This window comes from Amaranthus tricolor, chromosome 15, assembly GCF_026212465.1.
Source record: "Amaranthus tricolor cultivar Red isolate AtriRed21 chromosome 15, ASM2621246v1, whole genome shotgun sequence".
Taxonomy (NCBI): domain Eukaryota; kingdom Viridiplantae; phylum Streptophyta; class Magnoliopsida; order Caryophyllales; family Amaranthaceae; genus Amaranthus; species Amaranthus tricolor.
Window position 1 is genome coordinate 4,879,771 of NC_080061.1, and position 72,089 is coordinate 4,951,859.

The following is a 72,089-nucleotide window of genomic DNA, read 5'->3' on the forward strand; positions in this document are numbered from 1 at the left end:
TCATGCACAAAACAAAAGTAATAGAGTAAAACATTGTTGTATATTTTTGAAGCAACAAATAAATTAAATTGATAGTTGAGGCAATAATAAATATATATTAAATTATTCTAATAAAAATTGTTTTACCGTAAAACTGTCTCAATTGAGAATTTGTGAAAATATTATAGTCTACATGAGTTTGGGTTTGGATTCGGCATTTTCATTAAGCTAGCTGAATAGTCCATAAATATTGTAAAGCCCAAATCACAATTATAAAGCCCAAACCAATAAAATATTGCCCTATAAAGATAAAACCAACGGCGGCAACATTAACTTTTCTACTCCAATTCTAGAAGAAATCCAATCTGATTTGAATAACAGAAACCATAAAAATGGAAATTTCTGGCGGTATTATTTGACGATTATTTCTAACTTGTGAAAAAAGAAACTGTTAGTTCGTCGTCGTCGATCAACTTAGAAAGAGAAGGAGAAAGTAAGAAAATGGTGTTATGGGAGATTACTTTAGCGACTGCATATTTCTTGGGTTTGAGACGAACTTATAGACTTGCTTTGAAGATTCAACGTCGGCTTATTCCCAAGAAACACCTTAAAATTCGCCATTTTGCTCAGAGGTTTCTTCTTTTTCTCTTATTATTGTATTGATTATTTTTATGATTTTCGTTTTTTATTATGAAAATGTGAATTTGTGATTAGAATTAGGATTAATATTTTAGTATATTGAGCTAAGCCTGCTATGTTGATTAAGTATGAGTTTGAGATTGGATTGAAGATATGGATTTTGAAGTTTTGGGATTATCATATGTTGTTGCTCGGAAATATGATTTGTTTGATTGGTTCTTTGTTTTTGAAAAAATGGGTGTGTAAAATTTAGAATGGGAAATTGGGACCCGTGATTGAAGTCTCTAACTTGAGATGTAAATTGATGGGAACTGAGAAAGATAGGTTACTTGGTTTTATCTACAATGTGCTGAATTTTTCTTTTTTTCAGGAGTAATGAACCAAAGAATATTCCTTTGGTTATTTGAAATTTGTTTGTTTGGTATGCATTTTTACTTGAATAATTATTTTAAAGTTGTTGTGTTCATTTCAAGCATAAACAAAGAACATTCTTGCAATTCTTACTTATGTGCCATTATTTTGTAGTTACGTGGATTCTGATTATAATAGATAATATTCCTGTAGATGATGTTTGTTTTATAGAGTTAATGAAAACAATTTCTTTGTATAAGGTAAGAGAATATATGTAATTATTTTGATTATCCATTTAGCAATATTTAACTTATATTTTAGTTTGTGTTTAATCCGTATTTACATACATTGTAATATCTAACAAGGGTACGAATCAAGACTTGCTCACATTTAACCTTTCCAAATCACGTCTAGGTGGGAGCCACTTAATGATATTGTTTTTATGTAATGGTGTTGTGATGTGAATTTTTACTTAAGTTAGTAGATCACTTAGTGAAGAAAGGGAATGAGATCAAAGAATGTAGTATGCCTTAAACATTGCAGAGATTAAGCACACATGCTGGCACATCCTAAGGTCACAAACTACTCTAGTACTTTGAACTATGCAATTGATACAACATTTATCGAAAGTTCTCTTATTGGATGAGAGGAAACAAAGAGAGAGGTAGGCGAGGAAAGAAATTGGAGGGATGAATTCCTTCATAGTCTAAACATTTTCTTTGTGAGCTAACTTCTCTGTTATATTCTAGTTGCCACCAGTTTGCCTTTTGCTGTCATTGCTTTACACATCATGTCAAAGGAGATCTTAAAGGGTGTAGATTAATTAGTGGTTTGCTTTTTATTTGGCTCAGCAAATCAGGTAATTGCTCTCAGTTAGCTCAATTAAATTATGCAACAAGCTAGAATCTGATATTGATAATTCCATACAGAAATAAATACAAGACAAGAGTGAATTTTCTATCTAGTCTGACACAGTTGTTCTTTGCATTGTTTTGGTTTAGCCACTTGTTAATAATCATAGCTTGTCTTCAAGATAATCATACATCAACTACTTATAGGAGGTGTTTGGTATGTCAAAAATTAGGGTAGGAAATGGATTCAAAAAACATAATCCATTACATTGTGTTTGTTTACTCAAAAAGGTAACGATATCCGTTAAATAGAGGTAACCATTACCTTTACTTTTGTTACCAACCCTCTACCACCGGTAACGTTAAATAGAGGAAATTTTAGGAAAAAAATGAAAAAAAAGCTAATTGAATTGATTTATGGTGAAGGATTGCAGTGGCTTATGTAGTTTAGGAATGGTGGAGGTTCAGGAAAATATGGTATTGAGAAAATGATAGGGATGATGCATTTCAGCATTTACCTTCTTTTTTATTTTTATTCCCTTACATCTCTTTGTACCAAACAAAAATTAACAATAACACTTAACAATACCTTACTCCTCGAAACACATTCCATTTCCATTACATTTCCACTTCTTATACCAAACACCACCATAGTGTAATCAAATCGAAGAAATGAATGAAGGTGACATTACTTGTATAATATGCCATATTGTCTTCACAAGACATTTGTAGACAGAAGGGTCCTTTAACTCTCCAAGTTTATCATGGTTTCTATTTGAAGGCTTTGCTTAAAAGTTATATATACTGAGGAAATAAGTCCGATAGAACTTGAATATTCCCTTAAACCTCCACTTCGAATAGAAAGGTTAGTAAAATCAAAACCCATCGTAGTTTGCTACTATCATGTATTTAATCATTTACCTTTTGTAATCCCAGCTTTCCAGAGATCTCGATTGTGTTTCTGATGCATATTGTACATAAAAGGCTCCAATTTTCCGAAAACCATGGTTGTGTTGCGGTGAGCATTGTGAAATTATGTAGTTTAAGAATTATGATTATAAACATAGATGTCACGGAAATAGTATTGTCTTGATCGAGTGGTGTTGTCTATGTTTTTGGAATATCTAAGTTAATGGAGGGGGGAGGGTTTGTGGAAATTGGTAAGGAGAGTGAGCTTTTGAGTTTTGAGAGTGTAGTATGTTACATTGTAATCTCATTATTTTTGTGACACTAGGCTGCCAGTTGAATTTTCCTAGCTAAAGCGTCTCCCCCTTTTTAATAAAACTTGAGGGATACTTCTTTAACCCATCGAATTTGCTACATTTTTCTTTGAAAGCTCACATTAAAAAGCGTAATATAGTAATCTCAGGCGAGACGAAATTTTAGATCACTTTCACTATGATTTAGTATTGTGAGACTCACATAAAATTTGTTTTACTATAGCGGTGCCATCTTGCTGTCAAACTATTCTAATTAATAAAATTTATTCTTTCCCCAGACGAACACGTGCTGTGTTTGATGTAGCGCTTAGGGTTCATCGAAACATTCAAGAAAGGGATATAGAAGTAGGTCGAAATCTCGGTAACTGGATCCTCAGATGGCTAGACAAGGTAAAACCATCAGCCAACATTCGTGGTGACAACCAAGAGAAGCTTCTTCCTCCAAAAAACCACAACTACAACAGTAGTATGTCTAAGCAGACAAACTCTAACCAGAAAAACAATGACAACATCCAAAGATTCAGCTCAAACAACTTTAAGAAGGGTTCTGACAGGAATTTGTTTTCTGCGGTGAAACCTACATGGCCGACATCTTTCCCCTCGATCACAATGATGATGCGGCATCCAAAGCCTGTTGGGAATACCACCCAGTACAGGCAACTGTGCTATAGTGGGCCTCAACTGTTGACACCAAGCTACCGAAATTTGGGACTTGGAAGGGTCATCAGAGAGGATATCAGGCTGTGGATGCAGCAGAATTAGTCTACTAAACTCAGTTTTTTTGCCGCCTGATTGCTGTTGAGCATCGGACTGATGGCTGTTGTACATCGTGAGGTAAGTGTCAGAAACAGATAGAAACGAAGCTTTGTCGGGCTTTCTACATTCTCTGTAGTGAATAATGTTTCAGCTGACGTTTTTGTTTTACTGTAAATAAGTGGGGGATTTTTAGCATCAATTTGATTCATTTTCCTCGAATTTGTAATGTTGATGTCAAAATTTATGCAACCACAGCTGAATCTTTGCATGTCCCCCAAGCAAAGAGAAGCACATAGTTTTGTAACGGTGGTCCTTGGCTCCATGGTTCTCATTTTTATGAAATGTGAAAAATCAAAAATGTAATTATTAAAGTGTCTTGTTTTCTTTTTATTAAAGAAATTGCATGTAACTGGCATATTTTTGGTCCAAAATAGTTTATCAGGTTGAATTTTTTAAGTAGTGTATTCGGTAAGACGAATTTTGAACTTAGTTTGCATCCGACAGGCTAATACCTGCTGGTTACTTGAACATCATGTTACTGTTGATGTGGCAGCCACGTGTGATTCTAAGTGTGATACCATGTGTACAAACACATAACAAAAATAGTGTCACGTGTATTGTGTACATTCACGTCAGAAAAGGGAGCCATATGTACAACCATGTCAGTAAGTGATATTATGCTTAGTTCACCAACATGTAAAGTCCGGAGGACGAAAATTAGGTTTAAAGTTATCTAAATGAACACATTAATAACAAATATTATCAATAATATACACAAATAAGAAATGAACATGATTGAATTATAATTGAAATTTAGGAGTTACTTTGAAGAGAAATTGAAAAAGTAAAGTTTGATAAATACGCTGACAATGATGTATGTTAAGATGGTTTACATTTAAATTGAAATTTTTTAAGGCAAAAGAAACCAATGACATATGTAGATGTGAATAGTAGATGAGAATAAACTGTCCACATTGTCAATTATTCTAAAACAAAACTACTAGCATAATATTAAAAAAAAATGCAACATACAGAGTTTTCGGAAAATGTATAATGAGAAATAAAAAACAATATAAATTTCAAATATAAAACTCATTAATATTTGACTAAACTACTTGATCTAAAATTTTAATATTGCCGGCAAGTTTTGTCGTCCACCTTGGTCATTCTCATTCCACTATTATTCATCATTTAGATTGAAGCAATGATGCCAACAGACAACATTTTATAATAAAACATATAAATATATAACTAATAGTCATAATTAGCAATTTTGTATATCTTAAAGTTAGAGTCCAAGAAAAAAAAAATAACAGACAGATCATACTTATACTCTTTTCAAGAAGAGAGCAAAGAAAAATACATATTCCAAAATACTCCCTCAACTAGTAATATACGGTGATTAAATTGATAGGAATTTTCATCTAAAAAAAAGATTAATAGGAGTTTTTACTCTTTTTTATTTTTATTTTTTTTTTGAGATAGCAGTTTTAAGACAATTAATTATAACTTTCCCGTCTTGAGTCATTCATTCCCAAATAGTCGACACTTGCCCAAGGCCAAACTAACTCGTCACTACCAAATCACCATTCGTCACCGCCCCACTTACCGCCAGTCATCGTCGCTACCGTACACAGCAGGTAGCCCGCAACCAGGCAGCAACGCAGCAACAGCACATGTATGTATTGTTCTCTTTTTTTTGTTCTTCCTTCTCAAAGGCCAAAATAAAACTATTTTTGTTCAATTGTTTTAAAATTGATTGATTGCTTTGGCTTATGTTTAACATTTTTTGTTGATCCATGATCCTACAATTTCCCTTTCACCTTTTGTTAATCAATTGTGGGTTTTTGGCTAGGACATTTCAAATTTAGTTTTTAACTTCTGATTTGTTGGGATTTGTTGGAATTTCAGTTGATTTGTAATTTGATTCTACAATTGTCTATTGAACTTTGTTTGAATTTGATTCGACTTCATTTGATTTTGTTTTGGATCCACCTCTGGCTTTAACCTAATTTTACATGAACTGTTTGCATTTACTTTAGCAGGTCGATCTAATGCTATAATGCTATAATTGATGAGTCGAATGCTATAATTCCAATGATGAAAAGTGGGAATTTGCGTTTTTATGAACTTTCAATTGCACGCACAGATTTATAATTAGCTTGCTCGTTTTTTTTTTTTTTTCATTTGTGATATGTGATTGGGATCGTTATTTTGATCACGGGACAAATTTATATTTTTAATTGATATCTACTTTCTTGTTTTACCTATTATTGCATAACTCATGTGTAGATAGATAGATTTATATTTTGAAGTTATCATTGCCTCACTGGTCAATCAAGGAAACGATTTCGGGTTCTGCCGAATCAGAATATGGATTAAACATGAGTTCATGATCTTTTCAACTCTCTTTCATAATTTATTATATATGTAACTATAGCTACACTGGAATTGTTCGTTTAAGCTGAAGATATATCTTAGGTTTTTGTATTTCCATTCTATGAGATTATGCACTAATATTAATCATCTTCAGTAATGTATACAAATGTCAGTGTTCTATTTGCTAATACTTTATATTCCATTCCATTACCCATTGCCAATTAATTGGTTCCCGCGTCGATGGGTTTTGGGGTCGGAGTATGCATTATCATCATTTGATAGCAAATATTGTTTGAAATTTTACAATTCACATAAATAAGAAAAAAGTACATGATTTAACAAGAAAGTTTGCTATATTCCATTATAGTCCCAAACAAAATTTATGAATCTTTGGCTCTAATGAGAATGCACAACTCGTTTATACTTTACATGAAACTAAGGGGTCCATGAAAGTGATAAATTCTACCCACCTATATTTTTGTTTAATTGAGAGGATTGTGTTGACATTTGACAGCCTAATTACTTGCAATTACAAATCAATTGTACCAAGGGTAGTTTTTCTGTGTTTTCTTCTATATTCTTTCATTTTGTGTGATTGATTCAATTTTTTCTTCGAAATGTGGCATGTCAATGCTTGTTGTGTTTACAGTTGCATTATATGATCGATATCTACATCTTATCTACTGCTATTTTCTTTTCACTGAAACAAGTGCTCACTACAGTCCCCAGGAAATAATCAGTAAAGATAATCTGTGGTATCTAGGAGCATAATTCAATGGATCTAGCTGACAGAGCTGTTGGTTTTCTGTTGTGTTCCATTAGCTTGTCAATATTCACTTACTATACTTTCTGGGTTATCATCCTGGTTAGTTTAATCCGACTAAAATTTGGTATATGTCTCTACAAGCTTAATTAACATTACCAAATGTCCTAATTACTGTTGGTCTATTGGATGATTGCAGCCATTTGTAGACAGTGACCACTTCATCCACCAGTACTTCCTACCTCAGGAATACGCCGTTATCATACCTGTTCTTGCTGGTGTTACACTTCTCTGCTTTCTGTCCATCTTCATTGGATCCGTAATGCTGAAGTCCAAAAAGAAGAAAGCTTAGGGAACTTACCTGCTGTCATTTGTCTTCAATTTCAGAAGAAACCCTTTTGATACGGTCTCCTAATGACAATCGAGGTCCTTGCACAGGCTTCTCTGTTTCAGAGTTGAATGTATTACGGAACCGGTTTTGTTGTTATATATTACCATAATCAAGAAAGTTTTGTTGGAGATATTCTTTGATCTGAAATCGTCATCGCCCGTTATGTATTTTACCATCCAAATTCTACATTGTTAGGAAGATGAGGATTTTTTGATTGAGGTGCAAATTTGAGGTATATACTTCTATGATTTATCCCTGTTGTTAATTTTTAATAGGCCTCCAAACATGAACATCATAGAAGCTTATTGACAATTTTTCTTGAGATTCAGGATATTTTAAACTTTATTTTGTGTTTCATTGTGCATTTACCAGACGGAAACATGATATGTATAATTCTATATTGGTTAGCAAAGCTGAAACATGGCTATTCATTACCAACATTGGGGGTGGGCGACTGGGCTAAGAAGGAAAAATAATCTTTATGCTTGCTTTGTCCCAACAGTATAAGGGATAACTTGCTCTAAATCATATCCGGCATTGAATTGTCATATGAGATAATAACATTAAAAATATTGAAGCTTACATCAAATGCTAAAGTGTGCACATCATTAATAATTTATTGATGTGTGACAAACTATAACATCTCCTCTCACATGCAAACCTTTGTCAAGTTGAATGAGAATAACCGATTAGGATAAGAAATTATTCTTTTTAGACATACCATTTAGTTTTTGATCAAACTTTCGACTCTGATACCATATTAAATTGAGATAGACTTATCATCAATATCAGCATATTATCGGAGTGCACATATTTCATAAGCCAAGAAGATATCATTAAAATAAGTATTAAAAAGATTTTTAAAATGAAATGACATGTTGACCAATCAGATAAGACTTTTAAAAAATATTTAGTTAAAAAGTAAAACATAGTAAAAATATTATTCAAAGGGGAGAGACTTTAAGAGTGGAATAGTGAAAGATAAACCCATACTTGGACACAATTTTTCATTATATTAATAATGGGTACTTATATATAGAGGTGTTCATGGGCGGGCTTGGGCGGGTATACCCGCGGGTATTTGCCATAAAATCTACCCGCGGGCAAAAATTTACAAAACCGCGCCCGCATTTGCGGGCATAATTTTTTGTCGCTACCCGCCCATTTTTAAAGCGGGCGGTACCCGCGGGTAGGCGGGTATTTATTACATAAATATCAAAAATATAATTGAAAATTTAAAGTTGGGTTTTGATAATAATTAAAATTCAATACAATGTCCAAAATACTCCAAAAGTCCAAATACATAAAAAGTATCAAATTACTCAAATTACAACCATATAAAAATACATAAAAAGTTTCAAAAAACTTCGTCAATGGTAACACAATCGTCATCTTCATCCTCCTCTTCATCTTCTTCTAAACATGGCTCGCCATAATTAAACATATTCGATGTACCTTGAGAGAGTACCCATATATTAAAAATAATAATAATAATAATAATAATAATAATAATAATAATAATAATAATAATAATAATAATAATAATAATAATAATAATAATAATATTTAAAATATATTCAACTTTTAATAATAGAGAATAAGAAAAAGTAATTACCGAATTTAAGGTTTTTTGAACGCAACCAATCTTCATAGCAAGCTAGCACCTCAATTGTCTTTTGTCCTAAAGATGCTCTCCAAGGATTTATCAACTTTTTTCCCATACTAAAAACGGATTCCGAAGGAACAGTAGAAATAGGCATAGCTAAAATATCACGAGCCAAACATGCAAGATGTGGATATCTATCCACTCTCGTACTCCAATATGCTAAAACATCAAATTTTGATGAGAAGTCAAGAGTTTTCTCCTCCAAATACAACTCTAATTCTGTTTTTTCATCATCTACCTTCCTTTTTTTACTTAGGAACACTTTGTAATCTAGATCCTCCTCCATTTGAGTTTGATCTGTCACACAACTTACTACTGTTGGAAAGTCAGCAGTGCCACTAGTGCCCAAATTATGGGAACTTGCAGCACAAATCTGATCTCTATATTCATCAAATAAACAAAATAAAGTGCTCTTTACAAGCTCAACTTTCTCCCTAGCATACGATTCCCCGTACAACTTCTGATAACAATATTCAACTCTATCTAACTTAAATCGAGGATCCAAAACTGCAGCTAATGATAATATAACATTACAATCAGACCAATACTTGTCAAATTTTGTTTTCATATCCTTAATCATAGCAGCTAAGCCACAACTAGAATTGTCACCATCCATTATTTCTATCAATTTTCTATGAATTTTCCACACACCATCAAAATACAGATTTGAAGTAGGAGTTTTAGAAGCTGAAAATGAATTTGTCACATCATAAAAGATTTTCAAGAACCCATGTAACTCTATAACTTTATCCCATTCATCCTTTGAAAGAGCAAACACACTAAGGTCCTTATCCCGACTAACTACATGATCAATGACATCTCTAAAAAATATATAACGATCAAGCATAAGAAATGTTGAGTTCCACCTGATGTTGTTATCCCCACGTAACTTTCTTTTTGTCTTAATACCAAAACTTGTTTCGGCAACACTGTAAAATTTTTTCTTCTTAGGAATTGAGTGCTTATAGTGTTTAACAACCTTTTTGATCTTTGCCACAACGCCATCTATGGATTTTAATCCAACTTGCACAACAAGATTAATAATATGACAACCACACCTCAAATGAAAGAACTGACCATCAAAATACAAGCCATTTTTTCTATCAAGATGATTTTTCAAAAAAGTAATCATACAATCATTATAAGATGCATTATCAACAGTGAAACTAAGAACCTTATGGTCAATTTTCCATTCACTTAAGCACAAAGCTACCTCATCAGCTAAAGAAATTCCATCAAATGGAGGTGTTAGTGCCCCAAACTTAATTATTCTTTTTTGCAATTTCCAATTAGCATCAACCCAATGTGCAGTAATACACATATACTCGTCATCTGTGTGTTCACTTTTCCAATTATCTGTTGTGAGGCAAATTCTACCAGGAGCTTTTTTCAATTCATCCTTAACAATCACTTTTTCTTCATTATAATGCCTAAAGATATCTCTCTTCAAAGTATGTCTACTAATGCATGAAAATTGAGGACACATTTGAGAAACCATGTATTTAAAACCAGGTTCCTCACAAGTAGAAAAAGAATGAGCTCCCGCAACAATAAAAACATGAATGCCTTTACGTACTTCCTCAAAATTAATGATTGGATTTTTCAAAGAAATATTACTATCACCACTTAATGGAGAACGACCAAGCAATAAATTCTTAAGGTCACGATTCATTCTTTTAGGACATTTATCGATATGTCTTTTAAGATGTGATGTACCACTACTATGACTAGCATTGAACTTTAAATCACAATATTTACAAGTAGCTTGAACACTCCCATCTATTAGAGTATCTCTTTTCATATGTTGCCAAACAAGTGATTTTAATTTTCTACCTTGATTGTTGATGGCTTGTACATTGTCCTCGTTTGAAATTGAGTCTTCCACACGATTGTTAGCCGTTGAATCCAAGTCAATAGGAGAGTAAGAAGAACCTGATGGTGATGCCATATGTTTTACACTTAAAATTTCTGCTACATCATCAAAGATACGAAAATCAGAAAAGAGGCGGCCAAAAATTTTGCTACATCAATTCAATATTCAACAGAAACAAAAATAAGAAAGTTCTATAATTACAATCATCAAAGTTCTGTAAATACAGAAACATTAATTCTGTAATCTGTACAAAAATAAGAATTACAGAAACTTATAGTGTACATGTATGGCGTAATCTGTAATCTGTAAATACAGAAAAACAAAAACGAAAAACAGAAACACCTTTACTCTGTAGTGTATGGTGTAAATTAATCTGTACAAAAATAACCAAAAAAAGAAAAAATAAAAGTTCTGCTAATCATCAAAGAAACGAAAATCAGAAAAGAGGAATTACAATCAAAATGGTAACTTAAATTTAGAAGAAAATAAGAATTACAATCAAGAAAAACAAAAGGAATTACATGAATTTTCAAGAAAAAGAAAAACATAAACACCTTTACTCTGTAATGTATGGCGTAAATTAATCTGTACAAAAATAACCAAAAAAAGAAAAAAAAAAGTTCTGCTAATCATCAAAGAAACGAAAATCAGAAATGAGGAATTACAATCAAAATGGTAACTTAAATTTAGAAGAAAATAAGAATTACAATCAAGAAAAACAAAAGGAATTACATGAATTTACAAGAAAAAGAAAAACATAAACGAAAATCACAAACACTACCTGAGACAGCTGGAGGTTCTGAAATCTGGAGGAGTACCGCCGGGAAGCTTTAATGGAGATTGGAGATTGGAGAATGTAAATGTGAAGAAATGAAGACGGCAAGAGGGAAGACGGCTGGATTCTGGTTTCTGGAAGAGGAAAGTGAAGTGAAATTTAGGGTTTGCAAATTGTCTAACTTAAAAGAGGCGCTTACTTAGCCGCCTACTTCCTTTTAATTTTTTTCTTTTTTTTTTCTCTTTTCGGTTACTTAAAATTTAAAAATTAAATTGATTATTAAATATTTAATATATATTAAAGTAAGCGGGCGGGCGGGTATACCCGCGGGTATTTTTTACGTGTCGCTACCCGCCCAAACTTAAATTTTTTTTAAAAAACGCTGTCCATGCCCGCCCGTTTTTCGAGCCGGGCAAACCGGGCCTGGCGGGTAGCCCGCCCATGAACAACTCTACTTATATAGATAGAACAAACGAATAGGAAATTGTAAAATCCTTAAAAACCCAATCATTTTTTAAAACAACATACACCTTTAAGGTTTTAATAATAATATTTATGAATTTTAGAATCTAACAACATCATAATTAATAAATAACCATAATTTTCCTATGATTAGATTGACAAAAATTAGTCCCTTCATTCTCTAATGTTTTTTCCATTTGGAATATTCCACCTTAAGGAGAGAAAAATTTGATTAATGTTTTTGTGACATATTTAGAAGATAAAATATATCAGATTTCATTAGATTCGTCTTAATGTATACTTTTTTAGTATGTATTTTTTATAATTTTTTATTATGCGTGTTTTGAGATATTGAGATTTAAAATTTATTTTGAAAATCGTGCAAAAAGTAAATAAAAAAAAAAAAAGAAACGAATGGAGTATCATTTTGAGGCTTTAAAAATTGTACAATACTTAAGAATTTCTTGTAAAAATGTATTTATTACTTATCGTTTTGTGTACTAATATATTAAAGGTCCTTCAAAAAATACTCTTCCTTGTAACTATGATCCTTCAACCATATTAATAATCCATGTGATCATTTTGTAAAAATTACTATCTACATACATTTATGATTTATATATGCAAAATGTTGGTAGAAGATGAAAATTTGTTAATTTAATGTGCATAAACCATTAATTTAATTCTTTTTTGGTAATAGCATTGATTATATATCAAGGGAAAATTGTTGGTAGAAATTTATAGTCTCTTTTCCATCATTATCAAGCGAAAATTAATCTATTTCTTCTCACTTTCTAAGCCATGGAAAAAGCAAAAAGTAAAACCAACCATTGACAAATGACAATACCTTATATGCATTTAACATAAATTATTAAAGGGTAAATGACAGTTATTAGGGTTGTATAAAAAAATTAACAAATTTTGTTTATCATTAATAATTTAAAATTTTCAAGAGAATCTAATCTAGAAATTGAAAAAACAATTAATATTTTATATAATGAAAATTTAACTTCCCAAGAAATAATAAATGATAAAATAATAAAGTATAATTAAATGTTTATGTTTCTAAAGCAAAAATAATATTAAATTAAATAAATTAAATATAAGATTCTATCATTTTCATTACTAAATAAGATAGTCTCAGACATCTTTATTAAACTAATTCATATACATTTAATATATTAAAATAATTACTTCTAATTTTAAAGTAATTAATTAAAAAATAAATAATCATATGAATTCGACTCATTGTGAAAAACGAGTTGTTAATTTAATTATTTAATAGATCATCACCCCCATTGATTTCGTCCTTGTAAGTTGTAACTCCCAAATCAACGGTGCAAATTGGTTGACTCTTTGACCTTCATAATATCACACACTCTCTCCTCCACGTCACTCAAATTTACGTTATGATAAGACTTCTACCATCACGTAAAACTGGAATACTTAAAAAAAAAACCCTAATCTCATTATAGAAGAATCAAGTGCATCTAACCTTCCATTTTCAACGGTCCAAATGAAAAGTGCGATCCACGCGCACTGTATGAGAGGGGATAGTAAAGCAAAAAAGCACATATTTTGACTTTGTGAGTGTAAGAAAGAAGGCTACGTGAAACGGAAACGCAATAGCCAATTAAATGCGGCCACGTGGTCCAGAAACAGACGACTGAATAACTGGGATTCATCGGTTTTGTCAGAGCGAAATAAATAAGTCTTCCATAGATTTCTTTTTTATAAATGTAAATAAATATTTTAAATTAAAAAATAAATATAAAAATAATTGGACAAGAAGAAAAAGAGTTGCCCACTAAAAATGAGCACTTTAAAGTTAAAACTACTCCTTCTATCCTTATTATTTTTTTTCTCTACTCTCTAAAAAAGTGAATGAGAGTGAGTGTTAAAGTTAGAAAAATAGTGAAGAAAATAAAGAATTTCCCTTTTTTGTTTTGGAGATTTTGCTAAGGAAGATTCGAGAAGAAAAGAAAATAAAGTAATATATTTTTAAGGTAATTTTTTCAATATTTTTATGAATTTTGATGTATTATATTGTGTGTTTATTTTTCATAAACTATTGAAAAGGATAATTTAGATTTGTGCTTTTATAGTAAATTTTGGTTGATATTTTTTCTTATCTTCAAAATTATTATCAATAAAAACTTGATGATCTCGTGAGGTAGGTGGTTGTGGTTAGAAATCAAAACCATTTAAGGAAAAATAAATTTATTTAATTTACTTATTTAGTTTTTGACTTTTGTTGTTTTTGCAAATGGGTAATATAGACAAAATTAATTTATTTCAAAAAGGGTTGTTCGTTATATATTTCAATATTTTGACATTATCATATATCATATATTATCAAGTTTTTGGACTATAATTTAACTCCTTTTTTTCTTCCCTATTCATTTCTTTCATGTTTATTTCCCCATAAATTTTAATGTAGAATGGTAGACAAATTAATACATTATGATTATAGTGATATAAATGATGAAGACAACTTAACCCTAATTTCTCAAACTAAATTTCTCTTTTTTTTTTTTTTTTTTTTTGTGTTTGGTAAGAATTAAGGTATAGGAATCAAAGATCAACAAAAAAAAGGAATTCAAGAATGTATGGAGATTGTCAAGTAGCTTTACCATCATCAATGGGAGGTGCAGGAGATAATGGAATACCATCAACAGCAGATTGCTCCCCTCTTTTCACTTCAACTATGAGAAACCCTAATAATAATCATGTTAATGTCAATGCTTTCTCATTCATGTCTTCTCTTCCTCCCACATTCCATCCTTTCCCTTCCATCTTGCCTGTAATTATTCCTTCCTTTTTTTAATTCTTTTAATTCACTTTACAATTTTATTCACGTATAAAAATAGTAATCCGCTGAAAATAAAGTCATCTATCGATTATTTTCAGCAAATATAAATCGTAAAGGAAAATCAATATGTGAGTTTATTTTCAGCTAACGAGTATTGAATTAGTGAGATTATTAACGTCAATTTTTTTAATTATTTTTAAAATTTTTAATTAATTTGAATATTTTTTGAGTTATTTTATAATTAGGTGAAGGAGGAAAGAGGGAAGGAGGAGATGATGGAGAGTATGTCAGGAAGTGAGCTTAATATGGAAGGACATGGAGGTCTTTCAGGGAACGAGCTTGACAGTATCAGCGGTGATCCTTTGAATCAAAATCAATCGCAACCACCCGGAACTTCTAAGAAGAAACGTTACCATCGTCACACTGCTCGTCAAATTCAAGAAATGGAAGCGTACGTCTTGAATCTAATTATTTTTCTTAATTCCCGATGATAATTAACAAAATTAATATATATAATGTTGCTTTTTGTGTGATTATGATCCTAATTGACAGATTGTTTAGAGAATGTCCACATCCTGATGATAAACAAAGGATGAAGCTAAGTCAAGAATTAGGGCTTAAACCACGTCAAGTCAAATTTTGGTTCCAAAATCGTCGTACCCAAATGAAGGTGTGATTTTTTTTTTTCTTATACTTTTATTATAAACTTTACTTTAATTTAGAACAATATTCTCTCTGATATATGATTTTCAAATATTTAACAAAACAAAATTAATTACATTACACAGTGCTATTAAGTTGTTTCTACAGTGGTGTTTAGATGGTCAGATGTACACAACCTTACTCTTATTAGTGTTATAAAGATTAGATTCTTTTTTATTAGCTTTTGGTAGCAAACTGTCAGAAACCAATTCAATTAAAAGTTTATGTTGATGGTTAATTAAGATCCAAAAATATTATTTACTCTAACACAAACAATATGTGAAATTTCACATACATAAGATTAATATTATAATCTAAATTTTAAAATCTAAGAACTATATCTCATTGATTTTGGATTAATAAACTATATACAAATTTGTCGGTATAGTGTGATTAACCGATATTTTAATAAGAAATTTACAAATCCAATCTACAATGGCTTAATTAAGAATATAATTTCTTTTTTAATATAAATATAATATATAATTAATGGACACGTTTAATTAGTTAATTATAATAAATCTTACAATACCAAATGGGGCTAAGGATCTGCACCATTGATGGCAAAAAGCCAGCTGGGATAGAAAGCAAGGCTGTAAAGGATAACAGTGACAGCAAGCGTGGTAGTGGTACGTTCCTTAAAGAAAAGAATCACTAGGGTTGGTTTAAACTTTAAATTTACTTCCTTAATTCTAAAATATAAATATGTATAATAAAAAAAAAATTTTAAAATTTAATATTAATAATATTTATATTGAGAATTTATTATAAATTAATCACAAATTAAAAGTAATAAATGAACAACAACTCTTGTGAGAGACCGTCTCTTAAGAGAGACGACCTCAAAACAAGAAGTCTACATTCTTATTCTCTATTTAATTTATATTAATTGGAATATTTATATATCTAATACGTTTATTGGAAAAACTGTCTATCACAAAAATTTACAGGTAATTTGAATGGAGAAAATATTATTTTTCCGTCCTAAAAATATATTCGTGTATTAGTTAATCAAACACGAATATAACTTTTGACGGAGTGGGTAAAATTTGGTAAATAAAAAAATTTCTATACTTTCAATAAATTTTGATGTTGATTATGAGCAGTAAAAATGTGAGTGAATCATATTAAATATAGTTGAGGTTTAGCAGACTGTGATATAATCCAAGTAGTAAATAGTAGGGAGTAGCAGTACGATCAAGATGATCATTTTAGGACAGAAAATGAAAGAGATGATAATAAAAGAAGAAAAAAGGGGAATATTTAAGAGGATTAAATATATTTACCTGTACTACAGTCATTTCCAAAGCTAAATGAATTAAATGGCTTAAATATCCTCCCATGTTTAATGTCCCAACTGTAGCAGTAGACGCCAGAAGTTGAGTTTAATTAATTCTGGAGAAATACAAATATATTAACTTCATCTGCTGGTATATTACTTTCTATATTACAAAAATAAAGTAAATAATCGATCTGTTTGACAAATAATTGTTAGTTGGAGCTCGTTTGATCAACTGTTAGGTTAATTATTTGCTGTTTATCTCGAAAACCAATGAAAAAAGCTACTTAAATAGTATTTTTATTTTAGTTGGCATCAATTAAGCCATTTATCAACATTTTTTTTTTGATTAATTAAAAATCAATCAAAAAGCCAGCAAATTAATTGCTTAACACCTCAATGTGTTAATTTAGTTACTTCTTGGTTTCGATTTCCCATCTTCTTTTTAATTTTTATTTCTTAATAATTAAGGAGTAAATATTAATTTATAGTTAGTGGAAAAGACAAATAAAAGTGGGTTAAAGAAATAACTAGATGAAATTAAAAGAAATAAATTTATAGATGAAATTAAACATAATTGTACAAATGGAGTAATATAACAACACAAGGAAGAGTGAGGCCTTTCCTACTGTATGCATATGAAGAGTGAGCTCATAAAACTCTCCTTGAAACGTGAGTATCTTCTTTATACTGATGCAAAATTACAGTAAGTTGAGATGCCTAACTATTATGTATCTATCTTTGTTTTTGGTGCAATGGAATCTCATTTTCCAAAAAAATAAGAAAACAACACAAGGACATAAATAAGTAATTATTAACCAGGGAGGCATGGACATGAATCTCAATGCTAAACTTAATGAGTAAAACTAGAAGTCCATAGTAAAAAGTCATGTCCAATGTATTTCAAGATTACACAAAAAGTCATAGATTTTTTATTGACTATTATTTGAATGGTTTTGTGACTTTTGTCAATAGTTTAGTTAATTAATTAATTAAGGGGTTGAATTTAATGAATGTGTAATGTATGGTGTTTGTTTAGGCACAACATGATAGAACAGATAATGTGATACTAAGGGCAGAGAACGATAACTTAAAGAATGAAAATTACCGCTTACAAGCTGTGTTGAGAAGCCTTGTTTGCCCTGGTTGTGGTGGCTCTTCCATTCTTGGAGAACTTGAATATGATGAACAACATCTTCATGTCGAAAATGCTAGGCTCAAGGAAGAGGTCAGTGCTTCTTTTGATCGCTTTTTTACTTGTTTTTTGTATCAACACCATTCCATTACTCACAATGCCATAAAAAGGCTCCCATCTGAGCGGGCTATGGATATGCTTTGATCATGTACGCAACTTGACCCTTGTTTCTGATGAACCCTTGATAACATTGATTGACCCTTCTATAAGAGAATTACTCTTAAACCGTCTCACTGAGAGACGACCTCAAATAGAGCCTATATTCTTATAATATGTATGAGATAGGCTATTTGACCTATGTATGAGGTGCATCTCTTGGTCAGACCGGCTCATACAACAATTTGTGTGTATAGAATCATCATTCAATCTAATAGTCATTTTTCACTTTTATAGTTGGATAGAGTATGTGCTGTAGCATCAAGATACACAGGGCGATCACTCCAATCCCTTGGACCCACACCACCACCAGTAACTCTCCTTCCACCACCGCCATCACTAGACCTAGACATGGGCATCTACTCGAGACATTTCCAAGAACCGATGCCTCCTTGCACTCAAATGCTACACGAGTCTAGTGATTATCCCGGTGGTAGTGGAAGTTGTACTAGTAGCGGCCTAGTTTTGGACGAAGAGAGGCCACTCGCTATGGATCTTGCCTTGTCGTCGATGGATGAGCTGCTCAAATTGTGCCACGCAAACGAGCCCTTATGGGTTCGCAATAGAAGCAACTCAATGGATGTACTTAACATTGAAGAATATTGTAGATTGTTCCCTAATTGGCCTTCTCATCATAATGGTGATCCCTTCAAAGCTCATTACAATGAGTTAAGGACTGAAGCAACTAGGGATAAGGCACTTGTTATCATGAATAGCATCAATCTTGTGGACTCCTTCCTTGATGCTGTAAGCTTACAAATGATTTCTCCATATTTTTATCTTTCATGACTTTTTTGACCAATGGTAATGACATTGATCTTGTTTGCTCAACAGAACAAATGGGTAGAGTTGTTTCCCTCTATTGTATCTCGAGCCAAGACCATTCAAATTCTCGTCTCTGGAGTCTCCGGTCATGCTAGTGGCTCGCTTCATCTCGTCAGTTCTTCAACCATTGGGCTAACTCATGATTCTATCGTTTGATTATGTTAAAAGATAAACTTTTGTAGAATTTAGACTTTGACATTCTTGTTGTTTGTCTTGTAGATGTACGCGGAGTTGCAAGTACTTTCACCATTAGTACCAACTCGAGAGATTCACTTCCTCCGATACTGCCATCATAATGCAGAGGAAGGCATGTGGGCAATCGTCGATTTCCCTATAGATAATTTTCAGGGAAGCTTTCAACTTTATCATACCAACATTCCTAGGTATAGGAGACGCCCTTCGGGTTGCATCATTCAAGACATGCCTAATGGTTATTCTAAGGTATAAATGAAACTTACTCCTACGTTCCTTTGATTTACAAATTCGATTAATGTCAATCAATCACTAAACATGTATGAATATAGGTAACATGGGTTGAACATGCTGAAATATTGGGGGAAAAACCAACCCATCAAATATTCGATGTATATGTTCATAGCATGACGGCATTTGGAGCAAAACGATGGTTAGCTGTTCTTCAAAGGCAATGCGAGAGGGTCGCTAGTCTCATGTCTCGAAACGTGTCTGATCTTGGAGGTTTAATAACATATTATTCTTGTACTACTTGCATATAATTGATTTCATCAAGATATATGGCCTAATTGGTAAATATGTTTTGGGTATGCAGTGATACAATCACCAGAAGCAAGAAAAAACTTCATGAAATTGGCACAAAGGATGATAAAAACTTTCAGTGTTAATATAAGCACATCTGGAGGACAATCATGGACTGCATTATCTGAAAATGCAGAGGATGCTGTGAGGATTACTACTAGAAAAATCATGGAGCCAGGCCAACCCAATGGTTTGATTTTGTGCGCTGTTACTACTACTTGGTTGCCTTACTCTCATGATCAAGTTTTCGAGCTCTTGAAGAATGAATATCGAAGATCTCAGGTATATCATTAAATTTTACGTCTGACCTTCAAACCCCACTTAGTTGAAAGCTTAGGATGTCAAGATCGTCCGACTCAAAAGTCTAACCTGTTTAGTCTAACTTCATTTACTCGGCTCTTCATTTTTTCTTCATGTGCCTGTGTCCGATCCTTGATGCTCGGACACTGGTATGGCACTTAGACACTTCATTTTAGGCGTAGGATAAATATTTAAACTTATCCGATACTTGAACATGTACTGTATCCGACATCAGTACCTGAGTAGTAACTTTTATCATTTAGAGTTTATTTTCATTGTTTTATTTTACAGCTTGAAGCACTTTCCAATGGAAGTTCTTTACATGAAGTAGCTCATATAGCAAATGGATCTCATCCCGGCAATTCAATCTCTCTCTTTCGCATTAATGTGAGAAATTTCTATCATTACTCCCTCTTGACTCTTTTAATTTGCTACACAAGTATTATGTAGCAAATTTAAAGGGACAACTCATCAGTAATATTTATGGTTGTATTTAGTTATTTATTGTTTTTGCAGGTGGCAAGCAATTCTTCACAAAATGTGGAGCTAATGCTGCAGGAGAGCTGCACAGATCCATCAGGAAGCTTAGTCGTGTACGCCACAATGGAAGTTGACTATATCCAACTAGTAATGAGTGGTGAAGACCCTTCTTGTATTCCTCTACTCCCAACCGGGTTCTCCATAATACCCCTCGAACAAACCAAAATGTCACCGGACACCCCCAACAACCACCACACGACTACCGGGTGCCTCCTGACGGTTGGGATCCAAGTCCATGCAAGCGCTAACCCAAACGCAAAACTAAACCTTTCAAGTGTGAACGTTATTAATAGCCACATTTGTAACGTGGTCCATCAAATTAATGTCGCCCTAGGCAACACTAATGGTACGACAAGTAATCCGTTAGAAGTACCTAACGTTGGCTCACAAGTGTGAGCCAACAGCGTTCATGTGGAGTAACACGATATAGTTGGGTGATACGAACAGACTAATATAAATATCGGTTTCATTAATATAGGAGTTAATAAAAACGAACACTAATTTAGTTAGGTGGGTGAAGACGTTTAATTAATGTACGATTAATTAAAGAGTAAGAATTGGTGGTGGAAGTCAAGAGCGCACCAGATTTGATCCTTGGAAATGGCATGTTAGTTGGCTAAGGCTACTATCTAATACCATTCATTAAGGGTGTTGGTTCGGGCATTGACTTCTGCTTTTACTCATTTAATTTATTATTGGGTCCTTTTTTCACTTTTTATTTAATTTTTGGACTTTTTTGTGAATTTTTTAGAAAAAAACTGTTATTGTTGGTGTTATTTGATGAATTTAGTGAACAATTTATGACTTTATTTATGTTGGTGGTTACTCTTATTCCTGTCTTGTTATTTTCTAGTTCTGGTCTGTTTTTACTACAATGGCAGAATGATGTGGGGAAAGGGGTTGATAGTTTTATTTTGTTCAGAAGCCATAAATTGGGGTATTGCTAATGAATTTCATGCATCTTTCCATATTCATAGTATTCCATGTGGCTTTAATTTTAATGTAAGATCAATTAATAATGGCATATACACATTTCATAAAAAAAAAATAATGATATCTGCATAGCTCAATAATATAATAAAAAAATTACTATGAATAATATGACTTTTTACTAATGATATCTGCATAGCTCAGTAATATAATAAAAAAATTACCATGAATAATATGACTTTTTACTAATTTCCATAAATATGGATTTGTAATTAACTCTTAATAAGTACTCATTTTGCTGTGCATTTCTCTCTAGCATCTTTAATGTGTTGGAAACCCATAGTTATAAGTCACTTTGAAAAAAACAAAAAAGAAAATGCAATAAAAAAAAAAAAAAGTTAAAACAAAACCACCCACCGCCACTACCACCATTCCCCACCCACTTTCGGTATATACATAAGGTAATATATGTAGATAATCCAGATTGGAGTCAGATCGTATTTTTTACCACCCAGATCAGATTGATACCCAATTTAAACACCCATAATAATATCAAGCAGACATGCAGTTCACCTACTGAGTAATTGAGAGTGAACTAAATTTTGTGACTAATCATATCAGCAGTCAGCCGTAAGTACTTGAGAATTGAGATGGTATATACTAGAGTTGATCAAGTACGAGACACGACCTATCTCTGGTTAGGTTTAGGCAGCCTGACTCCATCCGAAGCTGTAGTCTGATGAAAGAAACAACCTCAAAACAAAGAATTCATGTTCTCATAAGTTGTATAAGTTAGGTTATTTAACTCGTGTATGATGTCTCATACTAAGACCGCCTCATTAAACAATTTATGAACGGAATTACAATTCTCAACACTTTCTTTAGCACAACACGAACTCTGAACTTTCAAACAGCTCACTGAACTTCCAAATCTCATTTGTGTAAACATCCCACGCGCCATTAATGCAAAGTTTTTTATGCCTCGATCACAAAACGGAGTGCGAATATTAATTGGAGTGGGGAAAATACATGCCATTAGCAAGTTTATAGAAGTATAAATATATGACAACTATTGAACCATGTAAAGATGTAGGTCAAAACGAACTATATAAATAAAGTTTGAGTTCAGAATAAAAGCTATAGCACACCAAAAGAAGAAACAGCACACAACCAAAAGAAAAAGGTAGTGGACAGTGGTGTACTGGTGTTCAACAGACCGAACCTCCACTTGACGGCCTGATTTCGCCTGATGGCAGGTCCGAGAAAGTGCCGGCCTGAAAAGTACTAACAGCCAGATTTTCTTATAAGAGTAATTCTTGCTTTCACTAGAACTGCAATCAATATATACAGTGCAGAATCCATCCACCAGAAAAGGTTAATTTTCCCTTAGAAGTAGCACGGCAGAAATTGTATCACCATGCTTCAGTAGTTCCTCATGCACCGTTTTATGAGCAGAAAGCGTTCTTCCTGTTGGGCCAAAAAATTTCAAGCCTGTGACATCCTCGGCCTGGCAGAATATATCCATCAGCCTACACAAAAGTGTGTTTTGAGAAACTGTGAAGTCGGCCTTAAAACCAGTACTTTGATTCACCACCTTAAGATTAAGAAGTGGCGTATTTGTACTCAATGAAGATCCTGCAGGAAGTGGGAGGAACAACAATAAATTACATAAAAGCTATCAACATACCGAAAATGCTCAACAAATATCAATGATAGAACTCATTTTGTCATTCACTCATCACCATCATCATCATCATACTCCGTGTATCCTACTCATAGGAACTATGATCAGGGTCTAGGGAGGGAAAAAAGACGACAACCTATACCCAAAGTCCTTCGACTCAAGAAAGATCCTTAGAAAGAGTGATTCCTGCAACTATCCACAAGCCTGCATCTTAAAACACAAGCTTGACCCTCAACAATAATTAAAAAAAATACACTTGTAGGTCCCTCTTCGCCCTTCGGAGTAGAAACACAGGTAGGTCCATAAGCAACTCACTGAGTAGATAAATTTCTGAAACTGGATTAAATAAGGCCGAAGTTAAACTTACTCATTTTGTTAAAATCAAAGCCATCAACTACATCACCATCCCGCATATCTAGTTGATCAGCAGTATGAAACTGATGCAACTTTAATCCTTCGTAAGCAAAGCTTAAAAAGCGATCTTCTTGAAGTGCAACACTAGGTAAACATTGCAAAAACTGCGGCAGTAGAGGCGCACAGCGTCTCACTCTATAAAATATGTCTTTCTCCTTATGCATGCGGATGCAAAGAGTTACATAATGTCCAGCAGAACTACTCCCATCAACTAAAGTCCAATTAAAAAGGAAGCAAATGAGAGAACATATAGGGAAAGACTACAAAGAGCGTAAGATAAAATCATACGAGCATGGTTCAATACAATTCAATGAGGGCCATGAAGCAAGGACGTTATTCACAATATCCACTTTGGACATTTTGTAGTCAATTTTTAAAATCTGAGAAAAATGACACATTTTTTCAAAAAATATTCATTCTTAATAATGATATAGATTTAATGGCTAATATTATTGTACATAAATCCATTATTTCTATCCAACATCATCCTTATTCTCATGTAGACTTGTTCTCATCCCAATATGGCAGTATTGTAGTTGTGGTCACATGAAAAATATGGATTTGCTTTATAAAATCAAAAGTGTTGTAGTTTTTGTCAAGGATCGCAACACAAAATAAAGAAAAAGATCTATTAATAACAATATGAAGAGGATACAAGAAAAGTGATGAGGTATCCTTGAAGCTTAGGAAACAATAAGAAACTGCCACTACTCCTACAAAAATCTCCAAACGAATAATCCTATAACAAACCATTAGTTTGACCAAAACGAGGCTTAGAACTTCACTCTCTTCCAAACTACATCTAACAGAAGAAACATATCCTTAAATGTTCTTCTATATCTCTATCAAATGGCCCAAAGAATAGCAAAGATGCAATATCTCCAAAGATGGGGATGGCTCTTAGTTCCAAAACCAAAAATCTCATTTAAACAAAGGCTCCAATTATCGAAGGTTCCATCTAGTCTTCTCCAACGTTGCTAATAATTTGCTCCAAATATACCTTCCAAATATAATATGATGGTCCATTTAAAATCTGATTAAGTTTTGCTTAAACTCAATTGAGGAAAAAAAATTGAGATACTAAGTGAACGTGAGCCCCCATTCTACCGACAATAAAAATGGACAGATTTTGTTGTGTGCATACCCCGAATTCTAGCTTGAACTGAGGGTAACCTTGCTGAAGGAAAGCAGCTACGCTGGTGTTGGAATCCCAAAAACATGCTCATATCTTGAAGTGCAAAACAGCTTCTATTTATACTCCTAACCAGTACCCTCAAGAAATAAAGCGCTTACATCACATTGCAGGTAATATTCAGCATAAGAGAGGAAAAATACCCAAATGGATGCATATCACACAGGGAAACAGTATCAGGGTACTGGAAAGCTACAGGCAAAAGACAAGGCACTAGTAGTTAATGGTAGAAGTAATAACAATCATTCTCTTCTTGTTGGCGTGAAGATCACTCTTGTTTTCTACCAAGGAGCCTCCTCATAGCTCTATAACTCTGTAAATGATAGGATCATGCACAAGTATCACCTTATTGATATACATCAAGCTAAAATCAATTCGCAAGTTCTCAGTTCCCCTTTCAAGAACTTCATTTAATATAGATGGAGAGAGTTAGAAGGATTCAAGGAAAGAAATGAACCATCAATACCTAAATTATCGTAGTATAAAATTAAAGCAAAACTTTTACTAAAGCATTTTAGCGAAGTGATCACCTTCTCCAATTATACCCTCATTTCTTGGCTTCTTCCCACAATATTTAGTGTGTCCCTCATTGCCCCCTAAAAACTACAAACGCAATCAAAATCAGATTTGTGGAAAGGGGAGCCCCAAAATGGCCATATATGAGGTTATTTTGTCCATTACACCCTACAATCGCTTATATTTCACAATCACCAGGAGAGCACACTAATAGGCAACTACTAACCTCAAACATCAACGCGTGTGTTCATCTTCAAACTGATACAATTCCACAGACAAGAACACATAATGACTGTAGTTTATGGCATGGCATTGTCGATTGCTCTATCTAAGACCTTTGTTGAAATGAACAGCTACTACCAGAGGTGAAACATCTATGGGGTGCACGGGGTTGTTGGCCTCTGAACATTTTTCCCTAATATACTTTGTCCCTATGAATTTGTAATGAATATGCTAATGGATGTGATATTCACCCTCACAACATATCACTATAAGACATAAGTAGCAATTTCAAACGGATTGAGGGAGTATATATAATGACAACCTTGAAAGTCATGTGGAGTACAATGTTTGACTTAGGGCTCACCTGGATTCCACTAATAAAGTAAGGCAGTAAAATTTGTAGAGTAAAATTCCCCACAGAATAGTAATGGGAGAAATGGTTAGTTTTCATTAGTTTGGTAATTTTCATCCAGTAAAAATATAATCTTCTTTCCTTTTCAAACCATCAGAAGTTTGATGTAGAATTTCCATTCTTAAGTTCTCATATCAACATTTTTTCATCATCATTTCAATACTTCAAATCAACCAATTAAATTAACATAATTTTAATTCTCAAAGCGAACATACCCTCATAACCTCAAATCCCCTTTCATTAATGGCATTAATTTCTTTGAGAGGAGAATGTTAAAGAAGGTTTAGTATTCACCCATGTTGTAAAAAAAAAAAAAAGCTCTAGCTTTCTCCTCTGTTTAGATATCTGCAACTTGTTTTTAAAACCCATATTTTAAGTTTAAATCCCTTTCTCTAAAGATTCCAACAATTAAAGTGGTTGAGATTTTAGATTTTTGATGGTGTTTATGGAAAAAGGTGGATAGTATTATGAGAAGGAAAAAAAGGTAGAAGAGCTAGATGGATTGGAATGAATTCAAAGATAGAAATTGGGCATTAATTTTACTGGAAAAATATTTCCTCCAGGTCCCCTTGGAGTAAATATTAAATCCTCCTTTTGACATACTAATTTACTCCATTACTATTTACGGTTATTCCAAACACTCAAGTATCCAGCATTTGATCCTTCCTTAGCTAATACTCCCCTTTTCCCTTGATTCCAGGCGAGCCTTTAGTGATAGTTAATCTTTTTATAACCAGAGTTCAAATAATCCCTTTCAATTTATAGCCCAAATTTCGCCATTGCCACTCGAAAGCCTAAATATTCTAAGCCCTCGGGCAATCAGTAGACCAGTGAAAATATTTGTCCTTCTAAATCATGGGTAATGGTTTACATGATCTTTGACCCATCCAACTTGCTATCAACCAAACAACGAGAAAGTAAAGGCCATAATCCAACACTATGTTTGGAGACTATTTTCCTCAAAAATCTTTTCACTTTCGCAGAGATTTGTTCATATACAAAGTTAAGGCATTAATCTCTTCCTTCAAATTCCTTTCTCTACAAATTTATTATCCAAACAAAGGAAATTACATTCTTCCAAATTCCTCTCTTTCTTTCCCATCCAATTTCTTCAATCAAAACAAAATAATCACCAACGTATAAACCTTCAAATTAATTTTAACAATTATGTTTACAACAATGCAAAAAACTTTAATTCAAAAATATTGAAAACATTTAAAAATATCCCCAATAACAAATATTACAACTTTCACATCTCAATCAAAAATTAGGGCCATTATAACATCAATAAGAAAACATGAACACATTAAAAATCAATCAAAAAATTTATAAACCCTTATAGAGAGAAGTATTAAGAGAAAAGGTTATACCAGAAGAAGAGGAGACATCAATGACATCATTGAGACGCATGCCAAGTTGAAAGGGAGTATCCGTTTCCCGTAATTTAGCACCATTAAACTCAAATCTAGTGCTCTGGAAATCCACTTTTGCATTATCGCAGTATCTAAACATTACCCAACGAAGAGGAATGTCAGTCTCAATCTTGAAGAATACTTCATTTTCTGCTTCCAAATCCTTCAATTTCACTACGATTTTGTTTGTTTCTTCCTGGGATGCATTTTCCCCAATTTGTTCTTCCTCATCGATAACAATTGATGCATCCAAACGTTGTCCCATTAATTTTTCAACAATTTTGAAGTCTTTCAGAATTAAACTATATCTGAGTAGGTTGAGATAAAATGAACAAGTCTTTGGGAGACTATTTAACTAAAGGAAAAATTAGCTCAACAATACGAACTTTCACCGATTTCCCAACAATAATACGAATTTTCAATTAATCATGAATAATACGAACTTTCATATATTTTTTCCGCTGGCATACCGATTTACCTGTTACCGGTAAATTTACTCATTCTTTTTAAAATTTGTTTTTGCTGATAAAAATAAGATAAGGAAACAGACGCAGGAGTGCAGGACTTTCTCCCTCACATAGCATTGGTTCTTCAATCATCTTCCTCAAGCTCATGATTTCCATTGATTCTTCTCCCTCTCGTTCTCACGCATCAACTACAAAGATATCATCTCATTCATGATTAGTTAATTCTTCTCAATTGCAATATAAATCCCTAAATTTTGTTTTTAATCCCAAAAATTAGGGCTTGTTTCCATTTAGTCGAAAATGGATGAAATTCTGTGTCCATTTACTCGAAAATGGATGGGTGTTTGTTTCCATTTTGTTAATCCATACATGATTATTGTTTGTTGTTGATTAAAAACGTTTTATGCCTTTGAAAATGGATGTAATTTACTGTTTTTTATCCATTTAGTCGAAAATGGATGAAATTCTCTGTCCATTTACTCAAAAATGGATGGAATTTTATTTCCATTTTGTTAATCCATACATGATTATTGTTTGATGTTGATTAAAAAAGTTTATGCCTTTGAAAATAGATCTAATTTACTGTTTTTTATCCATTTAGTCGGAAATGGATGAAATTCTCTGTCCATTTACTCGAAAATGGATGGAATTTTGTTTTGTTTTTCTCAATCCATACATGATTATTGTTTGATGTTAACTAAAAACATTTGCGCACTTGAAAATGGATGTAATTTAGTGTTTTTTGCTTGATTTTAGGCTAATTTGAATGATTCAATTACTTTGAAGTTTTGGTATGATGGGGTATTAAAAAAAGGAGTTGTGGGCTTTGAGTATGTGTATGGTATATGTAAAACCATCTCCATAGACCTAGATAAGATGTCATTTTTTGAGTTAGAAGGAATCGTAAAGGAGGATCTTGGGGTAAAACATGAGTTTTGTCTTTGATATCAATTACCTAATGCTGTTAGCTTTTTGGAAGGGTTAAAGAGAGTTACCGATGATATTTGTGTTGGGAAAATGACTGAAATAGCTGTTGAAAATAGAGCATTATCTGTGTATGTAGTTAATGATAAGGATAATGAGATGTTGGTTCTAGAAATATCAAAAAGTGGTACTAAAGATAGTGAAGTTTTGTCCACTTTTGGGAATAGGAAAAAGTTGACCCCTAAGAGAGCATCTAAGGCAAAACAATCCCTTAGTGAAAGTTGCATACCTCTTGAATATGATTTTTTTGAAGATGAGCCACATTTTGGTAATAGTGCCGAGGTAAGTGATGAAGATGCATATGAGGAGGATGATTCACAAGATCTTGATTATGAGCTATCGTATGAGGATGAAGATGAAGATGAAATTTAGGAGGATCTTGTGCATAGTCAAGATTTCTCATTGTCATTCGAAGAAGTAGAGCAAGTGGGTGATTCTGTTTTCAAATTGGGTGAGTGTAGTAACACACAGGGTTTATCTAAGTATGAAAATAGTGATGATGAAGATGAGGATGCTACTACCGATTTTAGGAAGTTCAAATGGATTGTTGGGCAATTTTTTAGCACCCCAGTTGAATTTAAGGAGGCGGTAAGGAAATATGCAATTCATCAGGGAAGGAATGTAAAATTTTATTTGAGTGACAAGTCTAAATTAAATAAGCTTGGTGTAAGGTGTGTTGATGGTTGTCCCTTTAAGCTCTACGCCAGTTGGGATAAAACACGAGTTTCCTTTATTGTGAAGAAAGTTAATGGTGATCACACTTGTCAAAGAAACATGAATTCTAGTCGTCAATTCAAAGCTTCTTGGTGTGCAGATCAGTTACTTGAATTATTCAAGTCAAGACCACACATTCCTTCTGCAGAACTAGTTGATATTGTTAGGAAACAATTTCGAATTATCATTAGTAGGGGCTTTGCATACAAGATTAAGTATGCTGCACATAGGAGGTTACATGGATCTATGAAACAACATTATCAGAAGCTCATGAGCTATGTTGGGGTTTTAGAACGAAGTAACCCTAATAGCCACTTCATTGTTGTTACTGATCCAAGGACAAATCTACCCACATTTCAGAGGTTTTTTGTTTGCTTTGAAGGGGTTAAAGATGGTTGGGTTGGTGGGTGCAAGAATATTCACTTATTATATTCTTAATGCCAATTTATATTATTTTTAATGCCTACTTACAATATACTTAATACTCTCCGAAAAAGTACTTAAAATGCCTACTTATAATATTGTTAACGCCTACAAGAAACTCGACCTACTTATTATATCCTTAATGTCTACTTACAGTATCTTAAATGCCTACTTAGAATATACTTAATGCTCACCTAGTAAGTACATAAATACTTATAATATTTTAAATGTCTACTTACAATATTCTTAATATCTACTTATAAGATTCTCAATGTCTACCGAAAAACTTACTTTATATTTTCCTTTTTTATCAATTTAATTAAAGATGATCTCTTTAAAAAACCATCTCTCACAAGAATTTGTATTTGCCTAGATAATTCCATAGTGACACCGCGTTATGTTAACAATTTGTCCAACTAAAATGAATTTTAAAATTCAGAGTGGCTAATTTATCCTGATCAAGACTAAAATCATTCAAACTATTTTAGATGAGAGTTTGTGAGTTGGGATAAGGCCATAAGACAGGTCGACCAGCCACGTCTAAGTTTGTATCATACTTGAACACAATTTGAGAGGTCTCGTGGTGAGACTTGTTATAGTCTAACTAAAACTAATTAGGAGAATATAAAATCTTTGTTTTGAGGTCGTATATTTCTTAAGAGAAAATTTTTTAAAAAATAAGCTTATTTTAAAAAAAACCTAAAATAAGCATCTTTATGCTAAAGATGAGGTCAGGTATTTGTTCGCTATTAGTAACAACGAACAAAGAAGATACTACAAAAAATTATGGGAAACAAAAGCAAAAATTTGAAGTAAATAAGCATTGTTTGCAAAAAAAAAATAAAAAATAAAAAATAAAAAATCCATAAATAAGCATTGTGAAAAACTTATATTCAAAAATAAGAACCTCTGGTCCAAAGTTAGGTTTGGTATTTGTTCTCTATTATTAACAGCGGGCAATTGCGAAAGCTAAATCAAAGGAAGTGGCTTAACAATCGCCCATTGTTACTAACAGCGGGCGAGCCGACTTCCTTTGACTCAACTTAAGTAATTGTCGTTGTTAGTAACAACAAACAACCTTCAACTCTTGGCATTGGGCTGAAAGCACTTATTTTGAAATACAAATTTTAACGAAGCTTATTTACCGAACTTTTTTGCAAAATTCCTTATTTACTTCAAATTTTCAACAAAAGATCGTAGCTTTTGCTACGAAGAATTTGGGCCTCATTCATTAGTATTTAGTACTCATTGACTTGGCCCAATATTTATTACTCATTGACTTGGGCCCAATATGTTGGTACTCATTAGTACCCATTTAAAACATTTTCAACTAGTATCACCTAATTACTTTCCATTATTTTTACACACTTTGTTATAATTGATCAAAATAATTTTGTTGAAATAAGATGATAACATAAATAATAAATAAAAGAGGATAATAAGTTTGTACCTGATACTAAGAGAGATAACATAAGACCATTACCAAAATAAAAATAGAGAAAAATAAAATACACATCTCAAAATACAAATTAATTATATTAAGTAGTTTATATGCTTCATTTCAAAAAAAAAAATAGTTTATATGCTTTATTTCAAAAAGGAGTAGTTTATTCTTTATATACTTATTACTACTAGAGTGCACCAACTTTTTCATCTCAACGAATATATTACTATATTTTGGCAATAATTTTTTAAAGGATCTTTTGACATTTTGAAATTTAGATATGAGCTTAATTTTATAATAATTTTTTTATTTTATTCATATACATTTAATTTATTTATTTACTTCTATCATTGTTTTTAAATTACCTGAAAATATAACAAAAAAAAATAGAACATAAATGTTTGTGGTGGTAGGCACAAAACCTGCAGAGAATCCAATGTGAATCACAAAAGTCATAAAGGACTTTATTAAATTAATTTATCCATTCTCATTCCTTATCTACATAAGCTCCATTAAAGTCTAAAGGTATATTCATAATCTACATCTTCAAATCTCATTCAAATTAGTATTGACCCTTTTCTTTTAAAGTATTAGAGTATTAGGAGTAGTTGATTTTATAATCAATCGACTCAATTAGTTGTTTTTTAATCTTTTACGGATATGTTTGATGATTAAATGATTTTTCTGAATTTTAATTTTCTACGAGTAGATAAGAAAGTATTTGATAGATGATTTTTAATTTAAAATTAAAAGAAAGCTAACTTAAAATAATTGTCTTATCAACTAATATTTTTCTCCGGTTATAACTAGCCAACAGCTCAAGCTAATAGTCATTTACCAAACAAGTCGTATAACAAAAGATCCTTATAAGAACTAATATTATGAATTTTCATATACTGTTTTATCATAAGAGCATAAAAAAATTAATACTATTTAGATTTTCTCGAGTCAAGAGACTCTTTGACCGCATTCTCGTTTATGGATTTGGGTTCTCGTATTTCTTCCCTCCACAGATCCTAGTCATAATTCCTATAAACGGAATACGTACACTTGTTACGATGATGACTCTAAACCTTAAAACATTGTTTATTTCTAGTTGTTTGTTGCGTAGTACCCATATCGAACAAGAGACGTTCCTCTTTAATTTATAAGTCGTACATGAGACTGTTTTACTATTGAAACATTTCATAATGAGATGAACTCATATAATTAGTCCATTTTTTTTATTTATCACTTTAATGTTGTAAATAATCACTTTAAAGTTATAAGTGATCACTATACAACTATAAAAAAATAATAACTTTAAAACTGAAAATGATCGCTTTAATACAATAAGCATATATTGTGTCAATTCTATAGAGCTAATCTCACAGTTACAGTGTTTTATTTCAAAATTTGTCTCTTTTATTATGTTGGAAACTTATGAAAAGTAGAAGTTTGATGAATTAATAGTGATACATAACACAATTATTACATAAACTTCAAACTTAACTCTATTTTAGATAATATTTGTGTGGAAGCCTGTATAATGTACGATTGTTTAGCATTAATATATACAAATATATGACATGAAAAATAATAAAACTAGAGATATTATGTAATAGAAACACTTAATTTTCACGGGTATATATATATATATATATATATATATATATATATATATATATATATATATACATATATATATTAATTATCTCTATAATTTTGAAAATTGTCAACAATATAATTATTCAATTTAACTATAAATAAATGCTAGTCAAAAATATTTTAATGGTTAAAATATTAGTCAAGATCAAAGTCTTTTTTTTCATAGTTAATAAATAAATTCTATTTGGCAATCTCTCTTAAGATTATAATACGTCATAACAATTAGATATGAAATTTTATCATAACATGGTGATATTTTTATATAAAAAAAGAATTTATACGATATGAATAATAATTAAATTTGTATAATTAAAAATTCAATAATGCAACATAAATTATTAAAGACATAACCCTACTTAGTTAGGGTAGTTGGAAACATTATTTATGTACTTCATATTACTATATTTTACATGGTCCATGAGTTCTCTAGGGATTATTCTTACACGATAAGGTCAACAAATCAAAAACAATGGTAGGTAGAGCATGTATAGGAAGTATTGTTGATTCACCTCAAATTTAAGAAACTTCTTACTCTACATTATGCAATTTCATATTTACATTTATTGGTCCCACCATCTATTTTTAAAAGGGTCATTTTGTATTCAATTATTAATTGTGTTCACATAAAATTAAGGTTAATGGAAGTTCTTAAACTAATATTCACTTAGCTCACTTTAGTTGACTGGTGAAAGAAAAAGTTATTTAGTGACTTTGAAAAAGTATTAGAAGCCAAATATTATCAAGTTGAATTGCTTCCTACTTCCTTGGATCAAGGAAATAGAGAGGATGTTGAAAAGAATCTTCAATATAATTAAAATCTTATATAGTGTTAGAATTATCCTAGGAAAGATTGGAAAAAGAATGAAATTTGTGGCCAAGATTTTGACCCATTCAAATTGAAGATATTTGATTGACATTTGTACTTTTGTTGACATTCAAGTCAATTTGTTCTAGGCCTATCCACATCACTATCAAGTGATATGTTTGGTGATAGAATTATTATTTCATTTGTTTCTTTGTTATTGCAACAATCTATGAATTTCATAAGTGTTGATAAAATGATAAGTGGTGTTTGGTTTATGGCTTTTAGTTTAGTTTTTTTGTTGATTTTTGGTTTTTAATTTGTTGGTTGGTCAAATAGCTCAAAAAATGATTGGTAAATGATTTTTAAGCTAGTTGAAAAGTTGGCTTTTAAGCCAAAATAAAAAGTTACGTCATTTAGCTTTTATGGTTGACTTTTGGTTTATTGATCCATTATTTCTCTGTAAACAACCAACAGTCAATAACTAAATTTACCAAACATCTCCATAATAGTTGACTTTTTCAGCTACTTTAAAACCAACAAAAATAACTAACATTTTCACTTGGTTAAACAAGCCCACTAAAAAAGTCAATAGTTAATTGCCAAACATCCCCAAAGATTACTAAAGTGGGTGGATATTATTATAAGTGAGAGAAAATGAGAAAAATATGTAGATAAGAATTAACGGAAGAGAAGGACATTATCCAAAATTAAAATATTGTAAAGTCAAAATAACGGGCACAAGTAGATATTATGGCAAAATCATAGGGACCGGAGCAATACCTCATAAATTTTTGTAAAATTGAGGATCATGTTACGAAAAATGATAGAACTCTCTTCGTTTTATTTTGTTGCCTAAAAATCAAATATAACTATTAATATGAAATAATGGGAGTATAATAATTTTAATAATACTTCTTTGTCCCTTAAAATAGTAACAAAGGAAAAGTAAGTGATTTCACCTTATCTCTCTTGAATTGGGGGATTCTTTTGGCCGCGCTCTTCTCTATGGATATGAGTTGCAGCCGTTCTTTCTTTTTCAGATTCTGTCCATAATTTTTCTATGAGCAGGATACACTGAATAGGATGATAATATAGTATACGAGTACTCCTATACACTATTTTAAAGCTAAAACATAAAAAGAGTAAGGTTAGGTGTAGAATATTTATTGAACGTGCTAAAAATGTAAACGCAAAAGTGTAGGAAGTGAAAATTGACAAAGACTAGTCAGTGAAGAAATAATAGCATAATTTTTTTGGAGTATGTGACATTGCGGCGTTCAATTTAGGGTCGACTAGTATCACAAAGCCCATTCTTAAATTTCGTCACTTTTTTCATTTTATCGTCACCCTCTAAAAAAATTACGTATTTGCCCCACGGTTTAGTCACCCAATTTTGTGCGATTTATTTTTTTTTAAAATTTTCAACGATTCAAATCGAAAAATTTACATACCGCATCCGATTCATAGTCGCTTTCGTTAGCCATAGTTAACCGATTACAGGTAACAGCTTGTTTAACAGTTTTTAGAGAGATAGTACCGTGTTTGAATTCGTACTTCATACGCGTCTGAGAATTCGATATATATAGACAAATCTTCCGAATTAAAGTGTTAATAGTGTTATTAAGTGTGATTTATATTTACTATTTAAGTCCAGTGGCAATTTTATAATTTTTTAAACTTCAGAAACAAATACGTAATTTCGAGAGAGTGGTGACAATAAAATAAAAAAAAGTGGCGAAATTTAGTAACTCCCTATCACAAATTCACAATTAACAAATCATGGCACTTAATGAAGTTCTTGTTTAACATGTTTGACATGTGAATTGTCATATTTTAATAATATTTGTAATTCTTATATATTTTTTATTGATTTTATTTTAATATTTTTATATTTTTATAGTCTGTATGTTTCTCACTAATTTTTAAAATATTTTTTTAATGTTTATGATTTCTATTTTTTCATAAAATTTATTTATTATTTAATGATATAATATACCTTGCCATCTAAAAGATTCTATTTTTCTTAATTCTCGTAAATATTCTTTGTGAAAAAATTCTTTAAAGAGCGAAGAGAGTATTTGTTATACATTCTATGTCTAAGTAGATTTACACCTATTTTTTATTTTAGTTCGTCATGTAAATTTGAAATTTTTTTGTTTTGTGACAACTGACTTACTCTTATTTTTTTAAATCCTATCCATAAATTTATTCTTATTTTTCATTTTGACCCCTTATTTTTATGATTCACGTGTTTTTTTCTTATTTTCTAAAATAATTTTTTTAACAAAATTTTACCCAAAATACAACTGATAGTTTTAAAGGACGCATGTATGGTGGCTTCAACTTCAATTTAAGATCCTGGCAATAAGTTGACAATGTGAACAAATCTTTACTACTTAATGCTTATTCTACTATTATTTTTGTTCCTTTTTCAGTTCACACATCAACAACACCTTTAAGACTTTCTTTTACTTTAAGCTGGAAATGGAATAATACTTATGTTTTGTGACACCGGAAACAAGATCGATGAACAATAATGAAATAATAAAAATTTCAACAAACACAATAAGAAAATGACATAAAAGATTTAACGTGGTTCATTATTGTTATGGGGTCAAATAAATAAACCCATCATAACCATGATTGTCACATTAATTCACCATCCAACCTCCATTCTACCATTATAAATACATGTTGCGTACATCACTTGCACCGAACTAAGTTTATATATATTCCTACCATTACTCCACAAAAAGGACTGCCCTCCTACTTACAATCTATATTCTTGATCAACTATCCTTCAATTGATCTGAACTCATCCTATAATTCGTTAATCTTGTTTTCATCCAATATAACACATTCATTAATTATCATATATTCGTTACTTTCGTTTTCCCGATCTGACTTGAGCGTCGGAGGGGTTTTCCGAGAAATCACCCCCGGACAAGGCTAACGTTGTATTGCAGGATTTGAGGTCTCATCAACGGAAGGATCATAAGCTCTTTCAGCATACTGATAGTTACCCTCGATTACTCCTTATATCCAGGTATTCAAATGTCTTTTGCACTTCCTCGTTTCATCACCGAAACAGTTTGGCGCCGTCTGTGGAGATTACAAACATAAAAGTCGTGTCTGCCCTCCCCTAATTTTAAGGACCTTTGCTTCTTTTGAAAATACTGATGTATGTCAATCCTAATCGGATAACTGCAGTCGGTTATAATATAGTAATAGTGGTCAAAAGCATTAAAGGTTAATATATTAAATCACAGCTTAAGGTTAGGCCGCACGTGAAAAATGAAAGTTTGTGACTAATATTTGACAGGTTTTATGATGGTTGATGATTGATTATTCTTGATATCTACCATTTCTACTAATCTTCCCAAGCCCCTGCTAATTATATGCTTGATGATTTTTGTCAAAATGCATTTCATAATTTCTTCCAAACTCTATGTTTTAAGTAAGCGGAAATGGAAAAGGTGGCATCCAATGTAACATTATAATATTACACTTCAGTGTTATTACTGTTATGAGAGCCATATTCATTCTAAATGTCAAAGCATGGCGAAGCTATTCACAATCACCTTTATGACGATCAACACTAAATGTTGAATGTCGGTTTGATGCACCTTCTAAAGGGTTATTAGATTCGTAGAATGTTTTCAAACCAACTTCAACTGACTAAAAAATTCATTCCCAATGTTGAAGTTCGATTTGATGCACTATCTAAAGGATTAGATGACCCGTAGAACGTTTCCAAACTAGCTGCAGCTAAGTGGTTTTGGTCGAAAAAATTACTCCAAATATTGCCCAATTCAATGTATTGGTTGGATTCGGGTATGATCTGACAGTGGTTCAAACTATCTAAATTAGATCCCCGAAAAACTACCTATATTGATTGTAATAGCTGGATCCGGGTATTATCTGACAGTGGTTCGAACCATCCACCCGTGAGAGAAGAATCTCAGGTAACTTGATACATAAAGCAAATCATCACCATGACCTTCTAATGAAATGCTACATAAAGGATGCAAATCTTTGACTAGTATTGCCAAGTGAAGAATATATTGTATTAATCTAATGATGATCATATGGTTATTCTTACTTTTATTCATCAACGTATATCGGGTGTTTCGTATTTGTTGTATTCATGGGTCGATGTGGAAAGTGATCAAGTATGATATTGACACATATTAAAAGAATTATTTATTATTTATGCGTGGAAATTCAATACTTCACCATTATTATTCTTAATATATTGGGTCTTACTTATATGTGGTTTTCAATGATGAGTGTATAAAGTCATCTGAGCTTTCACCTAGTTTGAAAGTCATATTATTATTGAAGTTCCAACACGTGGGCGTTATTTGTCACATTATGGAATCATCTGAGCTTTCAACTAGTTTGAAGTCATATTATTATTAAAGTCCCAACATGTGGGCATTATTCGTCATATTATGGAATCATCTAAACTTTCAACTAGTTTGAAAGTATATTATTATTAAAGTCCCAAAATTATTTATTTTAGGCGATATTTGTCTAAGCCTTTATCTTAGTTTTCTAACTTTTCACCTAGTTTGAAAATGGGATCCATGCGAGTATCACCTAGCTTGATAACTCGAACTCTTATTAAGCCCAAAACGAGTGATTTTGGGCGTTATTTGTCAATATATTCATAGCGAGTATCACCTAGCTTGATAACTCAATCACTTATTAAGCGGACCTATATCCGATCAGTATATTCATCTATGTTTTCGAAAGATTCACCTAGTATGATTCTTTATCTAAGTCCCGGGTGATTGACGGTTAAGCAAAGCGGACCTATGTCCGATCAGAATATTCATCAATTCTTCTGAAGGATTCACCTAGTATGATTCCTTATCTAAGTCCCGGGTGATTGACGGCTGGGCAATGCGGACCTATGTCCGATCCAAACATTCCTTAAATGCGGACTTATGTCTGATCTGAATATTCATCAATGCTTTCGAAGGATTCATCTAGTATGATTCCTTATCTAAGTCCCAGGTGATTGACTGTCAGGCCATATCGTCATATCAAGCTCAAATGTCGAATCATCATATCAGGCTCAAATGTCGAATCATCATATCAGGCTCTAAAGTCGAATCATCAAAAGTGGCCCAAAGGCCAAACATTTATAATTCATGGGGCTTCCATCATCATGGGCTCATTGAGGCAAGAATTCGAAGTTTATCTTATTTGGACTTTATTGCATGGTTTCTTCCGAATATTTATTTGCTCTGCATCACAGGTATGATTTCTTCCGCATAAAGACTGATACCCTCGCTACATTAAATTCCCTCATCTATCGCTCTTCATGCGTGGGGCTAATGTTATGGGGTCAAATAAATAAACCCGTAATTTATTTAGTCAAACCCTAAACTACCCAGCTCGGTGTAATAACTTCTTAAAATAACTACCCACTACTCACCATAACCTACCACTCACCCATCATACCCATGATTCTCACATTAATTCACCATCCAACCTCCATTCTACCATTATAAATACATGTTGCGTACATCATTTGCACCGAACTAAGTTTATATATATTCCTACCATTACTCCACAAAAAGGACTGCCCTCCTACTTACAATCTATATTCTTGATCAACTATTCTTCAATTGATCTGAACTCATCCTATAATCCGTTAATCTTGTTTTCATCCAATATAACACATTCATTAATTATCATATATTCGTTACTTTCGTTTTCCCGATTTGACTTGAGCGTCGGAGGGGTTTTCCGGGAAATCACCCCCGGACAAGGCTAACGTTGTATTGCAGGATTTGAGGTCTCATCAACGAAAGGATCATAAGCTCTTTCAGCATACTGATAGTTACCCTCGATTACACCTTATATCCAGGTATTTAAATGTCTTTTGCACTTCCTCGTTTCATCACCGAAACAATTATCAATGTGATAGCTACGTCCACCAGCACCGAGATTAAATAATTTCAATATGATCGCAAAGAATTTACAAGATGAATCACACTCACAATTAACAATGACTCTCTTGTGATCTCTCTCTTAATTTGTAAATTATCAAACCCTAGCACTAACAAGAGGGGGTATATAAAATAAAACCATCTTAAGACAACTTAAAGTCTAAATATCCACAAATAACCAGCCACAAATAAAGATAACCGTAAAAAAAAATCAAAAAAAATAAAAACTGCAAATTTCACCAGTTGAGGTCACGAGCCGTACACCAATTCGCGAGCCGCGACTGGTGTATACCAAAAAACAGTAGCTTTTGTTATTCCACTCGCGGGGTTGTGCACTTCTTCGCGAGCCGCAATGTCCTTGATCCCGAGTTCAAGGCATACTAACAACAACTTCTATGAGATATGATGACGTGTTTTTGGTAATTGTTCACCCAATTTTGGGGAGATCGATCACAATGAACAGGCATTTTTATGGCCTCATAGATGCATATAAACCTCCACGCAGAGAGGAATACTGTCCCAATTCCCAACTCTAAATTTCATTTGCTTTTTATTCATTTCAAAATCCAAACCGAATAAAATTCGATTTAGATGTTTTCGGTCCAAATTCAAATCATAATATTTATAATTCAAATTGAACCGAACTAAAATTTAAAATACTAATTCAAATTAAATCGAATAGATCGAATTGCATCAATTTGTATATTTTGCACCGAAAATCAAATTTGCATATATTTAAAACTTGTTCTTTCTAAAGCTCCTAAATAGATACTAATAATTTTAGGGTTTTTAATAAAAAACTTTTAACAAAAATTATTGGACCGTAGACCAAGTCCAAGCCGAACATCAAATTATAATTAAAATTCAGTCCAAACCAAACCAAATTTAAAATATAATCAAACCAAATTACTTATTCGATTTAATTTGGTTCGGTGTTTGGTTTTTCACCAAATTACTAACACCCCTAGTAACAATAGCATAGTCTGACTTTTATAAAATCCTCACTAAAGTTGAGTCGACTTTTTTCTCTACATCCGATTTTTTCTTCCTTCAATTACTCCACTTAACTCCTCTTAACCTTAACTTAGATACTCCATTCGTTTTCAAATGTTCTTCCCGTTTATTTTTTGCACAGTTTTCAAAATAAATTTTGAATTTTAATATCTTTAAATACTCATTATAAAAAATATGTAATAAAAAAGTATACATTAAGACGAATCTAACGAAATCGCACATGGATATATTTTATCATCTATATATATCTTAAAAATCTTAATCAAATTTCTCTCTTCAAAATAAAATATTTTAAACATGAAGAACATTAAAAAACGGAGGAAGTATTTACCAAACACTTATAACATAGTGTTTTCGAGTGTATATACCAGCAATAATTTAAGATTCATTTGTAGGCTAGCACAACTAAATATGAATTGATCGATAAATCCTTTTGACTAGCAAATACTCCAAATCATTTCTCGATTAGGAAAAAAAGATGGTGATGAAAGTAGTTAAGGATTGTTTGGAGTAATAAATAAGATTACTAATAGTTTGTTAGGGAGTAAATGCATGACATTTTTCACCAACCTTATTGAATATATTGATGTATTTATGGAAGAAAGTTTTGACACCATCGTTGTCATAATGTCATGCATTTGATGTTGGAATTAGTTCGCTACAGTTTTATATAATAGCTACTATCATTAATTTATTGGTCAATATTTTTGTTATTTTTTATGCATAATAAAAAAATAGAGTAAATATTAAGCGAGATTATTTAATTCATTTTAGTATATATTTTATTTTTTTAAATTTTTAATTGTTTATTTAAAATTGAGTTAAATATATTATATTAAAATAGAACACAATAAGAAGCATAAGTGTAATAACTAATTATGATGAGATGAAGTTCAATCCCAAGGCATTAAATCATTTATCTTTGTGAGTGTATACTAATCATTTCTTTCGATCTAGAGAATTATAGACTAATTTAGCCCAATCATTCAGTATAACTTAAGCTCAAATGTGATTTTTTTTTTTTCAAATTGTAATTTTCTAGAGTTTGTAATGCCTTCATTTTGTGCAATTTGTTAAGTGTAATTATGAGATGAAGTATTAGATTTTGAACTGTGACCATGTTAATCGCAATTATCTGATAATAAATAGTAATACATTTGTATGATACTATACATAGCACATATTGAGGTTGCGGGTGTCGTATTGGTTCAATTTAACATGTGGATTGTGCTAGTAGTTGTAGTGATGTTGCCAAAAGATAGTAGTACTAGTAGTAGTACTTGTACTTAGTTCCATTAAGAAAGGAGTAAAAAGAGCATGAATTATGTGGCTGAGAAGATAGCAAAGAACAAGAAGTTAAAGGAGACATGAGTAGAAAGGAGAGGTAAGTAAATGGAACACAAGTACAGCGCATGACATCCTATTCCGCGTTTCTTTGCGTAAGTGTGTGTGCGGCGATGCACATTGTTGGATTCCTATTCTAAATACACGCCCATTCCCCACGTTTACCAATATATTCCGTTACAAACGATTGATTTCTCCCTTTCAATGTGCCTTACCCAACCTTTGCGGAAATGTTAGAAAGAGTTACTGTGACACGTGTCTTATACTTAGGTTAAATAATTTGATAATAAAAACTTTTAGCTTAAAATTTTTTGTTTTAAAGTTATCTCACTTTGAAATGATCTCATACTATACGGACTAGAAAAAATTGTCATGTTAATTTAATTGTATGGATATGAATAAACGTGAAAAAAATAAGTAGACAAAAAAATTAATGAGAGTATTGGTGGAGACACTATTCTAAATAAAAATGTCGCTAATTGGAGGGGTATCATTCTCTCAATTTTTTTTTCTAAGATAATATGTATATTATCGCTTTACTAAAGCAAAACTGCTTATATTGTTTTGATGTTTAGCTGGATTTATTGCTTTATTCAACTTCAGTATTGTTTGAACATTCTACATAGGAAGTACTACCTTACTAATATAAGCACTATATGGTAGATTGCTTAACAGTTTAAGTTTAAATACTCAAACAATTTACAAATGACGGTGATAATCAACACATTTTACGTTCACTGACATCAATTGAGCCATTTACATCCGTATAAAACACATGTTACTTTTAATAACTATCTAAAACGTGTACATGTCAATTTTATACATCGGCCAAAAATACTTTGATCATTTGTTTTTATTAAAATCTTACCACTTTTGATCTTCAACTAGAACACTTCAATGATACTTTTAAGAGAATAGTACCAAAAATTTATCATGTGTTACATTTTTAAATAAAAATATTGATGAATATTTTCCTAAGTCATAAATAGATGAAAATTTAAATAGGGATGTAATTTTTATTTTGGATGATTTATTTGTTCCATATATTGATGATAAATATTTATAGAACAACTTTAATTCATACCTTAAAGAGAAGTAACCATATAAATACTTCCAATCTGTAGCATAGTTAGTTTACAAGTTAGATTGTTAGTAGTTAGCCAACTTCACTACAAAATTCATGATAAAGTAGGCCAAGGTTTTGGAGTAATAGTTGTTGGAAAATTGGTAAGAATACAATTACTACATGCATGATAAAAGTTACTTATTATATAAGAGCTACTTTGATTGTTTCAGTAAGACTTAAAAACCTTTAGAAAGTTACTTCTCTTGCTAATTTCATAGGAATTGAGATTTTTTTTTTCTTGACCACTCTATTTTTATTGGTATTTTAAAGTAAATTTTGAGTCTCAATATTTTTAAATATGTTTTATAAATAATTATAAAAATTTTATGATAAAAACCATCCATTACAGATATACCTAACATAATCCCACATAAATATATATTTTATTTTCAATAGATCTCTCAAAAGCTTGCTTTAAATTTCTATCTCTTAAATCGGAAAAATTTAAAGTAGATCTAAAAAATAAAGAGAATAAAAGGAGTATATTGCATTGGCTTGGAAATATTTGTCCTATCTTTTCTTATTGATGTAAACAAATGTATACAAGAGTTATTGGGCATCCAACAAGCATATAAACTACACAAATTATTGTATGAGACGATTTCACCGTGAGATGTACTTGTTTTTTTTATGGCTTAAATTGCTCAACAAATACAGATTATCATGACCTACCCTCGATCCACATGATTTATAAAAAAGTAGAAAAAATCAATAGAAAATAAGAGAAAATAATAATTTTCCTCAGAATCATACCCCAAAGTGCAAAAAAGATTACAACTTTTGATAACTACCTTACACAAATTTGTTCCATCAACATTCAGCATACCAATAAGGGCAATTTCGTGAATTCACAAAGGTGGAGTAAAAAACAAGGGGCAAGATCAAGAAGTAGAAGTATATGAAACGCGTTTCAGTGGTCGGCTAATGGGTTCGGTTTAACCACCTAACAACCATTCACTACAATTTTTTTTTTTCGTTTATTTTTCTTTCCCATTCACACGTTCTAATTTTATTTGATATATTCTTTTTAAAATTTCTTTATAATGTTATTCATAAATATAAAATTTTAATCTCATTTATTATTATTATATTATATATTTTTTATTTTGGTTCATTGATTTTCATTTTCCTTCTAAATTTATCTACAAATCATTACCAAATTCAAATATTTCTTTATAAATAATATATTTTCTATTTATTTTTCTTATATTTTTTAACATTCTTAGACTACACAAAAACAATATATACTTTATACACCCCTTAAAATTGTAAATAAATATTAAATTTAAAATAACAATATAATCAATATTTATTACTCCCTCCGTTTTTTTTTTATTTTTCACATTACTATAATGGGTAGTTTCAAAAGTTCTTCCACTTTAGAATACTTTCTATTTTTAGAAATTTTTTATCCCACTTTTACCCCTTAAAACCCTCCCTTTTCTTTAAATGTACCTATTTTTTTTATTTATAATTATTTTCTCTCTCATACTTTCAATACAATCATTACTTCACACTACTATTTAATTAAAAAAATACTCACTACAACCTTATACTTTTAATACAATCATTAGTTCACACTACTATTTAATTAAAATAAAACTCACTACAACCCAAAGATTCTATCTTCCTTAATATGTGTGAAAAACCCAAAGTGGGAGATAAAAAAAGAACGGAGGGAATATCCAACAAATATCATAATTTCAATGTCAAATAAATAATTAACTATATAATTAATAATCACTTATGTTCCCCAAATATTATCAACTTCCCTGAGGTTGAATGAACAATATTTGTTTGATTTTATTTTTGTAAAAAACTATTTAATTTCTAAATCAATAATAAACTCCTATTCCTCTACTCATTAACAAACACTTAATAAGTTTTTCCTCCGTTCCAAAATCGCTCAAGCTTATTTTATATATTGCAATTAATGTGTAAGTAAAAATATAGTCAAGTAGAATCTTGTTTAAATCGTCTAATCATTTACTTTCATGATACTATTAATTTTTTATAATTTTTAGATTTGTATAATTCAAGATATAAATAAATAAAATAACACATTGGAATGGAATGCGTATAAAGTGATACTTTCTCCATTCCACTATAGTTAATATATTTGACTTTTTACGCAATCCAATGTGTTATCTTGATCATTTATATATTAAAATATACACATCTAAAAATTATAAAAACTTAATATTATGAAAGTATGCGATTAGACGATTCAAATAAGATCTCACTTGATTATATTTTTTTTACACATTAGCCGCAATATATAAAATAAGCTTGAACGATGAATAGTGTCAAAAACCCTTATATAGCGAGTACTTCAGAATGAAGGAAATATGTAGTAAGTATAATAATACGAAAGAAGTACTAAACATTTTTAACTTTTTATTTTTTTAACAGTCCGTTTGGTTAGTGATATTAAATGGTGTTAATGAGAATGATTTATAATGTAAAATTTCATTAAAAAACCATATCATTTCTACAGTAAAAAAACTTTTATCCATCTCTCAATACATTAAAATAAATCTTATTAAAAAGATAAAATGATTGAAGATAAATAAGTATGTATGACCATCAAGTTAACTAAATCAAAATTACACTAAAGGGGCCGTAAATTTCAACCCACTTCCCAATTTCTACTCTGGCAATCTCTCTTCAAATCCATAATCATTTTTTAAAGAAACTAAAATCTGGTATTCCACATAAGGTAAACATTAACTGCGAATATAAAACTATAAATTCTACTTCTCTCTCCTCTTTTTCGGTTTACTAAACTCGTCCTTTTTTCTCTCCCCTATTCATTCATCCCTTCTATTTCTCTCTCTTCAACCGGATAATCCTCCTTCTATCGGTTTCCGGTAATTATTTTTACCGGTGAATTCGCCGGCGATTTTTCTTCGTCAATTTCGTTTGTCTTCTTTCCTCTATCTCTTAATTTTTCGCTCGCGCTGAATTTTTTGAAGAGAAAAAAGGAAAAATTATTAGTGTTGGATCTTCGTGAAATTTGCATGAATTTCTGAAGTATTTTAGTTGTAAAGTAGAATGTGGTTTGTGTTGAAGGTTTTTTTTTTATTAAAATTGTGATCTAGGGTTTGGTGCTATTTATTTTTCTACATAATTTTTATTTTTGTGCAATTTTATCCTCTGGGTTTTTCTCGGTTGTGATGAAGACGGAGGCCAACGACAAGAATCTGTGGCATGAGATGGTAATTTTATTCTCTTTCTTTTTATTTTTCCTATTTCTTTCTAACACCTCATACAATTTTTTTTGTACTTGTAATTGTTATTTTAATTTTTACCGTTCTGAAGAAATTGGATTTCAATTTTGTTTCTATTTTAAGATGTACTTGTGATTGTGCAATTTTTTGACTTAGTTTTTTGAAAAATTAATGAATGTAAAAAGGCGTAGGTTGACTTTGAAGACCCAGGTTTAGTTTTACTGTTAATTTTACCCTGTCCATTTTTAATTTCTTTTTGTTTATTTTTAGTGGTAGGTTCCTATATTTGTTTTGCATGAAGCAGTCAAAGGTTTGAATTCAACATAAATACCTATTTTGTTCGAAATTGACTTGTGTGCTTTGAAATTGGTTTTAGATTTTGTTGAATTTCATAGGTTTGTCTTATTAACAATTTTGAATGGGTTCTACCGTAATGGTTCTTTTACTTTTTCAATCACATTTTAGAAATTTAGTAACATTTTGCATGTAATCCAAAGATTCGTTGAAGATGCTTTGATGTGAAATTACAGTGATAAGTGATTAAGGTTTTGAAAGACATGTAACTGATGGATTCATTGAAGATGCTTTGATGAGAAATTACAGTGATAAGTGATTAAGGTTTCAAAAGATTTCTTGCATTGTTCAGGCTTCATAATACTTTTGATTTATGGTGTTTTAAGATTTATAGTTGACATATGAATTTGTTGATGTTGTTTGGCTTTTTGCTACCAAGGTTGGCTACATCTGACCCCTCAACACCCGCCTAGGTGAGTGCTTTTAATGGCATTGATTAATGGATCAGAATGGAATCGAGTGGAATGGTGTCTTGAGGTTGTGAAAGTTGTCAACAATCAAAGAATATTGACAATTGATTGAGTGACCATGTGTTTGATATGGGAATGTTGGAAAGGAATATATGAAATGCTGGGATTAAGGTTGGGATTCTATGTGGGAAAAAGGATGTCATTTGTTTTCTGAATGTAAACTTAGAGCATCGAGTATTAAAGAGACAAATTTTGTTGCATGTTGTGGTGTGGAATTTTCTGTGATATTTGGTTTATGTAGATTATTTGATGATAGCTGTGGGTGAGTTGAGTTAATAATTTAATGTCTTAAGGTCAACATTGATTTTAATGGAGATTGCAAGGACTTAGAATTTTTAGTTTAAAAGACGATTCTCCGACATTTTGTAGTCGATGCTGGATCATCAAACTAATAAATTTTATGTAGAAAGAAAGCATATAGTATTATTTCTACATCAAGCTGATTGTCCTTTAAGAGCTGTTGGTGGATGAAACTTAAAGTGTTTGGGATGTAAGAATGGATAAATGAGATCAATTAATTTGAAAAATCCAGGGGTATGTAGTCCCGTAGATAGGCTACTTTAAAGTTCATACATTAGACTACATTTTGGATTGCTTAGATTTTTTAGTGTACATTAGACTACATTTTGGATTGCTTAGATTTTTTAGTGTGCTATGGTTGAGTAACTTTCCATTCAAACTACAATTAATTGCTCCTCATCCCTGTGTTTTGACTAAAAATGAAAAATTTATAATCATGGGGCAGTAGTCTTAAACATCTTCATTTGCCTTATTCCTATTTGTTCTTGTCGATACAATTAATGTTAATCATAACATTTTTTTGCTCTGTCAGGTGGAAGGGAGGGTTTGCTTATCAAAAGAGGCTAAAAATAGATGTCTAGAGTTTTTGAAGCAGAAAAAACTTCAAAGAATCAAGTCCGAAACAGGAGCACAGGGTGCCGTACTCACTAGCATGATTGCTAGAAGTGGAGGAGATGCTTTAAGAGCTTCAGCATCATGTGGAACGAGGTTACAGGGAGATTCTGGGATGTTTATTCGCTCCAGTGCGACTTTAAATGCAAAGAAATTCTTTCCAAAGCGTAAGGTGGAGAAGTTTAATACATCGGATTTAGATTGGATTGACAAAATTCCAGAATGTCCTGTTTACTGTCCGACAAGGGATGAATTTGAGGATCCTTTGGTTTATTTGCTAAGGATAGCACCAAAAGCATCTAAATATGGTAACTATCTCTAAAGACTCCTTGTATTGTCAAAGTGTTGGCCTAGATTCTAGAAGGACCGTGATGAACAACTGTACCTAATCGGTATACCACTAGCAAGTGTTAATGGAACTATTGATGCTGTTCCATTGAATCTGCTTTGCATTTTAATAGGATGTTCCTCATTATTTCAGGTATTTGCAAGATTGTCTCCCCTGTAAGCGCTTCTGTACCTGCTGGGGCTGTTTTGATGAAGGAAAAAGCAGGTTTTAAATTTACAACCAGGGTTCAACCACTCCGTCTTTCTGAATGGGACACCGAGGACAAGGTTACCTTTTTCATGAGCGGAAGGTGATTTCTCCTTTTAGATGCAAAGATCATTAAAATTGCGGTAAAAATTTATCTAGTCTCTGCATTCTGAGTTTCTGACTGCGGTTATCTTTTCCTCAGAAATTATACGTTCCGTGATTTTGAGAAAATGGCAAACAAGGAATTTAATCGTAGATACTGTAGCACTGGGTGTCTTCCTGCTTCATTTTTGGAAAAAGAATTTTGGCATGAAATAGCTTATGGGAAAATGGAAACTGTTGAGTATGCATGTGATGTTGATGGAAGTGCCTTTTCATCTTCCCCCGATGATGAACTTGGAAGAAGTAAATGGAATTTGAAGGTGTTGACTTGTGCTTTTTAAATAAAGATTTCATTTTTTGTGATCTGTTATGTTTACTGTATTGCAGGATTTTGAATGATATTACAATATTTGCTATATAATAACTGAAATAGCTAAACTTAAGGTCTATCTACTCTGGAACCCAAACATCATGTGTAGAGCTTTCATCCATTGTAGGATCAGAGGAGAAGCACCATAAATTTATGATTTGAACTTCAGTAGTTCATTTAGTATTTGGTTTTTTTTGGAATTGCGGGAACATATGTCAACTAGATTTGTATTTGAAGCCATTTAGATGGCACGAAAATTGGTGCCTAAAAAAGTTTTTTGTGACAACACAGGGAAAATTCAAAATATTGTCGAGGTTCATCACTTGTCACTACTAGTGGAAATGGGACATGGTTAAAATATGGTAATTAATATTATCAATCTTTTATAGTGTAAAATTATAGATAACTGATCGTCCCTTCTTCTGGATTTAAGACATTTTAGAGCCTTGATTAGAATTTACAAAGCATAAAAGGTGAAGTATAGTCTAGAACGAGAAAAGAGACATCTTGTCTGATTATTTGACTCTCCATTGAGAGGACATTTTGAATGAGGTATTAGTTTTTGTTGGTGGAAGCCATTTTGAAGTTAATTGGAGTTTCATGTTTCTACACCACGTCAAGCCGAATTAGTTGGTGTTACTTATCCCCTTATGCTGTACGCTTTCCTAATGAGATGCAAGTTTTAGGGCTGTTATAGTATAAGGTGATTGGAAGGTGATGAAAGTCCTTGATATGACCCATTCTAACTCCTGGTTAGGGCAGAAGTTGAAAATTCGGATTCAGTTGTCCTCATTCCATTCTAGTACGAGCCACTAGCGTGTATTGGAGTCTGAGCTGCTTGTACTGTTTTGTATTTTTGCAGTAATATTCTTTCCTCTTTAACTCTAGAACCTTCTATTATATGAGTTCCATTTTTTCGAAACTCCTGGACATTTAGTTTGAATTTGATGTGAAGTGTTTTGGTCTTGACTCTGAATTGATGTTGAAGTGCTTACAGAATTCTGGATGTTGCCTTTGCACTGCTAATCTGCTTTTGGACATGCTTAGCAATTACCTCTTCTTTCCTTTTCATTTTGAGAAATGGCTTGATTACTGTTTATTGCTTCCTATCGTTCTGCCCTTTTGCTCATTATTGTCATTAGACGAAGATGATTTATTGCCTAGTTTTTTTGGGTATTAGAAAAAACAAGAGAACTCACCCAAAAGACTTGCCTAGTAGGTGGGACCGTGAGAGAGCCCATTTATTCAATATGTGTGTACTTTAATAGATCATGCTGATATATACTAATGGATTTTGGACACCTGAATATAGAAGATTGAATAACTTTTGTGATGCAGAACAAGTGGGTGTGATTAATTCCACCTTTACCTCTTTATTCAATATGACGTGCTTTAACAATACTTTTTTGTGCTTTCCTGAGTTTATACTGTAATGTTTAATTCTGCAGCATTTTGTGAATGTGAAAGTTGTGACCCAATTTTTGGCTGCTTTGCACAATTATTCTAATGTTTTTTAGCTCACTGTTCAGGTTGGTCTTGTGTATACGTAAAGCTTGTTTTTAAGTGGAAAAAAGAACAAAATAAAATTCTGAGACACACTCTGTCTCAAGTACTCCAAACACACACACAAACTGAATTAAAGCGAATCACAATAGAATGAACACACAGCTTTGAGTGCTATGCAAACTTCCACACAACTTCGAGTATTGTGTAAACTCCTTTATTTCTCAATTTCTTATTCAATTTCTGGACAGCCTTTAATGAATACAAGATGGGCTTATATAGACAAAGCACTAATGCCACCTAAGCCTAAAACATGAAGGCCAAAGCCACCTAAGCACATATCTAAAAATAGAATAATTATTGCATCATCACACATTATCAAATAACTAACCCGTCACCCCACCCCTCTTTCTCCTCCTTTGATAAGTCTTAAGAGTAGTGGGTAACGTAGGTGTTACAAATTCATGTCACAATTTGTTAGGAGATTAGGCTTTTATTGTTGCCTGTTAATTCCTTTATACCTCTATACGTATATGTACGATTTTTACTTTGAATTTATTGGTTAATTTGTTGTATTTCAGAAACTATCGCGGCTCTCTAAATCGGTCTTGCGGCTTCTAGAAACGCCTATTCCGGTATGAAGAACCTTCTATTATTAATAATGATGCCTTAAAATCTTCCTTTTTACTTTATGTATGGGATCATTTTAAATTGTGTTCCTTTTCACAGGGAGTGACTGATCCTATGCTATACATAGGCATGCTGTTCAGTATGTTTGCTTGGCATGTTGAAGATCATTATTTATACAGGTGGATATATTTTATCAATTTGAATTTCCTAAACTTCCACCGTTTTAAGTGCAGTGTTTCTCGCAAAAGTGCTCACGTGCTTGGGAGAATTGGTGCACTTTTAAAAGCGGGCGGTAGTTTTTAGTCAATCTTGTATGGGAGGTTTTAATAACATTTTCTCCTTGTTCTCTTATGGCAGTATTAATTATCAGCACTGTGGGGCTGCCAAAACATGGTATGGGATACCTGGTAGTGCAGCTTCACACTTTGAGAAGGTTGTAAGAGAGCATGTGTATAACAAAGACATTTTGTCAACTGATAGTGAAGATGGAGCATTTGATGTTTTGTTGGAAAAAACAACACTTTTTCCTCCAAGCATTCTGTTAGAACACGGTGTCCCAGTTTTTAAGGCTGTTCAAAACCCTGGGGAATTTGTAATTACATTTCCTAGAGCATATCATTCTGGATTTAGCCACGGTAAGATGTAATAAGAATGAGTTGATTCTTTTTGCCTTTATATATTTCTTGTTGGTAATCACTTTGTAGTTTCGAGTTAGAATGGATTGTTTATCTCTCTCTGCGCAATTTTCTTTCATCTCCTTGGCCTGTTTCTTAATCTCTTTTCCTGAGAATTTAGAGTCTGTATATATGCAATTGATTTATAGATGCTTACAGACCAGAGCCATGACATGCTTGTTTGGTCCTCTATTTGTATGTAATTTCTTTTATTTATATTGGTATGATATTCTACTGGAGTGTTCATAAACTGTTTGTATCTATCAATTTGAGATGTTTTAGGTGACGAAGAACCTGTATTTTGCATGACTTTTACTTTTCTTGAAGTGCTAAGATCTTGTTTGTGTGTATGTGATATGTCGTTATGGTAGTATTTTTCTTAAGTAAATTAGTTGTACCTTCTAAGCTTACTAATCTTTGATTTTAATTTGATTGATTTTGGCCTCATCAGTTTTTCGACCGCGCTCAGATCTATGATGTGTAGTGTTAAGTCTGGGTTTATCTGTTTCTACTAAATAGCAATTACTCTATTGAAATGATTGATTCTCAGGTCATCTTTTTTTAATTGTAATCTAGGTTGTTATCTATTGATACATCTGAAATTAATGTACATCATGATCGCCATAATTAATGCATTAGTGACATCCATTTGCAGGGTTTAACTGTGGTGAAGCTGTGAATTTTGCGATTGGAGATTGGTTTTTTTTAGGAACAATGGCTAGTAGGCGTTATGCATTTCTTAATAGGATCCCTCTATTACCTTATGAGGAGCTCCTTTGTAAGGAAGCAATGATTCTTTACAGAAGTCCTGAAGCAAAAGATCCAAATATTACAAGTTGCAATTTGAGCTCTCAACTCACAATCATGGCATCATTCGTACAGCTTATGAAATTCCAGCATCGTGCACGATGGTGTTTAGTAAGATCAAAGTTGTGCTCAGCTGTTTCTATGGATGCCTATGGCACAATTTTATGCAGTCAGTGCAAACGTGACTGTTATGTCTCTTATGTCAGCTGTAGCTGTTCATTGCATCCTGTGTGCCTTCGACATGGTATGCTTTGTGCTCAATTTTTTTTTTTGGTTAATTGTGTTCACAATTTTAATTCATGTTTAATGAGTGGAATCATATGACTTATATGATTTTGATTTTTTTTTCGTAGATTTGAGTTCGTTAATTTTCCCTTGTGGCGTTGGTGGTTGTACCCTAGTAATAAGGGAAGATCTTCCAGAACTGGAAACTGCAGCGATGAACTTTGAACAGCATAACAGATTACTATTGGAGGAGCTCCAACAGTCTAAAGGGAACGAAGATTTGCTTTTGCTGTCAACAATGTTCCCTGTTGAAGAGTATGGATATTTCCCATTTTGTGATATAGACATGGAGGTTCATCCACATGATAGTGCAACTAGCAATCCTTCCAAAAAGCTAGAATATATTGCTGAAGACAATCCAATTCTAACTAGTACAGGAAACACTGCTAACTTATCAGATACTCCACTTTCTATGGCTGCTTCGACCATCTATTCTTTTCGGGTTAATGATTCTATACATCCTAACAATGTAAGATTATATACTTTGTCTATATGGTTTCCTGTTGTCCTCTTGTGCTTTGTCCTTGTTTTTCTTTTAAAATACTATCTCTGACTCTTGATGTTGTTGGACAAATTTGTTCTTTCCCCTTGCAGGTACAGGACTGTTCTAACTCGAATCAAAATAATTGCTTTGAATCATCTTACAACTCCAGTCCGTCTCCATCATCCAAATTTTCTTTTAAGGAATGCTCAAGTTCTAATGAAGGAAACCAGAAATTCTTGACAGTTATCTCAAATGTGGATCATTGCAGTGATGATTCTGATTCTGAGATTTTCAGGATTAAACGTCGATCTACTTTGAAGGCGGAGAGAAAACATGCTGTAGTTGAGAAGTCAAAGTCGGCTGAAGATCAGGTATCATTGAGAATACTTTCTTCACAATAGTACCTTTTGTTTGTGCTAGTGATATATGTAGTGTAACTTGTCAGTTGTCACTTAATAATCTTTAATTTTATTGTTTTACTTTGGGATCTCAAGTATGGTTCCTTGTTTCGATAGGACAAAGATTATAGTTCTTTGGGATATTTTGATAACTATATTAGAATGACACGTAAAATTTTGTGCACTTATTAATGTGAAGGTGTAGATGATGTTTGATATCAAGGGTCACTCATACAACCTCCAATTCTTGCTCATCTATTCATTTATTAATATATGTTTTTCAAGCGCATTTTCATTAGGCTAATATTATGACTTCATTCTCTTTACAATTCAGGGTTTTAAGAGGTTAAAAATAGTCAAGACAGAAGGAAGATATGGGGATGTAGTTCCTTTTGAGTATTGTGAATCCAATAGGAAAAATGGCCGTCACTTAAAGGAAATCAAAGCCAATGCTTCAACAGACAGCTATCATAAAGGATCCATAGTTCCTGTATCCATTAAGGTAAAAAGGACAGCTGGTTATGATTCAAGTATGAAGCATCGAGCGCATCTAACGAGCAGCGAATTGAAGCAGGACAATGTAAAGATCTTAAGAGAGCCGTCTCTCACGGACATAGAGCCTAAACGCCTTAAAGTAAAAGGTCCAACATTTACGGGGTCTAAGATCAGGTTAGATTAACCCATATACCAACAGCCAGAAACGCGAGATAAAATTAGCTAGCTCATTCGCTGGCCTTTTGGGAGACAATCAACAGAGGGAATTGACTGTGCAACTGTGATTATTTCTAATTGGGGGTCCTAACTATATTGAAAAATACTACAGAATTTGAATTTTGGGAGCAGCAGAAGAAGGAATTAACCATTGCCTAGAAGATTTGAAAATTCTTTTGTGCAGGCCTTGAAGTGGGGCAAATTTGCAGCAGTTCTTATTTTTAAGGGTTCTTTTGCTAGAGTGTTTTTCTGTCTTTGGCAGGAGAACCTTTCTGCATCTGGATACATATAAAGCTGGTTAGTAGTAGTTTTACTGTAAATCATTTTATTTTTCTTTTAATGTCTCCTTTTAATTGGGTTAGGCAATTTTTGTGAGGACATTGGACTATTTCCATAGTCTTCATATTAGTATATTTTAGGGGATTTATATTTTTAACATGAGTTGCTGCTTCCTATGGTAGGGTTCTTTATATTCTTTTTTTGTAGCTACAGATGACTTAAAAGTTGTAACGTTTTGAATACCGTATATAATAATGCAGAGAAAAGCTCTCCTTTTCCAGCTCTCTCTCTTTTGGAATTTATTTTTGTGCTGTGGCTGGTTTCGTTGGATGAGTAAATTGGTTATTTTTGATACTTAATATGGATAAAGATGTATAATTGTCGAAACTGGTCTAATCTTGTATGAGGAAATCTTTATTGTTCCCTCTGTCCCTTTTGATTTAGCTCTTATTATCAATTTGCGAATTCGAGAGCGTATAGCTTCAATATGCGAATTCGAGGGCATATTGCTTCTCTTCAGAGGTGGTTTAAATTCGAAGGAAAACTCTTCTGTAAGAGTTGAAGCTGGGCTACAAAGTGTTGGAAAGATGATCTTTTTAAGTCATTACTGGTCTGACTAGCGAATACTTTGGCTTGGGCTTGTTTATATTGTTTGCTAATTAATTACCCGTTTACCTTTTTTCTATTTTGAGCCATTTGTGGAGTTTAGCAAAAAAGAAATGTAATGTTTATTTAGCCTTGTTCATACAAGATGTTAAAATGGGCTGGGCTCATCTGGCCCCTTCGCCCATTAGTTGCCTCTACCTTTTCTATATAATAACCCTAATTCTTGTGAGAGCTGATCTCTTTGAGAGACATCACTGATTGGGCTGGCCAATAAAGAAAAATATAAAGTGAGATACTCGGTGGCATTGAAGATATTGTAAGTATGCATTTAAGATATTGTAAAGTAGACATAAGGCATTGGAAGTAGGCAGTCAAGAAAAATGTAAGCAGAGATTAAAAATATTATAAATTGACATTTAAGGATATTGTAATAAGTAGGCATTAAAGATATTGAAAGTATACATTAAAAATATAGTAAGTAGACCTTAAGGATGTAGTATGCATTAAGGATGATCTAAGTAGGCATTAAGGATACATTAAGTAGACATTAAATATTAATGGGTAGGGTTGGAGAAACGTCTCTCAGAGACACAGTCTCTTAGGAGACCGCTTGATATAATAATTAATAAGAACAACTCTAGTATAAAATATTAAAACCATCTCAGAGAGTGACATGTTCATGTAAAGATCATAAATTTTAAAAGTAGATATTTTAATATCCAAAACGTCAATTTAGCTGGGTTATTTAGCCCACTTTAATATTATCTTACAATAAGATCATCTTAAATGAGAATTCGTTGTTTGGCCATAATTTTTTGTTGGCTTTTTGAACGATTTTTGGCATTTGTTTTTTGGTTGGTCTAAATTCCACCAACCAACAAATATATTTTTACTAAACATTTTTATAACTGATTTAATAATTTAGCTTAAACAATCAGATTTTTAACCGATAATTCCAGCTATACCAGTCAACAGTTTCAGCTGGTAGTCATTTGTCAAATAAATCCAAAATAAAACCTTCAACACAAATTTTTGTATAAGAAGGTCTTATCGTAAGATTTACACTATACATGGGTTGAATAACCCAATTAATACAATAATTAGCATTAGGGCTCCTTATTTTTAAATCGTCTTATTAAAATACAATCTCTCACAAAAGTAGCTTCCATCTTAAATTGTTTAAAAACAGTAAAATTTACTTAGGAAGAATAAACATGAATTATATGTAACAAACTTTATATATTCTTCATTCTCTTTAAGTTTTATGTTATAAATGCTAAGAAAATGGTGGGTCTCAAAATCTTTGACGAATGAGAATGATATATATATTTGTGGAATTGAAGTGATAGATTATATGCTTTCCAACCATATGATACCCTTTGCAATCCTTGAGAAAAGCACCACATTCTTAATTTGATTGGATTGGATTATCTTATGTCTACCATTTACCATGTATATAAGTATATTTTTAGTGGGTCCAAATTGCTTTACAAATGTCCTTTTTACCTTTCTTTGGAATAAAAGGATATAAACTCAAACAAAGTAAAGAATTATTTGAAGGGAACGAAGTATTCTTTATAGTAATAGGATATATATAATCCTACTATTGATGGGTTTCAATCAATTACAAATTAAAGACGCATGGATTTGAGGACATAATTTACAATATTTTATTTATTAAGGGTATGCTTTTAAATATATTTAGTATTAATAAGTTAAATTTATGTAGATTAAATAGTGAGAAAAAAAATCTAAAATATTATTCCTAAAAGTTAAGACGTTAATCAAAGGAAGTAAACTCTATTAGAAATAATAAATCATATTTAAGTTGTTTAGTTTTGTTGAAAATAATATAGTATTTTAATTGAATTTAATGTTTTTACTAATTTGTTGAACTTAACAAAATGTCTATTAAATTTGTTCTTGTTCAATAGTTTGTATTTTTAATATAAGTTTACCAAAGGGAACTAATATTTACTACTCCATTCATATATTTTTTTGTACAAATTTTTATAAAATTGAATAAATTTATTTTTACTGATCAACGTTATATTAATGTTATCATTATTATTATTATTATTATTATTATTATTATTATTATTATATGAGCTCATTAAGTAAAGTTAATTTACCTCATCTCACAACTAAAAGTAGTCTTTATCAATCAATCTAAAAACAAAAGGTTTCAATTATGGGAATTTTAATGAAATTTGTGGCATCAATCAATTTGGTATTGAAAGAAAAACACACACTCTATCTTTATGTATCTTTAAGTCTCTTTCTTGCTTTTACTTAACTTTTGACATTTCTCTTTGCTATTCACTCAGTTGCTAAGATTCATTATGTCTCATCCTTTTCAGTTCTTCTGGGATATAATTAGAGAGAATATATAATAAATCTTAACTCAAACTAAGACTATATTTGGAAAAGATGAACCCACTTTTAATGATATAGTATTTGTTGCTTGTTCTAAGAACATCCCAAATGTGGGTTAATTTGGTCATTAATTACTAATTAATTAATTAGCATTATTTTGAGAATCGAGTCTTATTTAAGTTAGATTAATCAATTAGCATTATTTTAAAAATCGAAACTTGTTTTAGTTAGAGTATGTATCATTTTTCCAGGAGGAACTTGGGTATGATTATCGTTGCTACCTTTCCTTACGACACTCCTTTCTTTAGTCTATCGTTGCTCCCTTTTATTAGGACGTTTCTTTCTTTTGTGTACGATGTACTAAAAAAAAAAATTTAATTAGATTGAATAATATATGTTTTAATATAATAAACATTATTTTATTTTAATTTAGTTTAATTAATTAAGTGGTAGTACTAGATGCTAGAATAGATTTCATAAAATCTAGGACTATTTCAATTCATAATTTAGGCACCATCCTAGCATGATTCATTTTATAAAGCTTAAACGTGTATATCATATAAGAGTTTTATTGATTAGTAGTTAATTATAAAAATTTACAAAGTGGATCAACAAGAAATGGAATAGCCTTTTTCTTAGATACAAATCTAAATTTAATGACTTGTTCAAAGATTTGGACTATATTCGTTTATTATCAAGATTAACAATATTTTTGATTTTAAAATACACTTTCTATAACAACTTGTTGTGGAACTATTTATCAAAGTATAACTACCACTAAACATAAAAGTGTGGGTATATATATATATATGTATTTTTTATATTTATACTCATTCTGTCTTAAAAATATATTCATATTTTTCCATGTGAGTTTATTATTTCAATCAGTAATAAACATATTTTTGAAATGGTAAATATCATTGATTTTGTAGGATTGAAAATGAGATAGTTTTCCCCTTATGGGCCAACATTGAATTGTGTCTAAGACATGGAAGAATCAATACAATAATTCTCTACCTTTGGGATATATAAAATGGTTTCCAATATATCTATTTATTATTTATATAGTATAATTCAAAGTTTGATGTATAAGTATTTATTGAAAATTAATAATTGTATTTAGTTAATAAAACTTGAGTTAGAACCCAATTTATCATTACTAATTGTATTTAGTTGATATATTCTCTTTTCTTTGTTTCCCATTCATTTTTGTTGTTTTTTATTTTCGTTTTTTAATAGACCACCAATTGGATTTATTTTTACAAAACATATTCCAAAGTTAAGATTTTGTTAGATATGCAAAAATTAAAACCATGTCTTTTAGAGGATGCTTGGACAAGACTTGTAGTGGACATTGGCTATCCTATGCCAGATGGCTCACATTTATTAAGTTAGCATCTTCATTACTTGTTTTTATAATTATGTTTATGTACTTTTGGGTATTGTTTATGAATTATTATCATTATTTTTTGATTGGAATATTGTTTATGAATTATTATCATTATTTAATTTTGATAGGAATATTATTTATTCATTATTATTAACATTTAATTTTGAGATTTGAGATAATAAATAACTAATATTTGCTGGTGTTATATTTGACCTGAAATCTCTTGTATTTAGTTGATAAAATAACTAAAATTCATAGGAATTATAATTTTGAGGGACATAAAATTTCCAAAAAAAATGTTTAATTTACTTACCAAGCAACCTTTTATCATTTTAAATTTACGTGTTACTTTCTATAAATGTAAATTTTCTAATGTTAAACAAAAAAGTTTACTCGATTCCTAGAAATTTGTCAAAGGAAGTAAACTCTATGGGTTTATCCATTGAATTAGATATTATCATGGGAATTCACTAGCTTCATGTGTCAATTAAATGTTCTTACAAAAATCTAGAAAAAATTTAAATTTCTAGCTGATTCTCCATTCGAATGAAAGTTCATTCATGATTATGCATAAACACAAACCATATTTCTTATTCAATTGTAATTAATAAAAAATTATAGCTTTTGTTCAAATAACTTTACATCCAAACAAAGTTAAATTCACAAATTGTTGTGTAAGACGGTCTCTCTGAGAAACACATCAGATATATAATAGCCCAATTAATACGAATTAAAGAAAAAATAAAAATACGAGCTTCTTATTTTGAGGTCGTGTCTTTGAGAGATGGTCTCTCACAAGAGTGACTGACAATCACAAATTCTTGTGAAAGAAGGTCTCTTTGAGAGACCATCACTAATTGGGCCGGCCTATTACATATTTTTTAAAATATTGAAAACATGCATTAAGAATGATGTAAATTGACATTTAAGATATTAAAAGTAGGCGTTAAGAATACGATAAGTAGGCATTAAGAATACGGTACGTAGATATTAATCTTTAATGAGTTGCGCTTGAGATATGTCTGTCAAAGAAACGGTCTCTTAAGACACTGACTAATCTACAATACAAATTCAAAAGATGAAACAAACAAAAGCCCAATTTTAAAGCCCAAATTTAAAGCCCAAACAGATTGAGTTATATTGGATCTAGGATGGAACATGAGAAACATAGTAACCCATACTCATCAATCATCAATTCATCATCCATCATCACATTGATGGCCATATTTAGAGGAAGGTGTCAATGAAAAAACAAATAGTTTCTATATCCATTGAAATTATTTCTGATAACGACATGTTTATATGGGAAATATCACTATCAGTTGTATTCTTAAAGAAAAGAGTAATATGTATTATCTTTATTCATAATCTAACATCCATTATATAATTTGTTATATATTTCATGTAATTTGTTATATATTTCATGAAATCTTCTATGAGATTGTCTTACCATGAGAGGAGCCCATATAATCAACCTATTTCTCTAATTAGTTATTTTAAGATTGAAAGTGATCACGCTAAGATTATAAATAACCACTTTGATACAATAAAGCTCAATAGAGATGGTCTGTAAGACCGTCTCATTTGAGAACATATTATTTAGTTTTAATATTTTTAATTATATATAATTAATTAAAAAATTAATAATTATTAAAGTATATATTAAAAGGAATATATTTAATTTTATGTTTATTACAAATATCTAAAATCAAAATAAATATAATAATAAACAAAAAAGAAGTAGTAGGAGTATATACTATATAGCAAAAGAGTACAAAGTAGTAGTAGAATATTTAATATTTAAATACAAAAATAGCATAAATATTGCACGTTACTTTATCCCATGGTTTAGTAGGATGATTGGTCACTATGCCAAGGTAATCAATCAATTTCATTACATTCCACGCAAAAATAATCAACAAAGTCACGTGACATACCCTTCTTATTATTCTCATTCTCTCTCTTTAAAAAAACAATACATAAAATTTGTTCAAAAAAGTCAATATTCCAAGAGCCCCATGATATCATTGGAGCAATTTTTGGAACAAATTTTCAAGGTGCCCCTATGTCGGGGAAAAGTGTTTGCTCAGAATTTACACTACTTTACATAAGTTTAAGACCCATTTTTAGTCTTTTATTTCAATTATTTTTTCATCATGAAAATTCAATTCACAACAATAAAGAGTTTTCTTTTTGACATTTGAAATGAAAAAGTCTTTTCTTTTTTGAAATATAAGAAAAAAATAGATTATGCTTAATCATTGAGTTTTACGAGCAGTTTCGTGGTTCGTCGTTGTTGCTGTAACCCGTCTTGTTTGAGACCGTCGCAACCATGAGACGGGTCCATACAAAAGACCCATTAATAAAAAACATTAAACAAACAATAAAACTGAACCTCACTTGTATAGGAAGTAATTATTTTGTTAAATAGTTTGTGCCGATCATTGAAATCGTTTCACAGTGAGATGACCTCAGATCAATACAAATTAGTTATAGTGGAAAAACTTTAATTTTCACCATCAATATGAAGAATTAATTTCTTTTGGTCTTTTGCGTGTAGGATTTTCTTAAACTAATTTCGAATTTATATAAAAATATAAGATGATGATTATTTTTACTTTGTATTTCCGCTAAAACAAAATTCTCTCTTTCATTATGTCATTTGGACTTATGCTTTCTTCAAAAGATTTGGGCCTCATATAGAAGTATCTAATAATTAGGTCAAGTTGCAATCCTTGTTTAATATGAACAATGCATTACAAGATGCTTTTGTCTTGTCAAGATCATTTATTTATTAGGATTAGGGATAAATTTCTATTAAAAGTGACATCTCCTAAAAAAAAATTTCTACTTAGACATCTCACGAGATTGAGAAACAAATGCATTAAATTTCAATGGGACTATTAACAGTATATATACTATAGTCATCCTTATTCATAATAAATGTATGTTGATGATAGAAAATGTGAGGGTTGAAATATAATTTAGTTCACTAAGTTTCGTTATTAATTTAAGTAACTCTCAACTATAATTGCTCCAATTAAATAAATTTGAACATAATAGTGTTTTTGTCTGAAAATCCCAATATTAGGCCATCTTAATTTAAAGAAAAAATTATAAATAATAAAAAAATATTTATTCGAATCGATGAAAATAAATTCATCTATTATGGATTTTTAATTAAACTTGCCTATTGGTTATAATCGATGAAATAAAATCAATCATCCATTGTTTATAACTTTCTTTGTAAGTTAAGAAATTTGGAATAAACAATAGCTGCGTTTATTTACAGCAGTTATTCCCAATAGATGAGTTTACTTAAAATAACAATATGTGAGTCTATTTTCAATAGATCGAGCAATTATTATCTCCAATAGGTGGGTTTATTCAAAATCATATGTGTGTGATCTTTATTGTTTTGCAGGTTATCTTTCTTGCATATGTTATAACATAAACAAATGAAAAAAGATGAGAATAATGGGTCAAATCAGTGCACAAAATTAAAGTTTTCTCTTCTACCTTTCTAATATAAATTTGATTCGCAAATAAAATTAATTTTTCTTCCCTTTTAACGCACGGAAAAATATCCTTATCACAAAATAAAAAAAATAAAAGAAAAGATGATATACTCCATGAAAAGCACTAATGGACTAGTCGTGCAAGTGCCACAGCAATTCTTAAGGGCATCATTTAGCAATGAATACGCAGAAATCAAGAATGAAGGAAAAGACGAGGGGACAAAATAAAGAGAAATCAATAAAGAAAAGATAATTAGTACTAATCAAGACAAAATATAGATGGATTTACGTTGTTGAAAGTTCCAAGCCTAAACAAAATCTGGTCCACCACCCTCTATTCTAATAACAATTATCCTACCAAAATTTAATCCATTAAAAATTAATTTATACTTTTGAATAATTATTATTTCCATTATTCTAAATATATTCTTAAATAAGATTCCATTTCCCAAACCTCGAAATATCTTTATTTGCTTAGTTTAAGCAATTCTCTTACTAATTTTATTAAATATTTGCTTATTCCTAGGGATACTGACATTCAAGTATATTGTAGTTGCATGCTACGATCTTCTTCTTTGTACCGACAAAATATGGATACTTCTAGTCTTGATCATGTATTAATATAAAAGTTAAGCTAAGAATATTTATATATACACGTATATTCCTCTCATCGTTTTCATTTGCTATTCTCATTCTTTTTCCTTTTAATTATAAGTTTTATGTCATTATAATTTTTTTTATTTTAGGAAAAGATTGTTTTCACAAAAGATTTTTTTTCGGAAAGACAACCTCAAAACAAAAAGCTATATGTTGATAATTTGTATAGGCTTTTTGAGTCATGTATGAGGTGCGTCTCGCAATGAAACCGTATCATACAAGAATTTGTCAGATCACCTACTAACATATGTTTTACTTTCTGTTTCAATTTTAAACTGAAGCAATAAATAAATAGTGTATGCTGCTATTTCAAGTGCTAGAGATTTAAAACGCAATATAAAATGCCAAAAATTCACAACATATAAGATTTTTTTTGCGAGTGACACCTCATCTTTTTACAAAACTCCTTTACTCATTTCTATGATTGATTTCAACCAGTAACAAACACCTCATATTTCAATTAATAATTATTCTTAATAAAATCTTATCTCTCGTATAAATATTTTAAATGGAAAGAACATGATTATATAATAATTAGTTAAATAACAAATATTAATATTCCTCAAAACATGTAAACATTTGAAGCAAATTAAATTTTGATTACCGAGGAATGGTTGACATTCATATTAAGACAGAGGCTTAATTTTATACTTTTATACTATAATTAAAATAATAATAATAATAAAATAAAAAAGTATATAATGCCTGCCTCTTTCATCAAGATGTGATCGAGTTTTATGCTGCCAAAGAAGAGATATTGTCAGTATCTTCTATTTCTGCTCCGTATTAATCGCTGCGCACAATAATCCCTTTGTTTTCTTGTGCTTTAATTTATTTTGAGTGTAGAACAAACTTTTATGGAACTAATTAATTATTAATTATTTTATTAAAACATGCACGTAAACACAAGCTAAATGCTCGTCTTTCTGTCGGTATCCAATATTAGGTATTATGGTTTTTTATTTTTTTTTATTTTTTAAATTTGGTTATGGATGAATCTAAGGGGTATGTATTCCTACTCTTGTTAAAAGCTTTAGAAATGGTTGTTGAACAAGTACTTTCCATCCTAGCTCCATAATTTCTTTCCATCTCTCATTAAAGATTTATTGAGATTTTGGTTTTTTTTTTTTTGACTTTTTATGTCAAGATATAAGGAAATATTGCTTTAGAGCGACTAAGGAGTGTTTGCCGATATATTGTTAGCTGGTTCAATTGACTTGTTTGACTAATTGATTGCGGCGACAATTTTTATTAGTTATCTATTTAACTAATTGTACTTATGAAGATGTTTAGTAAAAATTAATTAATACTAGTTGGATGTCGGTTATAAAGTGGATTGTTAAAAAGTAATTGTTAATAAAAAAGCTAATATATAAAGGGTAGCTTTTTGATTCTAGATTAAAGCTAGCTTTTAGCAGGCTTAGAAGCCAATAACAAATATATTTTTTGATTGTTTGACCAACCAGATTGGCAAAAACCAATGGAATAAGTTGGGTAAAAACTATTTTGAAAAGACAATGTGGTATCGTACTACTATATAACAGGAATTTCTACCATTAGTATAAACCTTTTATTGAGATTGTCCAAAACTGGTATCAAAAGCCGAGCTTGTACAAGTTTGAATCCTATCTACTATCTTTTCCATTGAAATATTAAGCGTCATATATAAAAAATTAAATTTTGAGAGGTTAGATATTGCTTCATACTTTCATCCCATATGTCTCTTGTGTTAAATCATGTGATAAACTAGTTGCATATACATGTATTGAAACTACAAACATTAACTTACTTTTGTTATTATATTTCTTTTAAATTAGTAAAAGTATATAAAATATTCAAGAGTCAAATTTGAACATTTTGATTGACAAGATGATCTTATAATTTAATTCTTGCACGACAGCGAAAGCAAAGATCAAAAATAATAACGGAAAGCAATAAAGATTCAAACAAACAATAAAAAAATCACACCGAAAAATTAATGTGGTTCACTATCAATGTGATAGCTACATCCATCGGCACCGAGAATGAACTTTTCACTATAAATTGGGAGATTACATGATGAACGAGAAACCACAACAATGGCTCTTCAAGCTTTTTCTCTCTTAGTTTTCCTCACTTTGTGTTTCATGCATCATGCCCTAATTCTAATTACAAGAGGGTTTTATATAGTATGTCACTTAATAAAAAGAAATTAGGTTAACAATTACAAAGAAATCGGCCCAAAAACTAAGTAACTGTCAAAAGAATAAGTGAAAATTGAAAACCCGCAAAAAACTGCACAAGTCGCGACTCGCGTACTAGGTCACGGCCTGCGATCTACCTGTTTCCCAAAACAGTGGCTTTTCCTTTAGAAACTCGCGACGAGCGACCAAACGTACGGCCCGCGACCTGGGCGTCTTTCAATCCATTATCTACTCTGCGCCCCGCGCAGTACTCCGATCCGCACCCCGTACACTTTGACCCATCTCTTAATTTTATCTTAAAATCCGATCTTAGACTCGGTTCGAGTCACAAAATCCCAACATTGATAATAGGATTACCATGCAAAATGCATGTGATGTGGAGCTGTAGACTTGTAGTATTAGGTTTCCATAGCTTATATGCCAAGGACCCGATAATTAAATAGAAATAAAAAGTAAAAAGGCCAGAAAATTAAATGGATTTAAATAGACCATAAATCCTATTTATATGTAAAATTAATTACACACCTTTCTGTCATTATGTTGCTTTGAAGCTAAAGCTTTAATGTCATATGACTTTGGAGATCGAAATTCCGTGGTATGTCACCTTTTGTCATGCATCCTAATAAATGATCCATCACCTATTTGCAGTACTAAATCATGGAGTAATACTCACTCTTAGTAAAGGAATCATTTCTTAATCAATCTATAAATCTATACTTCCATGAAATGTGTACTAATGCTTTTCTGTCATGTGTTTTGTTACGGAATTACTGAATTCAATCAAATCAAAAATTTAAGTTCATGGTTGAGATTTTAAGATATGTTATATATTTTAACATGTCTGTTTTTAATCCAAAAGTGTGGATGCAATACATGTCCTTCTCATAACTAGTACAAAATATTACATTTGAAATTTGAGGGGTAGTTGAGATTAATTTGAAGCCTTGACTTTTTGTCACGTTTACTCTAATACCATGAGAAAGAACCAATTTAACAAAAAACTTAAACTGATAATTTAGGCCTTTGGATATATTATATGCTTTGACACGTTTCACAAGAGAGCCTTTTAGCCTAAAAGCGTGAATGTAGTAGGTACCAGCGACAAATAGTAGCTTATTTTAAGTGCTTGTATGAAGAGATAATTAATAAAGTCACTTAGGATGAATATGGTATATTTATTCTGGTTTAGACATTATTAAAACTGAATTAAAATAATTAGAAAATTAAATCAAATGAAATCAAAATTTGTTCAAAAACTCCAATGTAGACATTTTCGTATGCATTGGTACTAGTAATTTCTAATCCTTCTATATTAAGGGGAATGGTTTAGTCAAAAGTAACTTTGGGTGGGGCTATGGTTGACATTTTGTATGAATGATTTTTATTTTGAAAAAAAATTAAGAGATTCGAACTCATTAACTATGTTAGCAAATATGATGTGGGATGTTGGCAAGATTGCTTACTTGTTCGGTAATTTAGCTTAAAGAGATATAAATAGATGTTTGATTGATTAAATAATCTAATGTTATTTTTTGATGAATTAGTTGGTTGAAATAATTTGTTATAAACAAAATAGATATAAATAGATGTTTGATTGATTAAATCATCTAATGCTATTCTTTGATAAATTAACTGGTTGAAATATTTTGTTATAAACAAACAAGCTATTTGAAAATTAGTTGGTAAAACCAACCATTGTAATCAACTATATCAGTCGTTTGTCAAATACTCCATATGTGCTATGAGCTATTAGTCGTTTTCCGAATACCTTATATATTAAAAAATCAACTCAATCAGAAATTTTGGTTGATAGTAAAACCTCGTATTTTACTTATATGCTCGATCAATTTTACTAAGAGTAAATTCCTTCATGAATTAATTTTGTAATATTAAGGAGTGGGTTGAATGCAAGTAGTCCAACAAAAACTAGAGCCCTAAAAAAGAACGGTCACCCTTAGCTGGAATGGTGATGGATGATGACTTTGGGTTAATTGTCTAACCTAAAAGCAAGTGGGTTTTTCTTTAAAGGTACAATCTTCTGTGGGTTCTTTCTTTTTATGTTTAGACTTGAGGTTGTAATGTCATATCAAGAAATACACACACATAATTTTGTGTTATGCAGAGTTTGTCAAGCATGACATATTGACATGTATTGTATACACCACATGACATGTATTGTTATTGCATAAACTAAGAACAACCCACAATTCTATTTATTATAACTTCATTAATCTCAAACTTCTTGATACCAGAATTACCTGACGACTTTGATTAGCGTACATTTTAGCTTGTATTGATCCAACACACAAGTGTATAGAATTGGGGTGTTTGGATATAGCTGATTGGAACAACCATTTGACTAATTGACTTTGAACATGCTGGTGGAAATGTGTAGCTTATTGTAAATTTGCTGATTAAAGACAAAAGGTTGTTTTAACTGGTTAATTTACCAAATACTAGCATTAGATAGTTTGATTATCTAATCATCTCTTTACACCTAAATAAACTAAAATTATTCAACAAGTTATTTTTCCAAATACCTTTTTATTATATATGGGTTCATTGTATTTGAATCATTTAGAATCAAAATTGTATATGCAAAATATTAGTCAGAGACAATTATGACAGAAAATTATCTGGGAGGATTAATTTAATATTAATCTGGGAGGAATTAGTAAGTTTAGAGGGTAATCTGGTAACATTCATCTAGGAGGATTGAAGGAGCCTTAAACGTATATCAATAATATTAGTGCATGGGAAGGTCACGTGCGGTTGGAAGATACTTGTCAATTATAGAAGATCATTATAAGTTAGTGGGACATATGTTAATTGGAGAACCAAAGAGCGCCATGAAAAATAAAAGAAAAATCACCAAAGTAAAAAGAAACTTGACACGTCCAAGACAACTACAGTGGCATGCAAGGGAATTTTAGGGATTGTTGAAATAACAGAAGAATGTTCTACATGCATGAGGATAGACTATAAATACACATCAAGGAGCTCATAAATGGGGTAATTTATTTTTAACTAACAACTACTATTAAGAGAGAAACAAAGAACTTTAAGTAATTTATTGCGAACGAGTTATTACATCTGATTTTCAAGGACCCACATTGATTTTCGAAGAAGCATTATAATTGCATAGTCATTTACGATTGTCATAAATTATCCACAAAAGTACCTTTGCCAGATATTAATCACAAAAGACCTTAAGTCAAAATAAGTCTTAAGTAGTAATCCACCTTATAGCCACAGTGCTCCTGGAAGGATCTATTAGGCAATCTGTCTCAGACTGTTACTGACTTGGGCGTTGGAGTAGATCCCCGGAAAAACATTTCGGGCCCTACTAACTCCTTGTTGCATTTTACAGGAACAACCATCTTCTCAAACGATGTTACTGCATAGCTTGGCAAGATAATCAAAGCAGACTTTCACCAGCACGTAATTTCTAATTAATTACAAATGAGGGGATTAAGTTCTTAATTAATCGTAAAAACACATATATAGGAACAAAAGTTGAACTTAAAAACTAAAGCAAGTTGGGGATAAAAATAATAGTAAAATAATCGTAAGGGTTTATATATAAAACGCTAAAAGAAATATGCATTAACAACATAGATCAATGAGACATAATTGTCTCATAAATTTTTTTACTTAAGACCATTATACGTAATATATGTAAATTCAAAAAAAAAAAAAAAGAATATATGAACATTAATAACACATTGATGCATAATAATAATATCATAATTCTTCAATTTTAAACTAAATTAGGGATAACTTAAATGTTTATAAGCAACCTATTAGGCAATGTATTATAAATTTATAGAAAATACTTTTACATAAAACTAGTCATAATTTTTTTATTTCTCTTTATCATAATTATTTTTTCATATTTTAAAACCATTTATTATATTATTTTGAATTTATGTGTTAGCATCCTTACAAAAAGTGTTAATGATCGATGACTGTCCATGAAAATTGTATACTAACTAATAAATTAACATAAGTTTCTTTCAAAGCATTATGTTCTCACTCGTCACTATTGCAATGTTCATTTGTGTTATCAATTGATTTCTAAGTTACATGATTTTGGTCAGTTTAAAATTGAGTCTTGTATTCATATTGATTAACTTAAATTTGCCTATTTAGACATCATTTACTTCAACAAAAAGTCATTTTAAATAAAAACTACAACAAAAAGCAAATTAAAGGACGAAGAAGTAAAGCACACATACCATACCCCATAAAATTTATGGATATCTTTAATTTGTATCCTCTTTTCAATTAACAAAAGTTCTAAAGTTGCTTAACTTTAAAATATTGATATGCATTTATTTCATTTTAGAAACTTTCTTATGAGATATCCTCAATTTCTAAATAGTTATGGATCTCCTTGATTTTTACGTAGTGACTATTCAAGTATTTATAATTAAAAATATAGCTTTGACAAAATCATTTTCTTTTTAAAGACCCCCAATGGCAAATAGTTTTGGAGTTTTGACGCTAATGGACTAACAAAACACTTGCTTGTCTAAGCATCCGAGCACATAAAAAAAAAAAAAAACAAAAAATAACAATCGCTTAAGAATATCAATGTTAAAGGCTTAAAGCCTTAATATCAAAAAATAGGAGTTGACTACATAAACTAATTGATCACTTTCAGTGGCGTTAATCTTGATTTTCTGCCATCTTAACTTGCAAATCTGAATCCTTCATATCTTTTTTGTCTTTTTCTATCTAGATTATAATCGATTTTCCTTGCACTCTTTTTAAATCCCTAAATTTTAACTTTTGATCTTTCTTACTATTATACCAATACCCTGTTGTTGTACATATAAAAATATCTTAAACGATTTTCGTTTATATTCTCCTCAATAATTCTAAACCTTTTCATATATCTTTAAAATGAGTTCTATCCTTCAAATTATATCCGTGTATTCAACAAAACATTAATATTATTTCTACTACTCCCACCCTATGATAGGTACTTCCAAATATTTTAGATACTTTTTGAAAAAAAAAACCGAATAATTGGGTTTTCTTGATCGAATTCGGATGGCATTTTCTTGATCCAAAATTTTCAATATCAAGTTATGCACCTTAATCCTACCTCATATAGACTATTGTCAAGTCTTGAACTTTTAGTAAAACTACTCGTTATTTAAATATTTGGTTGCTCTTAATATTAAAATTATATTAAAGCATGTATACAAGGAAAAATAATAAAATTACTCAATTTTAAAGCAAAATTAAACCTCCCCAAAATCTGCAAGTAATCATATACTTACCCCAACTTAAGTGTTTGATTTTAATGTGGGGGAGGAATGAATAATTAACCCAATTTCTTAATTCTTAGAAACATATTGATAGGTGAATATTTCACTGGATTGAATATAGTTCTGTTAAGAGAACTATTCAACTAAAAGTTTTAGCTTATAATTAAAGGCATACAATATATTTTATATCCTTTTTATACGTGATGTCAACTAATTTACTTGAAATGAGTTGGATGAGAATATCGTGTTAAAAGACCAACTTAGTCAAAAGTTTAAACTTATTATTAAAAGTCCATAAAATATTTTAGACTGTATTATCTTCTATAAAATGTAATGAATATATTAAGTTGAAACTTCAAAAATCTTTGAATTACTCCATTTTAATTTGTAATGTTATAGAAACTTGCTAATGGACGACCCTAATAGGTTTATTAGTAAAGATAAAATTAATTTTTATATAATAAATTAAAATATACTTCAAAATTTTAATTATATGAACATATATTAGATTATCAAGTATATCATATAATTTGAAATTATCATCACGCGTTAAAATATATTATTTTATATTTATCTTTTATTATATTTTTAATTTTTATTTTTATAAATATATTATTCTTATTAACGAACACTTTAAAACATTTTTTAGCTTTTATTTTGAAAAATAAAAAAATTAATTGAAGTATGGAGATTGAAGGAAGTATATATAAAGCTTATTTCTAACAAAATTAAAAAGAAAAACATAGTGAAAAAAACAGGAAAAAGAAAACAATGATTAAAAGAGGAGGAGCCAAGAAGGGTTGCAACAACATTAATAGCGTTGGTTAATTGTCGGTAATACTTGCCCACTAGTTTCCAACCCACTTTATCAAAAACTCATTTAATCTGACCCATATACCCGGATGGTAAAATTTGGGCTTAGAACTCTTGGAATA

General features: G+C 31.1%; 7 protein-coding genes across 9 annotated transcripts; 5 read left to right on the forward strand and 2 right to left on the reverse strand.

The window, feature by feature from the left end:
* Positions 1 to 292: 292 nt before the first annotated feature.
* Positions 293 to 4,243, forward strand: LOC130801689 (uncharacterized). The gene is made up of 2 exons (XM_057665574.1): positions 293 to 611; positions 3,319 to 4,243. The coding sequence occupies exons 1-2, from the start codon at positions 481 to 483 to the stop codon at positions 3,800 to 3,802; spliced, it is 615 nt and encodes a 204-aa protein (XP_057521557.1). The 5' UTR covers positions 293 to 480; the 3' UTR covers positions 3,803 to 4,243.
* A 1,066-nt stretch (positions 4,244 to 5,309) lies between these two features.
* LOC130801690 (dolichol-phosphate mannose synthase subunit 2) lies at positions 5,310 to 8,025 on the forward strand. 2 transcript variants are annotated; one of them, XM_057665576.1, is made up of 3 exons: positions 5,310 to 5,474; positions 6,886 to 7,040; positions 7,138 to 8,025. In XM_057665576.1, the coding sequence occupies exons 2-3, from the start codon at positions 6,951 to 6,953 to the stop codon at positions 7,288 to 7,290; spliced, it is 243 nt and encodes an 80-aa protein (XP_057521559.1). In that variant the 5' UTR covers positions 5,310 to 5,474; positions 6,886 to 6,950; the 3' UTR covers positions 7,291 to 8,025. The 2 variants fall into 2 exon arrangements, with proteins under 2 accessions (XP_057521559.1, XP_057521558.1); XM_057665575.1 differs by having other exon boundaries at positions 5,312 to 5,474; positions 6,898 to 7,040; positions 7,138 to 8,009.
* Positions 7,306 to 12,963, reverse strand: LOC130800958 (zinc finger BED domain-containing protein RICESLEEPER 1-like). The gene is made up of 5 exons (XM_057664703.1): positions 12,934 to 12,963; positions 11,650 to 11,777; positions 11,151 to 11,171; positions 8,945 to 11,016; positions 7,306 to 7,382 (listed from the first exon to the last, which is right to left on the reverse strand). Exons 1-5 carry the CDS (start codon positions 12,961 to 12,963, stop codon positions 7,306 to 7,308), a joined length of 2,328 nt encoding a protein of 775 aa, XP_057520686.1.
* A 908-nt stretch (positions 12,964 to 13,871) lies between these two features.
* On the forward strand, positions 13,872 to 21,501 carry LOC130801238 (homeobox-leucine zipper protein HDG5-like). Its single transcript, XM_057665034.1, has 12 exons — positions 13,872 to 14,111; positions 14,664 to 14,908; positions 15,163 to 15,368; positions 15,470 to 15,587; positions 17,938 to 18,126; positions 18,487 to 18,996; positions 19,084 to 19,185; positions 19,294 to 19,515; positions 19,599 to 19,770; positions 19,862 to 20,130; positions 20,440 to 20,535; positions 20,665 to 21,501. The coding sequence occupies exons 2-12, from the start codon at positions 14,711 to 14,713 to the stop codon at positions 21,082 to 21,084; spliced, it is 2,502 nt and encodes an 833-aa protein (XP_057521017.1). The 5' UTR covers positions 13,872 to 14,111; positions 14,664 to 14,710; the 3' UTR covers positions 21,085 to 21,501.
* Positions 21,502 to 22,233: 732 nt separating this feature from the next.
* LOC130801239 (uncharacterized) lies at positions 22,234 to 27,807 on the reverse strand. The gene is made up of 3 exons (XM_057665035.1): positions 27,429 to 27,807; positions 23,670 to 23,927; positions 22,234 to 23,253 (listed from the first exon to the last, which is right to left on the reverse strand). The coding sequence occupies exons 1-3, from the start codon at positions 27,733 to 27,735 to the stop codon at positions 22,994 to 22,996; spliced, it is 825 nt and encodes a 274-aa protein (XP_057521018.1). The 5' UTR covers positions 27,736 to 27,807; the 3' UTR covers positions 22,234 to 22,993.
* Positions 27,808 to 28,954: 1,147 nt separating this feature from the next.
* On the forward strand, positions 28,955 to 30,073 carry LOC130800959 (uncharacterized). The gene is made up of 2 exons (XM_057664704.1): positions 28,955 to 29,203; positions 29,294 to 30,073. Exons 1-2 carry the CDS (start codon positions 28,955 to 28,957, stop codon positions 30,071 to 30,073), a joined length of 1,029 nt encoding a protein of 342 aa, XP_057520687.1.
* Positions 30,074 to 46,121: 16,048 nt separating this feature from the next.
* On the forward strand, positions 46,122 to 55,425 carry LOC130801320 (lysine-specific demethylase JMJ13). Of its 2 annotated transcripts, XM_057665145.1 has the most exons (11): positions 46,122 to 46,619; positions 48,288 to 48,675; positions 48,849 to 49,005; positions 49,105 to 49,324; positions 51,459 to 51,512; positions 51,607 to 51,686; positions 51,865 to 52,142; positions 52,837 to 53,232; positions 53,342 to 53,742; positions 53,868 to 54,128; positions 54,490 to 55,425. In XM_057665145.1, exons 1-11 carry the CDS (start codon positions 46,578 to 46,580, stop codon positions 54,832 to 54,834), a joined length of 2,622 nt encoding a protein of 873 aa, XP_057521128.1. In that variant the 5' UTR covers positions 46,122 to 46,577; the 3' UTR covers positions 54,835 to 55,425. The 2 variants fall into 2 exon arrangements, with proteins under 2 accessions (XP_057521128.1, XP_057521129.1); XM_057665146.1 differs by lacking the exon at positions 46,122 to 46,619 and having other exon boundaries at positions 48,624 to 48,759.
* The last annotated feature ends 16,664 nt before the right edge of the window (positions 55,426 to 72,089 follow it).

Excerpts from the sequence above, each read along its gene's own strand:
- LOC130801689 (XM_057665574.1), top strand. The coding sequence starts at position 481 with ATGGTGTTATGGGAGATTACTTTAGCGACTGCATATTTCTTGGGTTTG. Across the intron at positions 612-3,318 it reads ATTCGCCATTTTGCTCAGAG|ACGAACACGTGCTGTGTTTG; the intron begins GTTTCTTCTTTT and ends TTCTTTCCCCAG.
- LOC130801690 (XM_057665576.1), top strand. The coding sequence starts at position 6,951 with ATGGATCTAGCTGACAGAGCTGTTGGTTTTCTGTTGTGTTCCATTAGC. Across the intron at positions 7,041-7,137 it reads CTTTCTGGGTTATCATCCTG|CCATTTGTAGACAGTGACCA; the intron begins GTTAGTTTAATC and ends GGATGATTGCAG.
- LOC130800958 (XM_057664703.1), bottom strand. The coding sequence starts at position 12,963 with ATGCATATAAGGTATTGTCATTTGTCAATG. Across the intron at positions 11,172-11,649 it reads AGAACCTCCAGCTGTCTCAG|ATTACAGATTACGCCATACA; the intron begins GTAGTGTTTGTG and ends CTGTATTTACAG. Across the intron at positions 11,017-11,150 it reads TTACAGATTACGCCATACAT|CAAAATTTTTGGCCGCCTCT; the intron begins GTACACTATAAG and ends GAATTGATGTAG.
- LOC130801238 (XM_057665034.1), top strand. The coding sequence starts at position 14,711 with ATGTATGGAGATTGTCAAGTAGCTTTACCATCATCAATGGGAGGTGCA. Across the intron at positions 19,186-19,293 it reads CTAGTGGCTCGCTTCATCTC|ATGTACGCGGAGTTGCAAGT; the intron begins GTCAGTTCTTCA and ends TTTGTCTTGTAG. Across the intron at positions 20,536-20,664 it reads TCTCTCTCTTTCGCATTAAT|GTGGCAAGCAATTCTTCACA; the intron begins GTGAGAAATTTC and ends TTGTTTTTGCAG.
- LOC130801239 (XM_057665035.1), bottom strand. The coding sequence starts at position 27,735 with ATGGGACAACGTTTGGATGCATCAATTGTTATCGATGAGGAAGAACAA. Across the intron at positions 23,928-27,428 it reads TGATGTCTCCTCTTCTTCTG|TTGATGGGAGTAGTTCTGCT; the intron begins GTATAACCTTTT and ends ATTGGACTTTAG. Across the intron at positions 23,254-23,669 it reads CTTTGATTTTAACAAAATGA|GATCTTCATTGAGTACAAAT; the intron begins GTAAGTTTAACT and ends CACTTCCTGCAG.
- LOC130800959 (XM_057664704.1), top strand. The coding sequence starts at position 28,955 with ATGACTGAAATAGCTGTTGAAAATAGAGCATTATCTGTGTATGTAGTT. Across the intron at positions 29,204-29,293 it reads ATTTTGGTAATAGTGCCGAG|GAGGATCTTGTGCATAGTCA; the intron begins GTAAGTGATGAA and ends GATGAAATTTAG.
- LOC130801320 (XM_057665145.1), top strand. The coding sequence starts at position 46,578 with ATGAAGACGGAGGCCAACGACAAGAATCTGTGGCATGAGATG. Across the intron at positions 46,620-48,287 it reads AGAATCTGTGGCATGAGATG|GTGGAAGGGAGGGTTTGCTT; the intron begins GTAATTTTATTC and ends TTGCTCTGTCAG. Across the intron at positions 51,687-51,864 it reads GAAGATCATTATTTATACAG|TATTAATTATCAGCACTGTG; the intron begins GTGGATATATTT and ends CTCTTATGGCAG.